General features: G+C 34.9%; 2 protein-coding genes across 15 annotated transcripts; one reads left to right on the top strand and one right to left on the bottom strand.

Moving 5' to 3' along the window:
* Nucleotides 1-10,132: 10,132 nt before the first annotated feature.
* On the top strand, nucleotides 10,133-52,782 carry LOC125655997 (calcium-transporting ATPase sarcoplasmic/endoplasmic reticulum type-like). 14 transcript variants are annotated; one of them, XM_048886597.2, is made up of 28 exons: nucleotides 10,140-10,687; nucleotides 10,892-10,909; nucleotides 11,533-11,615; nucleotides 13,258-13,362; nucleotides 19,577-19,715; nucleotides 20,447-20,527; nucleotides 20,808-20,893; nucleotides 21,602-21,668; nucleotides 33,392-33,480; nucleotides 34,578-34,661; nucleotides 35,027-35,120; nucleotides 35,592-35,722; nucleotides 36,195-36,283; nucleotides 36,427-36,529; nucleotides 39,731-39,985; nucleotides 40,891-41,008; nucleotides 41,693-41,793; nucleotides 42,002-42,124; nucleotides 42,391-42,603; nucleotides 42,792-43,012; nucleotides 43,201-43,403; nucleotides 43,706-43,791; nucleotides 44,018-44,151; nucleotides 45,578-45,695; nucleotides 46,297-46,314; nucleotides 47,025-47,142; nucleotides 48,882-48,905; nucleotides 50,973-52,782. In XM_048886597.2, the coding sequence occupies exons 1-27, from the start codon at nucleotides 10,570-10,572 to the stop codon at nucleotides 48,890-48,892; spliced, it is 3,006 nt and encodes a 1,001-aa protein (XP_048742554.1). In that variant the 5' UTR covers nucleotides 10,140-10,569; the 3' UTR covers nucleotides 48,893-48,905; nucleotides 50,973-52,782. The 14 variants fall into 14 exon arrangements, 12 of the variants coding, with proteins under 12 accessions (XP_048742554.1, XP_048742562.1, XP_048742570.1 ...); XM_048886605.2 differs by having other exon boundaries at nucleotides 51,673-51,897; XR_008798522.1 differs by having other exon boundaries at nucleotides 10,133-10,687; nucleotides 47,025-48,905.
* A 6,535-nt stretch (nucleotides 52,783-59,317) lies between these two features.
* Nucleotides 59,318-62,618, bottom strand: LOC125656041 (phosphoenolpyruvate phosphomutase). Its single transcript, XM_048886615.2, has 9 exons — nucleotides 62,301-62,618; nucleotides 62,140-62,198; nucleotides 61,939-62,035; nucleotides 61,608-61,820; nucleotides 61,398-61,498; nucleotides 61,186-61,303; nucleotides 60,999-61,078; nucleotides 60,658-60,834; nucleotides 59,318-60,459 (listed from the first exon to the last, which is right to left on the bottom strand). Exons 1-9 carry the CDS (start codon nucleotides 62,347-62,349, stop codon nucleotides 60,376-60,378), a joined length of 978 nt encoding a protein of 325 aa, XP_048742572.1. The 5' UTR covers nucleotides 62,350-62,618; the 3' UTR covers nucleotides 59,318-60,375.
* Between the last annotated feature and the right edge of the window lie 6,527 nt (nucleotides 62,619-69,145).

Raw genomic sequence — 69,145 nt, 5'->3', positions numbered from 1 at the left:
GTATTCGTTTCGTGACCGGGAGATTGATCGATGGGGATCGAGTCGCGCATATACATCGGCTATGTCAAATTAAACACTCGACAAGAAGTATTGACTGCGTTTGGCACCTAGAAGAGAGAATCACAGGGCTTTCAGATGAAACCCAATCTTATTAAAATCAGATCTTTGATCCGCTCCGTTTGTCTTTCTCACTTCCCATTAACCACCCCCACATGTTTTTCTTTCTTTTCCATTTCTCTGTTTTGTTAGTTTATTATGCATATGAAGTATTCATACCCTATGTATATTATTATGTTCCCCAAACAAAGTTTGGGAACATATTGTTTTTACTCTGTTTCTTATTATTATTATTATTATTATTATTATTATTCTTTTTCTCCGGTACTTTTTTGTCCGGTAGTGTTCTCAGAAACTACAAAAGGGATCGATATGAAACTTTCCAGGATGATAGTATAGCGTTTGTAGATGTGCATAGTGATAGTCATTTTGTTTGCACGTGCATGCACGCGCGCGCACGTGCATTGCAATTTTGGTACAAAAAATGGAAAATCAGAATATTGAAGGAAGCGATATAAAACCTAAATAGGATGATAGTATATCATTTGTACATATGAAAAATAATAGTTATTTTGCCAGCACGCGCACTCATGCGCGTGCACGCGCATTACAAAATTTGTACGCTAACTTTGGAATCAGTCTAACTTTTTTGTTGTTCATTGAAATGGCTTGAAATTCATATCATAGGTAGATATTGAGACCCTTAACTGATTTACATGGTCAAAATTACTAATTTGCACGCGCATGCACGTGCGCTTCATTTTGATTGGATAATGCTAAAACGTTTGTAACTATCTTACTTATGAAGCGAATGAGATGATATTCACAGCATATGTAGACAATATGTGTATCTATATGTTGGTGTAACAAAAAATGCCAACGCACACGCGCATGCGCGTGCAACGTTTTTTAAATGTTCAATTTTTAAAGGCCGATAACGTTTTTGTTTTTCATCAAATTCTATTCATATTAGGGGTTTAGATGTATCTTGGTACTCCTTACAAATTGCTGTGGTTAGAATTACTGCTCAGCACGTGCATGCACGTGTGCTGATTTCTGATTGGACGATTTTAAAATCGCTATAACTTCCTTATATTTGGTGGAAACGTTATGAAATTCATACTGTGGGTATATGATACAAATGCCTGTTGAACGACATCAACAAAAATTCGGAATCATACACGCATGCGCGTGTATGCACGTGCAACGCTTTCTTTCATTTCTTGGTACTGAAATGACCATATTGAACGTACTACATGTAATTAAAGGCTAAAATAAAATGATTTTTTCCTATAGATTCACAAGGACATCACTTTTTAATTAGGGGAGGTTTGGGGAACATCTGTAACGGTCCCCGTTACAATTAGAACTAGTTATCATTGCACTTTGTATGATATATTATCTTTTTACTTCATATATATTGAGATAATATCATGAATTATCATATACGTTTTAATCTCTCAGCTTATCACTGTGTGGACATTACATATACGTTTTAATCTCTCAGCTTATCATTGTGTGGACATTACATGTACTTTGTACCTTCAAGGAGAAGGCTTATATAGGCTCTGCCTGCTGCCTAATTCCATTATGTTATACATAATAAAATACTGTTCAAATTAAAATTTAGTCGCCTCTTACGACAAGCAAGGGTATTGAGTACGTGTTCTAACCCGGATCCCCACGGGATCTGATTCAGGGGTAATAAATTATAGTGATAGGAAATGGAAACGTTTTACAATACGAAGGAATTTTATAAATTGCAAATGGAAAATCATAAACAAAAAATAAAGAAATCATACAATGCAAATGAAAAAAAAAATATAAAAAAAATACACAACACAAATAAGTAATTATACAATAAAACAGGAAGTAACGTTTCACATACAAATATTTACATGCATGGTTGCATCCCATTCAGGAATATTTCGCTGACCAACGTTAACTGTAGGTGAAATACCACAAATCTAACGGGTATTCTATTGAACATAGATGAATCTAATACTTGGATATTCTATTGAACATAGATGAATCTAATACTTGGATATTCTATTGAACATAGATGAATCTAATACTTGGATATTCTATTGAACATAGATGAATCTAATACTTGGATATTCTATTGAACATAGATGAATGTAAAACTTATACGGTACCAATTTTGATGCACCAGATGCGCATTTCGACAAATAAGGTCTCTTCAGTGATGCTCAACCGAAATGTTTGAAATCCGAAATAACTATGAAGTTTTGAATCTAATACTTTGATATTCTATTGAACATAGATGAATCTAATACTTGGATATTCTATTGAATATAGATGAATCTAATACTTGGATATTCTATTGAACATAGATGAATCTAGTATTTGGATATTCTATTGAACATGCTAACGGCAAACCAACAACTCAACTTTATTACAAACGGGCTGCCTTCAGTATGGCATGTCAAACGTTGCAGAATTTGATTTTTTCATATTTATAATTTCCATTTGTATTGTATAATTTTCCATTTGTATTATATTTTTCCATTTGTATTGTATATTTTCCATCTGTATTGTACGGAAGCCGATAGGTGCAAGGGTATAGAATTAATATTTATTTAACTGGCGGCCGCCACTTAATCTATGTGGCGGCCGCCACTTAATTTAACTGGCGGCCGCCACTTATTATCTGGCGGCTGCCATATAAATTAACTGGCGGCCGCCACTTAATTTATATGGAGGCCGCCACTCAGTTTAAATCATTTATATATCTGTCACCAGTTATTCAATTCCTCTCTCTTTCTCTATCTCTCTCTCAAAATGAAAGGGGTGCAATCCCTCCCAATGCTTAGTAATATGTATGTGATATACATATATATACAATTAAGAGCGTTAAATTATTGTTTTTCGATTGTACTGTTAAATACATAGAACCACGGAGCTGACCCTCCATTTTTTTGACAACGTTCAATTTCTATTATTATTATCACATGTGAAATAAGATTAATTGGCGGATTGGCCCCCACCACACTCTTTTGGTGGTACTAATGAATGGTAAAAATGTAATAATGAATGAACTAATCAATTGAAGAATGAACGGAGCCCTCTCCCTCCAATCTAGGAGTACGAAGTTTGGACAAAAGAGACATTTTAGGTTCCTTTTCTGCTTGTCAACAATTGTAGAAGACAATTTCTCCTCCGACTGTCCCTATACACTTTGAAAAACGATGCTGCGTGTTTGCGTACTATTCTAAATCTTTCCAAAAGTAATCACTCAGCGATACGAATTATATTGTTTTTGCAATTGGCAGCCGCCATATATGAATTAAGTGGCGGCCGCCAGATAAAAAAAACTGGCGGCCGCCAGTTAATTTATATGGCGGCCGCCAGATAATAAGTGGCGGCCGCCAGTTAATTTATATGGTGGCCACCAGTTAAATTAAGTGGCGGCCTCCACATAAATTAAGTGGCGGCCTCCAGTTAAATAAATATTAATTCTATACCCTGGCACCTATCGGCTTCCGTAGTATTGTATATTTTCCATTTCTATTGTATAATTTTCCATTTTCATTCTATATTTTCCATATTTATTTTGCAGAAATTTTCATTTGTATTGTATAATTTACATTTGTATTGTATAATTTATCCCAGGGATTGTTTATTTTAATTTGTTACGAAGGATTTCATTAGTTAACGTTGCTTTGAGAATTAGACGTGCTTAGCGCACAGGGTCGAAGCAATGAGGGTTCTTTAACGTACCAACACCTGCCGCAACACAGGATATCTGTTTTTAAATATCGGAAAGACCCGTGATTCTCACCTTTAAATGCCGAATGTTTGGCAAAGGAGCAATCACTATCCATGTTTATGTCTTAGGTTTGATACGGCAATGGCAGGAGCGGGGCTCGAACTCACGACCTCCCGCCCACAAACCAAGCGATATATCACTGAGCTACCGCAACCAGTGTAGGACTAGTTATTTTTAAAAATACGTAGCTAGCAATGACGAATTCAGCCCCCCCCCCCCCCCCCCGATCTATTTTTTATAGAACTGTCCAGAAAAGCATGCACATTTTATTTAGTCAGAATTCAGTAGATTCAGGGAACTTAGGCCCTTGGGTCCCCACCAATTGTTAACATCGAGTTTGGTTTGTTACATTGGATTAATCTTGAGTTATCGTTTATCGAATTTGGTAATGCGCGAGATGTTGAAGAGGTCAAGTTCAGAAGCCACGTTTTGCATGAATTTACCGTATTTGTTAAATGCAATGGTGTGCCCCCCCCCCCCCCCCCCCCAATTAATTGCTTTTATGCGCCTATTATGACCAGCACATTGAAACTAGTCACTGGCTGATCTAGATAATTCTGAACGGAAGGATGCAATAAACTGCTGGATGTCTGGGGACTGTCTTAAGACCCCTAGTGAGTCCAGGGCAAAGCCTTGGTAGGGGGGGGGGGGTGCAGGGGGAGGGCGAAGTCCCCTGAAACAAGTGCGTTCTGACAAAATAAAACGAATATTCATGCTTTTTTCGACATTTCTATACAAGATAAACAAAATATCGTATTTGTGATGCGAGGGGGTTCAACTAGTCCAGTGATATACCCTTTGGTTCGTAACCGCGTTTACCGTGAGGTCGCATGTTCGAGTTCTGCTCGTGTCATGGCTGCATCAAACCTTAGACGTAAATATAGCTAATACTTCGCCAAACGCATGGCTATTTAAAAGTGAAAATCACTGATAATGTGAACTTAAAAGCAGACACCCTGTGTTGCGACAGGCGTTGGCACGTTAAAGAACCCCCATTGCTACGCCACTGTGCGCTGAGGCCTACAGCTGGTGACGGCTAAATATAAGTGGGACCTAAACTAATGAAATCCTTCGTAACAAATCAAAATAAACAATCCCTCGGATACAATACAAATCAAAGATTTTGCAATGCAAATGGAAATCATACAATGCAAACGAAAAAAAATTATATAATACAGATGGAAAATATAGAATACAAATGGAAAATTATACAATATGAATAGAAAATATAGAATACAAATGGAAAATTATACAATATGAATAGAAAATATAGAATACAAATAAAAAAAAATTGACAATGCAAATGAAAATTATACAATGCAAATGGAAAATATAGAATACAAATGAAAAATTATACAATACAAATGGAAAAGATCAAATATTGCAACGTTTGATATGCCATACTTCAGCTTCTCCGTCGTCATTGGACATCCTATATTTATGAAGCAATATTCCATTATCACCTGTATATGGTGTTTATAAATGTCTTTCAACTGGTTCGATATGCAAGAGCATGTTCTGCGTATGATCATTTTTAGACCGAGGCAGGTTACTGGCAGATACGTTGATGTTACAGAGGTTTCAAGAGTCTCGTTTAAAGTCAACATTTTTCAAATCAGAACTATTTTACCAATAGAACATGGCATTCAGTCAAATTCTGTCTGGTGTGTTTCATTCCAATTGTTAGGCTGTACTTTACACACTAATTTTGACTACAGATTAATCCGTTTACCTGGTCAAGATAGAGGGCTCGTGGCGGGTGTTAACAGGGGATGCTTAAGCACCGTATGTCCAGGATCCCAGTTTGCCCTATTCTTATTATTTTTTAATTGTTTATAGGACATATGAGATAGAATTGCCAACTCCCACGCGACAACCATACTTGACACGACAACTGGACTCGATATGATTTTTAAGACGCTTCAGTTCAGTAACATAGCAGGGCAAATATCAGTAATATAGCAGGACAAACGTCGGTAATATAGTAGGGCAAACATCGGTAATACAGCAAGGCAAACATCGGTAATATAGCAGGTCAAACATCGGTACTATAGCAGGGAAAACATAGAGGATATAGCTGGGATATGTAGTAAATTAAACAAACAAAAAAAAACAACAAAAAAAACAAAACAAAAAAAACCCTGAGAACTTCCACTATGATAAACCAAGTTAAATTACTAAAGTTTCAAGTGAATAAATCATAAATAGAAATCACTTCCAGTTTCATTACAAACGTGTTTTATGAACTTGATAAGATCTAGTTAGGGGGCCTACATTCCAAGATGCTTATCTTGTACATAATGGTTATTTAGATGAAGACTCTGATGTAAAAAAAAAAAAAAAGAAAGAATAGGAAACAGTTAGAGATGAGAACGGCTCAGATTTCCCTGATAATGCTGACTTATCACTGTCTAATATTTCTGAAATCATCAAAAACAATTATCAGAACTTTTAATAGTAAACGTTAAGAAGAAAAACGTTACAATTTCTCTTCAGTCACCAGAAGAACAAACAAATTAAGTACAGGGTCAGTAAGATTGCATGGTTACTAGTCCTGTAGAACAGCAAGCTGTGAACACTGTAGGTTAGTGAACAGCAAGCTGTGAACACTAGGTTAGTGAACAGCAAGCTGTGAACGCTGTAGGTTAGTGATAGACTTATAGTCACTGTCTGCCGTGGGACTGCAGGGCTGTCTACTGTTAACTGTCACTGTCTACTGTTAACTGTCATTGTCTACTGTTAACTGTCATTTTCTACTGTTAACTGTCACTGTCTACTGTTGTCTGTCATTGCCTACTGTTAACTATCACTGTCTACTGTTGTCTGTCATTGTCTACTGTTAACTGTCACTGTCTACTGTTAACTGTCACTGTCTACTGTCATTGTCTACTGTTGTCTGTCACTGTCTACTGTTGTGTGTCATTGTCTACTGTTAACTGTCACTGTCTACTGTTATGTGTCATTGTCTACTGTTGTATGTCATTGTCTACTGTTGTCTGTCATTGTCTAATGTTGTCTGTTATTGTCTATTATTGTCTGTCATTGTCTAGTGTTGTGTGTCATTGTCCACTGTTGTCTGTCATTGTTTACTGTTGTCTGTCATTGTCTACTGTTGTCTGTCAAAGTCTACTGTTGTGTGTCATTGTCTACTGTTGTCTGTCATTGTCTACTGTTGTTTGTCACTGTCTACTGTTGTGTGTCATTGTCTACTGTTGTTTGTTATTGTCTACTGTTGTCTGTCATTGTCTACTGTTGTCTGTCATTGTCTACTGTTGATGATTACTGCCTACTGCTGACTTAAAAGCTGCCTACTGCCTTATAAGCAATGACAACGAGCCTACGAAGGAACGCGGATCACACAGGTTTACAACGGGTGGGTGGGTGGTGGTGGTGGTGGTGGTGGGGGGGGGGGGTGTAAAGTAATTCAGGTCTGCTTATGTTGCTCGATGGAACGGAACCACAGAGCGACGCAATCAAAGATTCGTGGCATCGTCGTCCCAGAGGGGAGAAGGGAGCTACCGCTTCCTTGAGACTGAATTTTGACTACAGATTAATACGTTTACCTTACCAAGATAGAGGGCTCACAGCGGCTGTGACCAGTTAACAGGAGATGCTTACTCCTCTTAAATATAGTAAGCACCTTAGCCTAGGGCTTATGTGTCTGAGTTGATACTGGTTACATATATTCAACTTGAAATATAGTTTGTATACTAGTATTCATTCATATATAAGAGTGAAATTAATTTCATTGTCAGGATATAGAGTGATACATGTTTTGCGCCAAACGTACAAACGCTGGACAGATAACACGTTTTTTATGAAAACTAAAGGATTTGCTGGAATTTCTCAGAATTATATATTCCTTATGATTTGATTTTTTTAATTTTGATTGCAATTATAAAAATGTTCTTTATATCTAGTTGGAAAATATACTCCGGTACACTCGTGCGTCCATTAAAGCATTTTAAATGTTTTGTTTTCATGATCAGTGGGATAGTACGAGAGAAATTATTATGTATTTGACATGTTTTACTAGAATGTGAAAATATGCCTATCAAAATTGAAAATGATAAAATTATGAATATTGTTGTTAAAAGCATTGTCGTTTATAAATATTAAGTTTGACTAAAAATTAACCCACGTGTAAGACATTTATAGCCTTGTATATTTTGCTACAGGTATTCATCTATCCACCCCTCTCCTCCAAAAATATGTACCTACAATTCTATCCAATGATATATGTTTTGTTTTGAACATATTTTATTAATCAAATCAAAAGGACTGGGAACAGTTCTAACAACTTACAAGCCCCTCTCCTAAAATATTACAATATGTCATGCAAGGTAATAATTAGATGTACAATGATTAAACGAATCTACAAGTTTCTTCTTTGAATTTATGAACAGCTGAAAAAATATTCATATTAGTGCGCAGAGACAAATTAACATCACCGCATAATAACAATTCTGTACATGTTAATATTGACCAAGTCAAGCATGAAAAGGCGATTAACGTAGTTCCAACCTCCTATGACGTCATAAGATTTTTACAAAGTAAATGATTTAATAAGATTTATGCATGACTGGAACATAAATTTTATTGGAGTCTTTTTCAATAGTTATTGTAAAAAAATCTTATTTAGCCATAAAATATTTCAGAAGTTTTAGTTATATTTGAATAATCAATATGCTTCGAAATATTGAATCCAAGGACAATAACTCTGTTTTCATTAAATTATTTATCAAGTCAAATTTCCTTTATTTTTCACAAACATTTTACCAAGTTGATAAGGAATCATTATATGTCTTTTCATGAAATTACATGAAATTTTAATCCATGAGTGATTTTGAATAGCTCAACTGTATGGTGCCAGGCTTCGGTCCCCCCCCCCCCCCCCCCCTCCAATGGGGGACTATACGTACTCTGGAAGCTATAGATCATTATATGTGTCTTTTCATGAAATTACATGAAATTTTAATCAATGAGTGATTTTGAATAGCTCAACTGTATGGTGCCAGGCTTCGGTCCCCCCCCCCCCTCCAATGGGGGACTATACGTACTCTGGAAGCTATAGATCATTATCTGTGTCTTTTCATGAAATTACATGAAATTTTAATCAATGAGTGATTTTGAATAGCTCAACTGTATGGTGCCAGGCTTGGGGGACTATACGTACTCTGGAAGCTATAGAAATTATTAAGGAGAGGTATGGATTTTTTTCTTCATAAATAACTATAACAGGTGTACATCTACTAATATAAACAAAAACAAAAATGATATGTAAACCATACTATAAGGAAAATGTGTCCACATTTTTTTTTGTTTTTTGTATACACATTTTGGAGAATAATGCTAATTCAATAATTTTGCACATATTATTCTAAAACTTGATGAACATTGAAAATGACATGTGTTTCAGTTATTGATCTATGTTTCCTGATAAATAAATGCAATTCAAAAACCATTTTGCTGTTTTTATTTGAAAATAACAACAAAAAACTGTTTCCAATTAATTTCATAAAAATCTAAATAGGGGTACATGACTTCAGTAGTGTCTGTATTGAAAATTGATATGGAAACCCTCAGCTGTTTTGCCTTTTATTTAATATTGATTCCAAACAAAAAAAAGGTGTTACCAAAACCCCGAAAATCCAGGACTAAGGACCCACTTTAAAAAGATTATTTCTAGGTCTAGAGTAATTTTTACAAGCGAAAAAGATGTGATATACATCTTCATTATGTACAAAACGGAGAATTTGTAATATTTCGTTTATAAAGATCATAATACTATATGTTTTGCTATATCTAACAAAATAAGACTGTTTTCTCCGTTTTTGTTTGTTGTTTTATGGCCCAATGATCCGAAGAAAAAAATTCACTCAACCAATTTTAACCTGTGCGTCTTAGAAGAACCCTCAACTTTCAATTCGAATACTTGAATATCTGGTTAATCTTATAAGGGCCTTCCTCTGATCTTATTTTTGCATTTAAATGGCGTAACGTTACGTCCGTTTGTAAAAGAAATGTGATGGTGTGCTTTCTCTCTTTCCTAGAGATGAAAGTATTTAAAAAAAAAATATGTTGAGTTATTTTTGGCAAGTTTCAGGCATACGTGTAAATGTGTTTTAAAAAACAAACAAAACCCCAGAAACCACGGTATCTTGAATGTATTGCAATGCAACAACATTAATATATTGCAACGCTGTGAATATTCCGGATAAAAATAGAACTATCGTGTAATACCTTTATTTCTTTTTATTTCAGCCAATCAAATTGCTACACATATTAATCTGCATACTGTACTACGCTGGAATGTTCCATTCCATAAAAGCTACAAAAGCAGGTTTTCAAAAGGCGCACAAATAATTTTGACTTTGAGTAAATATTGAAATCATGGAGTATATTTTCAGACTTTAGAGCATATGTTTACAGCAATCAGCAGATACATTAATTAACGTGGCATACCCCTTTGGCCCTGACCGGAAGTAGAATCGTCCTTTACCTAACACGGTACGACTTGTGTTGCAGTACAGAGGTTCCCTCAACATCTAGGAAACTCAAGCTAGAAATATACTATTTCTGGCTTGAATTTCGAAAAATCGAAGGGTCCATTAATAATTTCAAACGTATTACATGAACTGGAGGTTTTAATCAGTACGAATAGCGCATGATTTTGTCTTGATTTAGTGTTTCGTGGATAATATTTTTCTCGGGGTGACAACATGGAAGATGCACACACTAGAACGGTTGAAGAAGTGTTTGAACATTTTAAGGTTGATGAGGACTCTGGATTAAGTGATGATCAAACAAAGAGAGGACTTGAGAAATATGGACCAAATGGTGAGATAATTTTCAGAGAAACTCGTTTTTTATTTAGAACCAATTACGTGTAGCACGTTGATAGGCCTGTCATATGTGTAAAGCATGTCTGACTAAAGGTCATCGATGTTTTGAGATTTAAGAGAAAAGAATTCATATGTGTTTACCTGTAATTAGATGATGGTAGAATTGAATTTTCAATATTTTATTTTTGTATGTTTACAGCTTTACCAGCGGAAGAGGGTAAGTAAATTAAAATCAATATAGTCATGTAATCTTTCAATTGACAAATGATTGAGGTGAAAATTAAGGTTTTTAAACACTTTCAACTAGTGAATTGACCATAGTTTCAATAGAACATTGTTGAAAGTTTTGCCTGTAGGCAAATTTAGTACAATGAGATATCTAGCTTGATTGCATAATAAAAACTTCCTTGTCCCATTATGAAGAAAAGTAAATCAAGAACCAGGGGCCATATGGAAAAACAAACATATTTTACATGTTCTTTAGGTACATATCTACGATCATTACCTGCACAGCATGTATATGTAAACAAGAACTCTTGTACTTGGTTATGAACTTTGGGTGGGCAACTGGCACTGATCCCATGTCCTTTCTGGAGATATATTTCATGGGAACATTTGCTTAATAACTTCACAAGAATACTTTGCCTTCAAAAATTTTGATATTTGTGTGTATGTGTAGAAAGTGATCAGAATTTAAATTGAAACATCTCCTAAGCTTGCAAAAGACATTTCAAAGAGATACGTAAAAATGTATGTAAAGATATTAATCTATACCATGAAATTGTGTATTTTATTGCTTCATTTCTATACGTTTAAATATTGTGACCTTTGATATCACAGGTAAACCTCTGTGGGAGCTGATATTGGAACAGTTTGATGATCTCCTAGTCAAAATTCTTCTTTTGGCTGCCATTATCTCCTTTGTAAGTTTGTATATAAGTAGATTTTGTATTTATATCTTGAAATTATGTTCATACATCATAGTCATGATAAGCCTGGTTCAGAAAGACTGCCTCATGGCTATCAATATGTTCAGCACTGCAGTTACTATGGACTTCTCTCTAACATCATCAGAATAAGCAGTTTTTTTTCTGTATTTTTGCAACTAGACTTTGTGTCCTGCAATCCTGGTACGAGTCGATCATTTTTGGCATCATTGTTTAACAAGAATTTAGGATGTTTGTAGGATCTTGTTTGCTCATTATGTTCCAAAGTTCGGTTCATATAATTGAGTTGCTACAGGAAATGAAAACAGGTATGAAATTATGGAAGACTTTGCCAATCGATTGGGGTTCCTTGAAGTTTCTTTTCAGCTCTCAAAGTGCTGGGCATGCCCATTATTGCTCCTATGGTGTAACAGTATACCCAAGTTTCTGCTGTCTTGCACAACTTTGCAAAACAGATTTGCTCAGTGGGGATCTCTGGGGAAAGTTGTGTTTAGTTTTTACCTTGAGGCCTAGAATGTGCATCAGCAGTCGAGTGAATGTCCTTAGCTATGTAGTCAAGGTGAAGCACGGAAAGGAAAAGCAAAGCAAGTAGCAGGATAAATACCTCCCAGTTTTGATAATTTATAGATACTATCTCTTTACACACACAAACAAAATTTTATCTCTGACATCTTGATACTTTGAATTTCTACAAATGATTTATTGTTATCATGCTGTAGACACAGAATGATGTGTTTGTTCATATTCTGGTATAGGGGCCTGTAAAATCTGTTGAACAATATTGCATTTTGGACAGCCTGTAGTAGCATCCTGGTTTTTTAATTAGAGTACAATATCAGTACAGACTGGCTCAGTTATACCACACAAACATAAGTGTTTAGTGGTGTTGTTTTTGATAGCCTAATGTTGGTTGGAGTAATGGTGAATCTTACAGGCGAGTTAATTACAGTTGAGTATAATGGACTACATAGTACTTGTTAGGTAGTTGTTCTAAGTAACATGTGCAGATTCTGTCCTTATATAGAGAACTTTTTATGTTCTTCCTCGTGGTTAGCAGCAATGACCATTACATGAAACACCTTACTGAATAACAAAAATCTGCTTCATTATCATACAGAAGAGTACAATGACTACAGTTTTCCCCAGGAGTACATGCAGATTGTAGATATCTATTAAAAGATAATTGTGATTGGCATTGAATATCACTTCCTTTCCTCAAATGTGCTCACAGAAGTGTTTGAATTCTTGGCATCAGCTGCTCTCACTTGTCAGCCATTGGAATCCACATTGTTGATTTTATTTCCATCCATTGCAATAAACATGCACCACATGCTGAAGCTTGGAAATTTACACAGATTTATAAGAAGAGATGCATCATATTATGCGATATTATAATTCCATATCATGATAAATTTATCTGAATATTGAAACACATTTCAGATATTTTTAATGGTCTGGAGTATAGATTTCCACAAATAAGAGGCAATAAATTTAAAATCTGAGATGAATCTGTTCAAACACCCAACTGTGTTCAATTTTATACTCTTGATTTCATATTTTGATGATGTCTGTAGTCTCTATAAACTGCACTAAGCATTTTGTTTTTTGAAATTTATAGGTTTTAGCCTGGTTTGAAGAAAGTGAAGATCAAGTCACAGCATTTGTAGAACCATTTGTAATCCTGACAATTCTTATATGTAATGCCGTCGTAGGAGTTTGGCAGGTAGGAAACCTTCAGATCTCATCCGTAATTAAGTAACATGGACATTTAGATCCCACCCATCTGTAATCAGGTAAACAGGGAACATTGAGATCCCATCCATAATCTGGTAATGGAACATTTAGATCCCAACCGTAATCATATAACAGGGAACATATAGATCCCATCCGGAATTAGGGAACATTTAGATCCCATCCGGAATCAGGTAACCGGGAACATTTAGATCTCATCCGAAATTAGGGAACATTTAGATCCTATCTGTAATCAGGTAACCTTCAGATTTTATCCATATACAGTTACAATAATCCTGGTAGCATTTGTACATGGCAAAAAACAAATTCATGCATGGCCATGTTAACACTTGTGTTGAGGTAAAACAGAAAACTTGACAAAATACAGGAAGTTATGGAAGATGAAGGTACATGTGGAAGAGGCAGTGTTATATCCGTCTACATGATTTAAAAACGTATGAATGTGATATGTGTTAAAGTACTTATTTAATTGAAAAGGATGATATGAACTAGTTCTAATTGTAACGGGGACCGTTACAGATGTTCCCCAAACCTCCCCCAATTAAAAAGTGATGTCCTTGTGAATCTATAGGAAAAAATCATTTTATTTTAGCCTTTAATTACATGTAGTACGTTCAATATGGTCATTTCAGTACCAAGAAATGAAAGAAAGCGTTGCACGTGCATACACGCGCACGCGTGTATGATTCCGAATTTTTGTTGATGTCGTTCAACAGGCATTTGTATCATATACCCACAGTATGAATTTCATAACGTTTCCACCAAATATAAGGAAGTTATAGCGATTTTAAAATCGTCCAATCAGAAATCAGCACACGTGCATGCACGTGCTGAGCAGTAATTCTAACCACAGCAATTTGTAAGGAGTACCAAGATACATCTAAACCCCTAATATGAATAGAATTTGATGAAAAACAAAAACGTTATCGTCCTTTAAAAATTGAACATTTAAAAAACGTTGCATGCGCATGCGCGTGTGCGTTGGCGTTTTTTGTTACTCCAACATATAGATACACATATTGTCTACATATGCTGTGAATATCATCTCATTCGCTTCATAAATAAGATAGTTACAAACGTTTTAGCATTATCCAATCAAAATGAAGCGCACGTGCATGCGCGTGCAAATTGGTAATTTTGACCATGTAAATCAGTTAAGGGTCTCAATATCTACCTATGATATGAATTTCAAGCCATTTCAATGAACAACAAAAAAGTTAGACTGATTCCAAAGTTAGTGTACAAATTTTGTAATGCGCGTGCACGCGCATGCGTGCGCGTGCTGACAAAATAACTATTATTTTTCATATGTACAAATGATATACTATCATCCTATTTAGGTTTTATATCGCTTCCTTCAATATTCTGATTTTCCATTTTTTGTACCAAAATTGCAATGCACGTGCGCGCGCGTGCATGCACGTGCAAACAAAATGACTATCACTATGCACATCTACAAACGCTATACTATCATCCTGGAAAGTTTCATATCGATCCCTTTTGTAGTTTCTGAGAACACTACCGGACAAAAAAGTACCGGAGAAAAAGAATAATAATAATAATAATAATAATAAGAAACAGAGTAAAAACAATATGTTCCCAAACTTTGTTTGGGGAACATAATTATGATGAGACTCATGAGAGATTATAAGAATTACAAAGCTATTATTCAAAGCTTGTTTTGGAAGTCTGCCGTAGACCATTAGTAGCGTGATGTTTTCAGGTTTGAAAGAACACGAGTATCGGTACTTGGAAGAGCAGTGGACTAAGTGTCATTGTATTAGAAACAGTGGGTAATACTAATGACCAACAGCTGCCATACCGAAAGCTCTGTTGTGATAGATGAGCACGGTGAAACTATCGGAAGTGAAGGTCACATTCTAAATCTGGTCCTGATTGGTCCATTGAGAAAACTCTGCTGAAGCAGGATGATAGTTCGTTTCAGAGTGAGACATGCTAAAATTGTTTCCAACGGAAACTCCAAATGTTCTCAAGACTCTCACAGTGGTAGAGTAGAAATAACTCGATTAAGATGAGTTAGTAAAAAACTGTACTTCTAAGCATGGCCAGGTTCAATTATTAGAAATATTGGTCAAATAGCTTTGACCCTCTTTTTAATAAACACCCAATGAATATGCTTAAGCATGTGTATTCTGCTTTTGTCATTGGAAAAGATGAAAAAATGCATATTATTGACGAGTACTTCGTGTTACCTTCATAACACTATTACATGTATGTGACAAACAAACATGAATATCATATAACTTTGACCTTTCTGTTTACCAAGTATAAAGTTAGCATAGATTTTCCATCTCCCTCCTAAATGTGATACTTAAATTGTAAAAGAAAGCGTATACTTACCAAAATTCAGAATTAGAGAAACATAAATCAAGTGATTAAGATATAGTTTTATATTTTTATTATAATCCACCCTGCAAAGAAAGTTTATGGGAGTCATCATGTCCATCTCTTTGTCTCTTGTGATAACTCCCTTAAGGCCAAAATGAAATATATGTATGTTTCCTATTTCACACACCCCCCCCCCCCCCCCCCCAAGAAAAATTAGGTAGGATAGATAGGTTAAACAGTTTATTTTATTCAAACATTTTATTTGAAATCTTAGTTTTTTGATACACTTTGAATACATATCTATATACACCACAATTACTTTTCAAACATTTTGAAGATCAATAATAGTGAAAATGTGAATCAGAGAAACAATGAAGGATAAAAAAAATCCTGTTTGAAAAATGCAGATTTTTATTCAATTCATTTATTATCAATAAAATCTTGGGTTGGCAGCAAAAAAGTAGGCATATATTTTATTTTGGCCCAAGGAAGAAATTCATACTTGGCACAAAAGCTGCCTTTGGTCAGATGGTGTGTCATAGCCGAATTGAAAGGTCAAGATCACAAGTGAAAAGATCTGGTCACCACTTGCCTAGATGGTTGAGTGCATGGTCTAGCACGCTGGTTACATGCTGCTAGGAGATTTGGTTCTGCAGGTCGTGAGTTCAACCCCGGGTAGGGGCGGAGGTGGGTATCCAAATAAAGTGAAATTTTCTGTGCTTTATATTAAATATTTCTTCACTTAGGGCAGTTATGTTCATTTGAGAGTTCATTGCTACATATATATCTGTTACACTGTAAGATAGATTGCTAAAATTTCTCATCTTTAAACTAATGATATGTTGGTTCAGCATTGAGTATAGATTCAATGTGTGTTTATTTTTCTATGGGGAAGACTAATTTAATGTTTTAGGACCTCTGTAATTAGTGCTTTTCTCTACAGTACACAGGGCAGTTTCAGATTGACAATATATCTCTCTATTCTGAGCATTAGCTTTAACATCTGTGTCACTTGTTAAACATTGTCACTAGATTGAACTCTGAAAGGAAACTATGTGGGATATGTAACAAATGGATTGATCTTTGTCTTGTATGTGTTGAATTTTAAACAAACTGATAATATATATATATATATATATATATATATATATATATATATTTATTTCTTTGTAAGGTTAAAAAAATTAATTGTGTGGTTTTATTACAAAATTTTCAGAAATAGGGTATGTCAGTGGACTTTTTTTTTTCATAATCAGTGATTTTTTTTGTTTTTCAAACTACCACCCCTCCTTTTGAATTGGGAAAAATTAGTGACATTTTCCTCAAATTGGGAAAAATCATTCATAGTAAATTAAAATGGTAAATATGCATAAAATAACCAAATAACAATTTTTTGTTTGATGTTTATTTCAGATCTGATTTAAAATCATAAAATAAATCATTATTTAACATTAAATATGTATTGGAAGTCACACCTTGTATAGATATTATTTACTTTTTCTAAGAAATACTTATTGTCTAATTTCATAAACAAAATAATAAATTATTAATTCACCAGCATATTTGTACTCATAATCTTGTAAATATTATATTAATAATCAATTTTCCAGAATGTCTCTCCTGTTTGTATTTTTCGAATTTTAGTAAAACCCTATACTGTTGGCCACTTCCTGTTATTAGCCTGACCCTATATATAATGGCGGTCAAACTAAATTGTCAACAATATTTATCTGGAAACTATCTCCTTTGCTGCATATCTGCTTATATGGATGCCTCTATTGTTTTACATATTCTTTACAAAACCTTTTGCATGTGCAGTTGTTTGGAGAATAAAACTGAAGAAAAAAACGTATTTACTCTTTGTCAGCAATATACGGTAACTTTTTTTTTAAATGACCTAATTTCCCTAGATTTGAAATTGGGAAAAACATATATATATAATTGGGAAAAAATAACTAATTTTAGTGAGGGGAAACAGCCGAATATCGGTGGCATTTTGGCCCAAAAAAATCACTGATAATTGTGGACAAAGTATTGAAAAGGTCTGTAACTCAGTGAATATTTTTAAATTATTATAAACAAAAACCATGCATGATACTATGATGCTAAAATATTGTGTAAATATTACTTGTAGCTATGATACCGTCCATACTTTCTGACGTTTTAAATTTCCTAGCATCATCAACATTTTTGTGGTAACCAGGAGCAGATAATTCAATTACAATAATTGTATCCCAATCCCAAACTTATAAAAAAAAAAATCTGGGATTAAAAAGAAGGATAGGTTGAGAAACCTGGCCTGGAGGTTATAAAACTTTTTTGAGCATGTTTTCATATTCAAACTCATAATCCGTGCTCTAAATCGTATTCCTACTCAAAAGTGAAAGTAATAAAACGTGTATAAAATCATTCTTACACTCAAATGGAGTACATGCTCAAGAATTTTTGAGTATGTTTCGAAGATGGCTCAGGTTTGTAGTCAAAACAAATATGACTGAGTTTGAGTATGAGTACAGTAAAAGTTTTATAACCTCCAGGCCAGAACCACACTTTTTTTTTTTCTATGCCTAATAAATAATGCTGTGATGAATTTGTACTGTTTGATTATTCTATTGGACTAGTTTAGCCTAAGGTACATCTTGACAATTTATACTTTTCTAATTAAGGGAATCTGTTTCATGCTAAAAATAAATGCACTTCTTCCACGTTTATGCAAGTGCAGGAAAAGAATGCAAATCAGTCAAATAAAAATCTGACTGCACTCATCATTTATAGCAACATAATCTGATAAGTCAGCGCTGTAGACTATATATATATATATCAGTGGTAATTTGTTTCAATTATGTGGGTGGAATCCATGAAATGTCCAGGCTTTATGGCAGCTCTTGATGATATGGTCTATTTGTTTGAAGACTTTGAGGAAAAGATAAAACTTATGAAGTCAGTGTTCCCTCTATGTTACTGTGCACTCTAAGAGTGTGTGTGTTTGATACTCACGTCAGGAAACATGACCATGTGTTCACCTGTGCAAGGACAAGTGATTTAATGGCTTCATACTAACACGCCCTGCTTGAATACACAGTAATAAACATTTTCATTCTGTATTTAAATATTCCCCTATGATTTTCTGCTCTTCTGATTAACTTGTTGATTTTGTAAATTATTTTCAGATATTAATCTCTTTGTAGGATTAGTTGAAATGATTAAGTGACACATTAGAATGTGACATATATTATATTACACAGTGTGCGAGTTTTTAAGGGGTCTATAAATTCACCTGGGAAATGTTTATTGCTTACTCTGATGGAGTGAAACGTATGCTTTGATAAATAACATTTAAGTTAACAAACATGCAGGCTTAAAAAAATAGTCCACCAAGATATTTTAAATACAATAGCTTTAAAAGGGTATGGGGTAATTTCAGTCCACACTTTCATTTACATTCTTTGTTGCATTTGTGCCTTTTCTATATATTTATTTATTCACCAATCGAGGGCCCTCGGGGTGCATGTACAATTTTAATGATTAATCATTATAGATACGTGATACCATATATATACTGTTACACATACATGTATACACATACAACATTTATACACATATATGCATATATACACATATATATATGTTAAGGATTTCTATGTGGAAATTGGCTCATAACAACACTGAATAAAAATATATGATTATGTGCACAAAATGCATCATTGGCATATTGAATTGCTAGTATTGATAAAAACGAGTTTTGTATAAAAATATATTTCCAAAAGGAACACCTAATATTTTGATCAATTTCCATTTGCTTCAGAGGTTTGATTATTTGGCATTTGATGTTGTAGGAAAGAAATGCTGAAAGTGCTATTGAAGCCCTAAAGGAATATGAACCAGAGATTGCAAAGGTGATCAGGAAAAGTGGTAGAGGAGTTCAAAGAATCAAGGCAATTAACCTAATACCGGGAGATATCTGTGAAATCTCAGGTGAGATGAATGAGACATTATCACATGACAGGTAGATATCTCATAGGGTACCAGCAGAAATTGTATGCATATCGAGCAGGATGAATCATACTAGCATTGTTGAAATAGATATCTTGATTTCTTAAAATCCTGCTAGTGTTTTATTTCACATCTCCAAACAAACAGTATTCAGTTGCATACCTTTTAAAGAAAATAGAGTGATTTTTGCCAGAAACAAGTTTTTGATGAGCAACTGTACATGAAAAGTTTTTCTTTGGATGTTAAATTTCTATGTGTTGATATATTGTACAATACAGATGTGTTTGCTTACTGGTTTCAAGTTGTAAAACAAATTGAGATTCCTCCAGCAGATTGCATTTGGCATCAAGATATTTACTGTTTCATAAAGCCAGCGAGACATGCCAAATAGACAAAATATTTAACTTGCTGTGTATGCTCGATTAAAAGATGTGCAGGCCTTAGAAGTTTTGGAAGTTATTAGCATCTTTTTTTGAGGAAAAGGGTAACCTAAAAGTGTAATTTTAGACATCTCAATATGCTCAAATAAATACCACCAGCTGACAAAGCCATGACATTGTGTCTCCATGACAAACTTCAATGAAGAAAGTGATCAGGAATAACAAGCTAACAGCTTCAGATGTAGAGAAGAGCATTGAAATTCCTCCTTTATCTTTGAAGTGTGCTAAGAAGCTTTTAACTGACGGTAATAATTGTTTGTGTATTTTTTTCAGTTGGAGATAAAGTACCAGCCGACATAAGGATTTCCACCATCCATTCCACTACACTGCGTGTAGATCAATCTATTCTAACGGGTAATTAACAATTTATTCCATGTTTTCTGCTCTGATGAGTCTTAGCTTTGCTAATGAGTTGCAGTATTACATACAGATAGACATATTTATTGAAGAAGCAAAGAAAGGGATGTTATTTGATGAGGGGATATTGGCAAACAATAAATGAATTCCTCATTTGTAAGTTATTGACTTCTTGGGAAATGAGATTTTTCTGTTGAAAATGTGTACGGATGGTGTGCTGTGATTTATATTACCTGGGATTTCTGTGGCTAATGAGTTTTTTCTCTCTTTATTTAAGGTGAAAGTGTGAGCGTTATTAAACACACTGACCCAATTCCCGATGTTCGAGCTGTGAACCAGGACAAGAAAAACATACTCTTTTCTGTAAGTAGTGACGTCAAATGTTGTCCAAGTACAGAAAAGTCAGACGAACAGATAGTTCATTCTGTAGACAAGACAAGACACCCACATACCAGCATCTCTATATTTTTCTTCCTTTCTATGGGTTCTAGATTTAGTGTACATGTGTAATTGTATTCGCTGATGCATTATTTGGGATAATCATGAATTAGCATTACTTTGATATAAAAGATAGGGGAGACCAAACCATAAACAAGTGCTCTTGCTTCGATGTCAAAAGAAATATATGAATTAGCATTGCTCCAATATAATGGATAACGGTAATCACATCTTAGCACCAAAAGAAATATAAATCCCACTAGTATAAGAATTCTATGAAGCTCAGTAAGATATGAATCCCACTGAAATATGAATCCCACGAAACCCACTAAGATATGAATCCCACAAAGATATGAATCTCAGTAAAATATGAATCATATTAGAATGTGAATCCCAGTAAAAACTAAGTGCCTGTAAAAGAATTACAGAATCGATAGAAAATATATGATCAGAAACCAGGAAAGTAAATTATTTTGTTGATTGGACACCTACTTAAATACAACTTATTAAAAAACTATTAGCATTTGGACATTTTGGCCAGAGACATGTAATTGGATAAAGGACTATCAAAACCTCAAAGTGAATGAATTGTCATTTAGTGTGTGAATCAATATTTAATTTTCTGTTGCACAGGGAACAAATATATCAGCAGGAAAATGCAGGGGTATTGTCATAGGAACGGGATTGAACACAGAAATTGGTGAGTCTTTTTCTATTTTTGGATAGGGGTGTGCCCATCACCAACTCTAAAGTGCAGGTATAGGTGCGCAAAAAAGTTGAGTGCAATTTTTGAGTGAATAACCTCTTGCTACAAGAGTCGACAGGGTCATTTGATTTAGATGCATAAATGCAGATGAGCAGAAACAACGGGATCGCAGCGTGGTAGAATGCAGAAAGCTGATTGGTTTGTGAAGATGCCTTGAAATATGTCTGTCAGCAAACATCTTAAAGCTGTCAGCATCGTCAAAAATAATATTGAACCCCACTGATCATCGCCCACAAATTCTGAAATTATTTCAAATATTCCCACAAAGATTCTTATCCACAGAACTTAAAGTATAAGTTAGTGCCAGAGGAAGATAGTTCATTATTTGTTTTTGACAAGGCAAAAACCGTGTGAAAATCACCATTTCTTTTGAAGAGATAACTGAGGTCAGCCATTTTTGGAATGAAACTGATGGGGGGAATTATATTTGTAATATATATTTTCTGGTGTTATCATTATGAAACGTTGATGAATTTCTTTATGTCAAAATACATCACGGAGAAAATGATTGCTGTATGTTTGCTTAAGTGCATAAAAATTTAACCGATTTACAACATTATTACACAGATATATCAGAACATCTGGGAACTATTTGACAATTTGTATTCTACAGTCATGTCTGAGTCTGATCAAGCTGTAGCTAGAGAGATTAAACAATAGGCTGCAGCTATAAATTTTATTTTCATTAATGGAATACACACTGATATATTGTCAGTTTTGCTTGAATGTATTCTCAATTAAAAATATCCAGTGGTGCTATGATTGGTAGTTCAGGTCATATTTGACTTGTATCCATCATCTTTCGGAAGAATCGCAGCAATTTAATTTCAAGGTACTGTTTCGGAATGGTAATATTTCTTCTTCACTAAAACAATATGAAAAAGGATGGGCAGGGCGCTATTACAAATATGATTAATGAAATTGCTCTCATATGGGCTACTTAAACATGGTTCTTTAGTCCAAAATTCCATACAAAGAATTCTTACTTAGTTTAATTACTTCTTAGGAAATAGATTGGTTGTATTTATCATGATTTTACAAGTTTCATCATATTTCTATCAGTATGTTCCTATTACTGAATATGGGACAACTGGATTATAGAAATTCAGTGTGTCACATGTGCCTTTCAAAACTTTAGGTGACAGTTCGACTTTGTGCATAGTCATTCTGATTTTGTGAGAGAATCTCATTTCATGGATAGCCAAAATACCTGAAAGCTATTTGAAATTATTAAAAAAATGTTCCCATTAAGTATAGAAGCTCAGACAACCAGCAAGGTTGGTAGCTTATATTTTTTTCCAAAATGAGCAGAAAAGCATTGTGAATGTTGTTTTATCGGGAAATTGTATTACAATAAGTAGGAGTTGTGTGAATAATGATATGATTGCATATTGGATGATCGAGATGAAGATGTTTTACAAAAACAACCAGAAAATGTAACATGAGTATACTGTGAAACAGGGATTACACATCAGACTTCTTGTCATTATTTGATGCTGACTGTAAATCTATTTTACATCTCCCTGATTTTATTGACGTAGATATTAGATACATAAATACCGTCTCAAATTTCAAAACCAAGATGTCTGGATTTGAAACTTCCACATTCATAAACAAATACATGTACTGAGTGTAGAACTGGAATGTAAATACTGATTTAAACGAAGACAAATGTTGAATGTTTGCAAATTTTACATTGTTTAGCTCAAGAAAACATTCGATATACACATGGTACAATGCACTTATTGTACATGTAACATGCAGTATCTTGTCATTTTCACTGACAAAAATCTCAGTGTTCTCAAGAAAAGGCAAAGTTGGGACACATATGTCCTGGAGTATCCATAATAACTCTAAATCGAATCAAACTACACAATAATTAGTGTCAAGGAAACTCCAACAATTACACTAATTTATGTCATCAAGAGCAGATGGTCATGGAGACTGTCTGTCAGCTATTCTTCCATGCCCATAATGGAAACCCTACATGATTTGGAGATATTTTTTATGGAGACTCATTTATACTAAGATTTCATCCAGAAAAAAAATAATTTTGATTATATTTGCATATTTGCATTGAAAACACTGGATAACTTGGCAGAATTGTAATAATGATAATTATTGATGTTTTATTCTACATTCCTCCAGTTGGAACTTATGGTAACATTCTTAACTCAGAGAGAGCCTTGCTGTGGTCTTTAATTTGACTTGTGACAGCTCCCTATTTTCCCTATAATTAAACTCTCCAGAGACCATGTGTGGGAGAACAAGTTCTTAGCCTTGTGAATTGTGTAATAAGTTCACAGAATGCACAAACAGGCCTGTAACTTCGAAACATTTCGTTTAAATTTGTAACAAGTATGTAAGCTCAGCAGTAGATATTTACACATTTTCACTGGGAAGATTCACCACATGTGAATTTCTTAATAAGACCTAGTCGGAGTTGCCATGCTGAACATGAAAAACTTCGCTACCTTGATTGAGAGGATGGGGTGATCTTGATTGCGATTTGTTTGTCAAATGTTTGAAATATTTTTCGTGATATTTTAGCTATAATGTATTCTCATTGCTGTACACCCAGTCTAATTTAATAGGAATGATTGCTTCGGGTTTTGATTTATAGTTATTGTTCCCAGTGCCAGTCATATTGAAGGAACTATTAGTTTTGTTGCTATGCAACAAAGGTATTTTGTCAATATGTATTGAGGACCTTTTTTTATTTTAATTTGTGCAGAATTAAAAGGATTTATTTTTAGAGATGAATTACTTGAGAGATTGACAATTAGTGATTGGTGAATTATTTATGTGAGAAAGTTTGATTTGTGGTTAGGATTACAGGGAGTTTAGTGAGGGTTTAAGATACAAATTTCCTGCATTAGCTGAGCAAAATGGAGATGTGTGTAACGTATATTGATCTGATATGAGCCAAAGCTTAACAGATTCAATGCAGTGCAAAAAAATGAAAACAGTTGTCAAAACTGATACAAAATAAATCAATTACATCCTGTTTTTCTTGATAATGTTTTCTTTTTTTTATTTGTCACCTTTCCAGCAGTAGAGTAATTTTTCTCTGGCTCATGGAAATGACTATTGTTAGACATTAGAAATTGGCTTGTTGATGGAGTGCTACATTCTATAAACTAAAAAGAGAATTTGTGTCTGTATAGGAAGAAGCTGTAGTGCGTCAGAATACTTAGAAATATCATGAACGGGTTCTAAACCTGCGTCACCAGCATCTCGTGTCTATATTTGGCAGCCAGGTATATTCGCTGATTATTTGTTTTAATTAGAGTGTATTGAACTGCCAGTGCTGTTCTGCTTGATTTGCATATTTTCAATAGAGGTGCAAATCTATGTTACAAGGGAACATATGTTTTTGTGCAGTGCTGGGGAGGTCATTGGAAGGGCGCTGAGATTCTACAGCTTTCTTTATCTTGCAGGGAGCACTGGTCTAGCAAACGATGGAAAATCTTTATCACAACCGATTATTTTTTCTGCTGCAAAGTGTATATTTATACATTAGGCATAGCTCCTGACTGTCATAGCCATTTGAAATATCAAGGAACATATGGAAACAATAGGCAGTATACGTCACACGACTGCAATACATACCACATACTTAATGCCTCCTATAATTCATTTTCATTTGCCTTCCATATTCAATGCTTGATATTAACTTGTAAGATAATGGAAGCTGAATCATTACGTCAAGGCTGTAATCTTTTGGCAGAGAAAGTCAGCAATATTAGGACCCTGCTCTGGGAAATAGTTTCACAAGTCAGAATTAGAAAAAAGCCTTGTTGCATGCGTGAACTCTTCTTTTTTTTTTTTTTAGACAAGGGGAATCTAATGCATCAAAAGTTAACCATGATTCAGCAAGGCTGAAATAAAGAGAATTCTCTTACACAAGGAGCTTTTAATCACTTTCATTTGGATTATCTTTTTGCTGTTATTTATAATTATTTTTATATCTCTGAAACTTGATGCTGTTTTGCAATGATAGGGAACTTTAAAGGTCACTGAACATATGGCTGTGGGGAATCTTTTGATTGAAGAAGTTAAATCGTGTTTGTTTTTCTGATTGCTGGTAGCAGGTGCCTTAATTATGAACATTAAACAGGTAAAGATTTGGGAGAAGGTGATAAATGTTTTGATAGGTTAGGTGTCGGAGAGATTTGTAAGACACTATTTAATGAGGGGGATGCTGATGAGGCTGCTCTATAGTGAGAGACTTGGCATTTTGGTAGGCTTCCTAGAGCGGAGCCAGGGTTGGCATGTTGACAAATACCATTCTTTTTATAGCATACATCAAACTCGCTAAAACATGCACCCTTATTGCCGAGTCCAGATTTTTTTTTTACTTTTTACATATATATTGATTATCTGAAAGTATAGTCGAATAGACTGAGATTAGTATGTAAGAAGATCACTGAATTTGGCTTAATTGTCTTATTAGTCAGTGATGCATCGGAGGTCAGCATAGGTCACGCACATGATGAAGTTGTGTGCAGACATCAGCATCAAGCAGCCAGGTTGGAGGAGAGAAAAAAAAGAAGCAGAATTCAAGGATATTCATGGCATCACCCAAAAATAAAACCCCCCAAAACACATGTCCTATTTTTATGAATTTTTTTGATCTTTTAGTTGGAGATATGATCTGGCATCCTTTTGTGTTGGAGATGAAGATGAGATATAGGTTTATAAGACAGATTGATGGCAATGGTGAGAGATTGGAGTTCTGGCAGGGGTCTTGATGTGTATGTGTGGGGAATCATTATTTCCTGTTTATATACAGGGCTACCTGTGATGGCTCTCACATGGAACCTGTGATAGGGATGCAGTATAAACAGTGGTCTGCAGTCTATGCAAAAGACGTCGGACCTGACCGATGTGCAGTGCCTCAGGTCCAATGCATCATTTTTTTTTTTTATTTTTTTTTTTACACCGGACCGGAATGTCCAATGTCTCAGTGTCCGGTTTTGAGCTTTACTATTTTGATGCGGAGTCATTTAAATGTTTGTTATAAGTAAAAAATAGCACACAAATCCAAATACGTAAATGAATGTGATTAAAACCGCATGGACTGTCTAAAGTATTATACGGGAGGGATCCCTGGTATAGTATTACTAGTAGAATAAATAAGATTCCTTTGGTTTTGCGTTTTCACATGTTTCACTTTTTTACATTAGGTTTTTTGGTCTGACAAAATTTGGTTCGGTCCGGTGTGTTAATTGATTACACAGGACCAAAAGTCCTGTGTGGTCCAGAAAATTTCGCATAGACTGTGGTCTGGTCTAGATGACAACAGTGGGGTTTAAAGACACTTAGTCAACATCATCTAGAGAAATGCCTCAAGAATGGGTCAAATGCTCAGTGCTGTGAATCAGTCAGAGAACAAATTTCTAAAACTTTCAGAATAGGTGTTAACACTGATAAGTTTCAATCTAGATGGTTGCATGAATGAACACAGTCTGAAAGTGAAGGTCAAGGTCACCCAGATTTGACTATGAAAAAATCTTGGGTAGACTATAACTTTTCGTGAAGATGTGTTATTATCCTCAACCCTATGTTAATGATTATTTGTAAATGTCTAAGGCTAAGCATTATAAAGTTCTTGTCTTGTCCTGATAGTTTTATGATATGACAGGAGGGCAACTTAATGATTTCTGTCCAGAGCACAACTTGCATGTAATGCATGGAGTGGTAGTCTTGTAGGCAGAGAATGCTAATGCAGATAGTAATGTCGATTAAATTTGGAGTGCAGATACACAATATCTTAAATATCATAATATGATATGATTTATTGACCAATTATGGACTCACAAGGGGCAAATATACAAAGAACAGTTACGATTTAAGACATACAAGAGAGACACACATGCATAGCATACATGTATTTAACAAAGTTTTGTTTACATTACAATTGATTGTAATATTGGAGTTAAGGTAACAATGAAAGGGGACTGAAAAATATGACTATTTGAGGGTGCTAATCTTTTTAGCTGTCACTTTAAGGCAGCCCCAGATTATTATTATAGTCTGAAAAGTACTTGATCATGATAATCACCCAAGTCGGAAGAAAAACTGCTCAACTATTGGTTATGATTAAAATGTTAGTGTTAACATATGCTTTAAGATACACAGGTTTTATTTTCAATATGTCATCACTAATTCAGTATAGATGCTGAAATTTATAGCCTAATTTTTGCTAACACAAGCAGCCATGATCTATCATCTGGGAGGTTTAATACTTTCCAAACGATATAATTGGGGATGAGGTTTGGCAAATTAATCTTGCAATTTTATTGCTGTTACAAGTGAAGTGAATTTGAAGCAAGCCTAAAAAATGGGATAGTAATAGTAAAAAGTGTACTTTGTTTACTTTTTGGGTTGATGATAAATATAGGGAAAAGAAGGGGTTTGTTAACTGTGACAGTTGTTCTGTATTCTGCCAGGAAGCTGGGTGGAAGTGGCTGTGCCGACATTGACACGATTTACATCCTGAAACACAAATTGTTTTTCAACAGGACTCTTGTACCAATTTTGACTAAACACTTTTTAGTATGAGAGTGTGCTTTTGATGTGTAATATTTGCTGACAATCTCATAACAGGGAAGGAGACTCCACCACTCTTACAGTACATTTCCTTTAAAAAGGTGGCAATTCTGTCATATGTGTTTAATATGCATAGTTTAGAAATAATCAGTTGTCTAGGACATGTGAGGGGACACGAGGGACTGATGTAGTGGGTTGTTCTAGACAAATGTCCCAGCTCTTCTAGGTTAGACAGAACTTGTCAGTTAGGGTGTTATACTAGAATAATTTGTTCCTACATCTACACACCTCATGGGAGACGGTGACATTTTCTCTTGAAAGAAAACAAATTCAATTTTGAATCTTTTTTGCGCAAAAAGAAAATCAGTTTTCCAATACCAGGCAGCCCCAGTTGTTTAGTATTTACATGTATTATATAAGTAATGTTTATTTCAAACATGATATGATCAAATATGGTCTCGATGCTTAAAAAAAAAAAAGAGTGATTTGTGATATTTCATTTTAGAACTGTTATATAATAAGAGCACCTTTTTTTGTCAAATAAAACTCAAAAATTTTAAACCTTTAAAAATAGGCAAAACTTTTGTTACTTCATTTAAAAAGATCATGTCCAATGTACTTTCACATAATTTGTCTCTAACATGTATGATCATTTCAAGAAAAAGATGTCACTGGAGAAAAAAATTACTAAATTTTACTCAAATTTATAGATAAAACCACTCATTTTCCCTGTTAGGCTGTTAGAAAATATTAATCTATGGTAAAGATATAATGTTTGTGCAAGCCTTATTTTTTCGTAAGGGAAACTGTGCTATAGATTAACCACTTTGATGTGCTGAAAACAGCAGAAAAATGTCACCCTTGTCATAATTGTTATGGTTTAAGTAGAATTTTTAGCGAGGATTTGATTTCGGCATTATTAGCGACAGTACTGAGATCGCTAAAATTAAATATCGATAACAATTTATTCCATATCGGAGGTAATAGCTATCTTTCTTTGAATTAAAAAGTCGCATATCTCTCACTAAATATATATATGCCGATAATTTATGGACAAATCGCTAAATTTGCATATCGCTAAGAATACACTTGTATGGTATTGGCTGTCATTTTCATAAATTTGGAATAACAAACTAAGGTGCATTGAAATATTTGCTCAATACACACTAAAGGATGGATCCTAGGGGCCACGTAGACCTCTTATCTTATGGGTCTTTTTAAAAAATCATTACATTCCTTTAGTATGAGTTTTGGGCCAGTTCTCAGATACCCATCTCGCTGTAGAATTATGTTTTAGCTGAGGTATGCAATTTTTTGAAGTTCGCGTTTCTTCCAGAATAGTGTTGGTAATAAAACAACTGTGATGAAACTGCACAGTCTTGGTATGATATAATCTCAATAAAACTTCACTCTATCCATCATTTTGTACAGCATAGGTTGTGAAGGTTCCACAAAACTTACCCCAGTAAATCCACCATAAGCTACAGATGTTCCATAAAGACCCGTCTCATACTGTGATGCTCACTATAGTTGTTCAGATAATAAATTTAAATGATCAGATCAGTTTTTAATTACGCAAGCATGTCAGGATGAGACCAAGAATTGATATATTGCTACAGCATTATTTATGAAAGCAAAAAAACTTATCAGTTATCAGATTGTGAGGGAAACAAAAAAGAATGTTGCACAATTTACTGCTCAGCAACATGAGGTCCCCGAGAAGAACATGCTGGTTTATGTAACAGGGAATTTTGGAGCTGTCTTACTAATTAAGCATTTTTTCCCTCTGTCCTAATTGGTTATGCAAAGTGTTGTTGTCAAGTTTTCCTTACTGTGTTCAAAGCAAATAGTGACAGATTCCTCAATCCCACATGTATGCCCTTGCTGAGTCCTTGAGGCCTCTCTCAGACTCTGAAAGACTTTTACTAATGTTTGATTCCTGGAGGTAATTGATGACAGTTTAATGGAAATGTTCTCCCTTTCTTCCATGAGGTGGTTTTTACCATCCTGAAAGCAAGTTTCTGAAAAGCCCCAGACAAATAAGCATTTGGTTTTAATTTATATTATCTATAGCTGCAACAATTACATCACAGTAACACATCCTCCATCTCAAGTGCATTTACTGCACAAAGGCTTCGGTAATTTGTACTCTGGCATATGCCTAAACAAACTCTTGAGATTTCGATTGTGTAGGTATCAGAGCTATGTATGTGGAGGGTTTTCTTTGGATCTTGGAATTCAAATAAAATGTATATTGAAGGCATCAAAACAGATTTCATAGCACATATTGACTCTCTTTTGTTGCATAATCAACCTTCAAGCATTGTTATAATATGCTAGTACAGTGAAAAAAGTATGAGTGTTACTGTGGAAGGTATGTCAGAAATAGGCTAAAAAATGAACATTGTCTTTCCAGTTAATTAACAACAAAACATTTTTTTGCATCATCACTACATGTTAAACAAGTTTATGAACCATAAGAAGTTGATGGTAGCAAAAAGGAGAAATAATTGTAGCAAGTATTTTTACTTAGTAACACACGCAGAGGTTAGAGACAGAGATAATGATCATGAAGTGGCATGGAGGCAGAAAATAGCTTCTTCTTGCAGCAAGATGAAGGAAGTGGATTTGTGGATCATATGATTGTGCTTTGTGTTGTCATTATAGTGTTGTTAGTATGCTAATTAACAAGACAGCTGTCATTGTTTGTAGCCATGTCATGTATTAACAGGTCTGTAGGTTAATTTTTTTTCAAACTTTCTGACTTTCTACAGAGTCACCAGACTTAACCTAGTGTTGTATAGAGGGTTAACCTAGTGTTGTCTCAAAGGACTAACCTTGTGTTGTCTAGAGGGCTAACCTTGTGTTGTCTAGAGGGCTAACCTAATGTTGTCTAGAAGGCTAAGATAGTGTTGTCACGAGGGTTAACCTACTGTTGTCTAGAGGGTTAACCTAATGATTATTGTCTAGAAGGCTAAGATAGTGTTGTCACGAGGACTAGCTAACCTAGTGTTGTCTCAAAGGACTAATCTAGTGTTGTCTAGAGGGTTAACCTAATGTTGTCACGAGGGTTAACCTACTGTTGTCTAGAGGGTTAACCTAATGATTATTGTCTAGAAGGCTAAGATAGTGTTGTCACGAGGACTAGCTAACCTAGTGTTGTCTCAAAGGACTAATCTAGTGTTGTCTAGAGGGTTAACCTAATGTTGTCACGAGGGTTAACCTACTGTTGTCTAGAGGGTTAACCTGGTGTTGTCTAGAGGGTTAACCTAATGTTGTCTAGAGGGTTAACCTAATGTTGTCTAGAAGTGTAAACCTAGTGTTGTCTAGAAATCTAACCTAGTGTTGTCTCAGAGGGTCTGTGCACACTTGTAATATTTACAAGGATTTCTTGTAAGACCAGGGCCAATCCATAGGTTTAGGTGCATTACCACTTGTCTCAACAATTTTCCATACAAGTTTTGAGAAGATGGAAAGTTTTCACCTATGTATACCTGGGACTTTTGTTTACCTACAGTATGGATGTGTGGGTTGGTTACGCCCAATAATCCCTGTTTGTTATCTACCTTTGTATAAAACATGAAAACTTCATATAGATAAAATCTTCCCTGTTTAAAGCACCTCATAAACTTGTGATCTGAAATATATTTGGTATCAAGAGCTGTGTACATATTATTTCTTGTGTGCAAAAGACACCGACTCACAGCAAATCATTTAGCAAGAAAACTTGAACCTGTTTCATGTAGATTAAGAGCAGGATCGGGTTTCTGCCTTTTTACAGAGGATGACGTCGGTTATGGATTACTCTCATTGTAATCAAAAGATTTCTGACTAATGATAAAAAAAGCAATATTGTACAATGGGCATTGTATGGATTATTATTTAAATCATACCTGAAGGTCATTAAAATTTAAACTTCGTGACATTGTAGGATGTTCATAACGTAGGAATCGGGCATTGACATTATAGATCAAAGAAATCAGTTTGCAACATAAAAAAGCAACACAAATTTTAAATTAATAAAGATTCAGAGCTTTGAAATAATTCTGTATGAAACTCTTTAGAAGTTTGCCACCGTCAGGCAGGTGATTCAGAGGAGGAAGTTTGAAACAGAATGTATATCTGTGTTTTTATGCCTCCATAATCAGAGATTCAGGAGCATATAGCTTCTGTTTGTTTGAAAAAACATAACCTTGCCAACAAGTCTTTTGACTGTATACCATCATAGTGATAGACCTTCCATATTTTACATGTAAACTCTGTGTTACAAGACCTTTTTGTACTGAAATTGATCTTGTAAATTTTGTGTAACAAGACCTTTATTTACTGATATTGATCTCTTGACCTTGGTGTTGGGGGGGGGGGGGGGGGGGGGGCATCAGTGTTCAACAAACACATCTTGTTTGAATTAAAATTATGAAATACGTTTCCCCAACAGCAGGGAACAGTATTGAAATTATTGTTAAGGTTGGTTAATGAAAATATTCATTAGGTAGTATTGGCAAGTTATTAGCGGAAAAGTTAATGTTTGCTTGTAAAAGGATGTACTTTTGACATTGTATAATAAATTCCGGCCACACACACTTAGTACATGTCAATTATGTAACATTTCTGAATTCAATTACCTGTTAAAGTGGGTCATCTTCAAAGTAGGTGAAAAAAAGAAAGAAAAGAAGCTTAGGTAGAAATACCACATACTGCAAGAAGCCTGAACTTCTTATATAGATATGCATACATGGGTACAAAATGCAATTACTTTTGTAAACATATTTAGTCATCTCAGAGATATACCAACAATGTCTCTGTTAACATTCCTTAGAAAGATATTATTGATTTTATGCATTCATTTGAATAATGTAATTATTTTCGATGATGTATATCTATAAATATATCCCCACCACAGCTGATTATAGCAGAAGTGACAAACGAATATAACCTGTCTCTTGGATAATGAGCTGTTGTATGAATAATGATTCAATAAAGACTGGGATGACTTGTTTAGCATTGATCCTAATTGCCAGACCCTTGTTCCTCACAGCATAGTCAATAATGACTGAGATGACATGCTTAGCATTGATTACATTTTTTTTTAACCTTTACAGGAAAGATCCGGGATGAAATGATGGAAACTGAGACAGAGAAGACCCCACTCCAACAGAAACTGGACGAGTTCAGTCAGCAGCTCTCTAAGGCAAGTCATCAGTCGCAGCACTGCTAATAAAGCTCCCAACTTGCATAATACAATATTCATGTGTCACCAGTAATCAGGCCCTCAACTAGCATATTGCATGAGTCAGGCTTCACCAGTCAGGCCCTAAATTAGCATATTGCACTAGTCAAGTTTCACTAATCAGGTCCTCAACTAGCATATTGCACTAGTCAGGCTTCACTAATCAGGTCCTCAACTAACATATTGCACTAGTCAGGCTTAGCTAATCAGGCCCTCAACTAGCATATTACATTAGTTAGGCTTCACTAATCAGGCCCTCAACTAGCATATTTCATTAGTCAGGCTTCACTAATCAGGCCCTCAACTAGCATATTTCATTAGTCAGGCTTCACTAATCAGGCCCTCAACTAGCATAATACACTAGTTAGGCTTCAGTAATAAGGGCCGCAACTAGCATATTGCACTAGTCAGGCTTCACTCAGTCAGGCCCTAAACTAGCATAATACACTAGTTAGGCTTCAATAATCAGGCCCTAAACTAGCATATTACACAAGTCAGGCATCACTAGTCGGGGCTCTAAACTAGCATATTACATTATTCAGGCTTTACTAGGCCCTCAACTAGCATATACTAGTAAGGTTTCATTAATCAGGCCCTCAACTAGCATATTACTTGAGTCAGACTTCATTAATCAGGCTCTCAACTAGCATATTACATTAGTCAGACCTCACTAATCAGGCCCTCAACTAGCATATTACTTGAGTCAGTCTTCACTAATTGGACCATTAACTAGCATATTACATTTGCTTATATTTCATAGGTGTTTAACATGGTGGTCCCAGGTTGGGATGCCCAAGGCTTCCTTTGTGAAGTGTTTAAATATAAAAGGCTGAGCTGAAATTTGTTGCAATGCAATCAAGAACAGATATTTATGTTTTCATAAAAGTGAAAACTGAGGAGAATGGAGAAGTCTTGTTATGTAATCAAATTATATCACACCCGAACTGTGATGCCAATTTGATTATTAGAAACACTTCTTGTGCCTTGAATGAATTTTGATGTTGATAGATTTTTATCTGAATGGATTTTATAGCATGTATATATGTGCATTTTCACAGGTGATTACAGTTATATGTGTTGCTGTGTGGGCCATTAACATTGGGCATTTCAACGACCCTGCCCACGGAGGATCATGGATCAAGGTGAGGCTGTCTGGTATTCATTATCTTAATGAATCTTTCTCTTTGAAAGTTGTTTTATATAGCATATTGGATGCGAACATGGATGTGTGAATAGTGCTGTTTTCACACCATATGTTCAATAGGTTCTATAATAATGTTTGATACAATACATGGCCAAAAAAAAAATAATAAAAATAACGATATCAAAATATGATTTACCGAGCTATCAAGTGTTCAAGATTAGGTTATTTTGGAGAAATTAATTGATAAATGCATGTGAGATTCTTGATGGGATATGTTTACTTTGAATCTGATATCTACCAATGATAATGTTGATCATCACTAGTAGATGTTTTTTTAACCTTTGATGTATGGTTTTTTTTCAGGGCGCTATCTATTACTTCAAGATTGCTGTGGCTTTGGCGGTGGCAGCCATTCCTGAGGGTCTGCCTGCTGTCATTACCACCTGCCTGGCTCTGGGTAAGAACATCCTGATCCACACAAGGTGATGAAGGCCCAGGGGTCTAGTCCACAAAGTCAAGGAGACATTGTCAATATTTTTACCTTTCAATGAGAAGTCAAAGAAAATTATAGAATGTGACATACTATGGACAAGAAAATATAGTGTTTGTGCTGCTGTGAACAGAGTGCTGTCCCCTGCTTTTGTGATAAGATGGGAATGTCCATCTGTCAGATTGTCTTGTATAAAAAATTTAACCTGGCCCTTTTCAGATACTTTTGACTGTGGTCTTTATAATGGCTATATTCTTGTAAAGTAACCTTGACACTAATGTTAGTTTATGCCCAGCATGAAAACACACCCAGCAGGGGACCACATATTCATGTGCAGCTTGCGAATTCTGAACAATCTTGCAATTTCTTTGAAAGACTTGTACTTTAGATTAAGTTTTTGAGTAGTTTGACCGTCCTCATTTGTACTATTTATAATAGGAACCCGCAGAATGGCCAAGAAGAACGCAATCGTCAGAAGTCTGCCCTCCGTGGAGACCCTGGGTTGTACCTCCATTATCTGCTCCGACAAGACTGGAACCCTGACCACTAATCAAATGTCTGTCTGCAGGGTAAGATGATACCTAGGATGACATTGGACTGTTTATGATGACACTGGAATGTTTATAATAACGTCAAAGTGGAATTTTTAGCGAGACATAAATTAAGCAATTTTTCCATATATATTTAGCAAGATTTGAGCAACTTTGTAATTCCTAGGAGACAACTATTACCCCCAATATGGAATAAATTGTTAACAATTTTGAACTTTAGCGACCTCATCATTTTCGCTAACAGTGCCAAAATTAAATTTTTGCCAAAATTTCTACTTATGTGGTATCAAAATTTTTCAAGCTCAGTATTAGACCTGATGGAATCTAAGGTAAAGAAATTGATACCCATTTTGAATTTCTTTTTTTTTTTATTTGCAAATTTTAGTATTTGATAATAACATTCATACATACATTCACACACATAGGTTGACATTTTGAATTTGTTCTTTCACAAGGTTTGTTAAATTATTACAAATTTTTGTCCTTGTAGATGTTTCTGTTTAATAAGATTGAGGGCAATGACATCAAAACCGATCAGTTTGAGATTACCGGCTCTACCTATTCACCAGATGGCGACCTGTAAGTTTCCTTAGTACAGTGCGAAGGAAGACAAGATTTATTTGTTACAAATTGATGTTATCAGTATGAGGTGATTGCTGTTTTACCAGGTTCATTAATTAAGTTAGACTAATTGGAGGACTCTGTACTCTTTTAATTGATAGGTACATCGGCAGTAAGAAAGTGAAGGCTTCAGAGTTTGCAGGTTTAGAGGAACTTGCCACAATCTGTGTTATGTGTAACGATTCTAGTGTGGATTTTAACGAGGTGAGAAGGACTGTCACACAGTCATGATGTTTACTTGATGTGATAATCTGACAATTTTTAGGTCACCTGAGTAAACTCTGGTGACCTACTGCATTTGGTTGTCGTCCGTCGTCGTGCGTTAACAATTGAACATTTTCAACTTCTTGATAACTGCTATTCAAATTCTTTTCAAATTTGGTATGAAGCATCTTCGGGACAAGGGGGACATAAATTATAAATCTCAGGACTCTTGCACCCCTAAGGCCCTAGGGGTGGGGCAAAAAATTGACCAATTTTCAAAAATCTTCTCTACAACCACACCTGTGTAAGAAATACTGTGTAATTTTCAAGATCCCCAGGGTAGGGGTTCTGACCCCAGGGTGAGGCCAAACTTGGTATGTAGTGTTTATGTGTAAAATACTTAAATAACATCTTCTCTAGTGCTATTGATACTAAATTGAAACTAAATGGATATTTAGAAGGAGTAGATAGTCCTTTACCAAAATTGTAAATTCTATGATCCTAGGGGGTAAAGGATCGGTTTCAGGATGGTGTCAAAATTATTATAATGATTTGAAGGACTTTTTGCTGATACAGTATAAATTCTAAATGCATATTTAGGAGTAGCAGAAATATGTACCAAAAAATGGTGAATTTCACAATCCAGGGTTTTGACTCTGGATGGGTCCAAATTAGTCGTATCATTTTATGTTAATACATGTATTATGTAAAGCCTCTCATCAGTTTATGCACTTTTGAGGCATTGAAGTTTTAAGAACACATCTTGGTTTATACTGTTGCTGAATATTAGAAGTTAGCTTAGATATTCAGAACAGGAATTTTTTTTCTAGATTTCATAGCCCTTGGGAGCAGTGATACTTTTAACTAGTACTCAGGTGACCAATGAGGCCTGTGGGCCTCTTGTTATAATTGGTAATTTTACATCAGTATGATTAGTTCACAAGTTTTCTTTGTGGGGAAATGTACTATACACAAATTTTATTGTCTGTACTGTATTTTGCCGAATATAAGATGCACTTTTTTAAGAGAATTTTTTTGGTGCCAGAAAGGGGTGCGTATTATATACCACAATAGGTTTTTTGCCTTTTTTCCGAGATGAAACTCGGCGATTAAGTAGACCTAGGCTTCAGATACTGTACGCTTTTTCATGTTCTCCTATTTTAAAGCCAAAAAAATCGACCTCAAGAAAATTTCTATAGAAACGTAAAATTGCAGAAAATGTGATACTTACAATATCTAAATAATTCAATTATCATTAAACAGCCAATTAAATTGCACTGGATCTGACTATTCATCACATCGTATGCCACTTAAAGCATTTAAAGCATGTGTACACAAATGCCTTGTCACATGCTAAAACAGTTGGAAAATAATTTTGTCACTTGGCTAAAAGTTAGTTTACTGTAAGTTTTATGAATAATTTTTAATGAAATGTTAATTTGAATCTTTGAAATAACTATTCTTGCATAGTGCTTTTGTTAGATACCCCCTCAGGGTTGATAATTTGCACCTTTGTACTTACCATGGTGTGTTGATTACAATAAAATAAGCGATAGTTTAATAGTTTAATTTTATTTTTATAACATCGGCTATTTGATTGATTTTAAGTTTCAACAAAGGAAATATCGAGTCAGTTAAGACTTTATTGCTACAAAATCTCGTGCTCTGCTGAAATGAACAGGATTGTCCGGGTTGATATTTCCCTGTAGATTCTCAGTGAAGATTACCACTATGTAGACATTATCTCAAAAAGTTTGCCAATTATTGTGCTTTGTTTAGAATTCATTATTTCTGCAAAAATATTAAGTGAAAATAATACCACAAAGTATAAAGTCAAGATTACCGTTTGGTCAAAATTTTTGCTGCGTATTATACACAAGAAGTACGTTTTTTCAACAACTTTTAGGCCCAAAGTGGGGATGTGTATTAAACACAACTGCATATTATATTCGGCAAAATACAGTATTCAGTTCTGTAATATATACTGTACTGTGTTGATGATTTGGTTATTGTTATTTGAAGATAAATATGTTTTAAAAACAAATATTATAAGCTAAATATATCTAATGAATATTTTAACACTTATTGTAGGCTAAGGATATCTAATGAATATAGTAACACATGTCGTAGGCGAAAGATATCTAATGAATATAGTAACCCATGTTGTAGGCTAATGATTTCTAATAATTATATTAACACATTATTATCCTTCGAAATAATACAGTGAATTTCATTGGTCGAAGGCTGGTCACATGAAGGGAGACAATTCGTGATGTCACCCTCACGTGCAGGGTGACAACTGTGTTGTCTTCCTTTAGAAGATAAATTATAATGGCACAAGCGAGATAGCACTATTAGAAATTAATTGAAAATATATGGGATCGTTAATCAATAAATTTTGATTGTGACTTTGACAGTGTCAACATTAACGGTCACAAATAACAAGTAAGAAGAAAAATATTCCCATTCTAATGCCATTTTGCATTTCCATTGATGTTTCGTTCTTGTTTTGAAATACGTCATGAAATGGTTACTCTTGACGTTATGTTTTTGCGTCATTCTACGGTCACGTTACAATCGAAACTTTCTCTCGTTGATCATTCTCAAACCTCAGTTGTTTGCTTTCTTTAACATATACATTTATTAAATGTATGGCATTGAGATTGCATGCAGTTGAGGGTAACGTCAATTTCACTAGAAAGCTATTGAAAATTGATTAGAATTTTCTGCAGAAAAAGTTGTTACAAATTTGTTGATGTTTTAAATTTTAAAAAATGATATGGCTTTAAATTAAAGAAATAGTGTGGTACAAGTCAATAAATGGTTGATATTTTTTTAACGTTCAGATTCTTCAGGATAATAAAACTATTATGGACTGTTTAGCAGGGAGACATCACAAATTATAGGTGCCCTCGGGTGATAACCCTACTCAGACCTGATGATTTGTGATGTCTCCCTGCTAAACAGTCCAATTTTATATTGTAGGCTAAGGATATCTAATGAATATAGTAATGTATGTTTTTAGGCTAAGGATATTTAGACTAATGAATATTTTAACACATGTTCTAATGAATATACATGTATTAACACGTGTTGTAGGCTAAAGATATCGAATGAATATATTAGCACATGATCTAATGAATATTTTAACATATGTTGTAGGCTAAGGATATCTAATGAATATTTTAACGTATGTTGTAGGCTAAGGATATCTATGAGAAGGTTGGAGAAGCTACAGAGACTGCTCTGATTGTCCTGGCAGAGAAGATGAACTACTACAACACTGACAAAAGCAACCTAAACAAACGCGAGAAGGGAACGGCGGCCGCCCATGTCATCCAGCAGATGTGGAAGAAGGAGTTCACCCTAGAGTTTTCCCGTGACAGGAAGTCCATGAGTGTGTACTGCTCCCCTAACAAACCCTCCAAAACTGGAGGGGCCAAAATGTTCTGTAAGGTAAACATCTGTCAAGCATTGAATTAAAAATATATTTACATTTTTCAAGTCCGTTTTCGTTTTGGTGTTGATCACAAACATGATTTTCTTCTGTTTCAAAGCAGAATTCCACTTTTAGTACATGTGCAATCCATTTTAAATATACTCTTTTTGTTTTGAAAAAAAAATTATTTCGAATTGTAGATGACTGGTTTTATTTGATAAGACTGATTTTGTCTGGTGAACCTGTATTGGTGTATTATTTCTGTATTTGATGGATCAACATAACACAATTTTTCATTGGTTCTTGGAACTAGTAGCATCTATTTTACCAATAGTTGGTCATTTAACCGAGAACATCAGACTCAGTAATTGATGCAAAGATCATTCAACATGATGTAGGAAACAAAAGTGTAAAAGGTGTTGAGAAAGGGATTAAAACCTCTGGATATTGGAGTGGTTAGAAAAGAAGGGGGCAGTAAGCCATGCGTCTCTACTTTAAAAAAATTTACATCAGGAAGAAGGCGTTTTGTGAAATTTGCCACAAAGAAATTAATTAATTAGAATTCCCGTTTACATTAATATTTATATTAATTACTATTGATGTTATAACCTGGGACTAAAAATCAAAATTTTTCAAAGTAGAACTGCATTGCATAAATTTTTAGTTCAAGAAAAAAGGATTTCAAAGTGAGAATGGAGTACTAGGAAATGCTCAGAATGCAGTATTTTGCACCATTTAGCACTGACCTGTGACCTATTCAGTATTGGGGGGATAATCTTTAAGTCAGTTTTTTTTCCTTTGACTGCAAAATTGTGTCTGTGACCAGTTGTCAGAAATTGATCATGAACAGCAGTAGCTAATTGTAAGAAGAATAGTGTCTTTAATGCTCCAGTCTGTAACACAGAAATTGATGTTATCGTAGGGTGCTCCAGAAGGACTGTTGGACAGATGTACCCACGCTCGGGTTCAAGGAAGCAAAATCCCAATGTCACCAGCCATCAAGAATGAAATCATGAAGCATGTCAAGTCCTATGGAACTGGTAAGCAATAAGTAAATCATGCATGTGTGCTGATGGTAGAAAACAGTGTTACTTTAGACTCGGTCTATTTCTTTGTTGTTTATCATAACAGTAACGTAAATGCTTTTACTACTTCCATATTTAATCTACATGTTTCATTTCATTCTGTAGTGCTATGTTTATTGATGAAATATGACAAATTTAGTTTATCTGAATCATTTGGATAAGTACACACATTCTCCAACAGAGTTGTTGAAATGCACACATCTCTTCATCAGTGGCCTTTCAATTGTCTCTTTTAACACGACGTAATTCAATACACACATCTCTTCATCAGTGGCCTTTCAATTGTCTCTTTTAACATGACGTAATTCGGACTTTTCCACTCTGTTAACTTAGGACACTGAAATTTGATATAAGATCATCTAATGGGTAGATACAGATTAACTTTCATTTTTGCCATGGTTGACTTATTCTAAATAGAATTGTAAGATTTAGTTTCATGATTGACTGGGTCTCTTTAATTCTTTTACTCCGTCTTTCTCCATATATTTATGAATTAAATTATATTTTCCTGTTCATTTTTATGCTTATACACAAACATAAGATTATTCATGCAGAATATTATTCAGAGGACTAAACTTCAGGCTGGTAGGGGACATTTATTGCTATGTGATACTTACAGAAGGCTTGTTATACATGTAGGTCGTGACACTTTGAGGTGTCTTGCCGTAGCCACCATTGACAACCCACCGAGGAGAGAGGATATGGACCTGGAAGACTCCAGAAAATTCATCCAGTATGAGGTAAGGGGGTGGGGAGGAGTTTTACACCGAAAAAAACCCAACAATACTCTGCTTGAATCATGAATTTGTACAAGTTTTTTTTTTTTTTTGTACAGTGTCAATTTAAACAATATCAAATTCAACCCTTGTAATGACTCCGGTGTATTTTATAGACTAACATGACCTTGGTTATGATTCTAGCATAATTTTTTTGGTGTTTGTTCCGTAGACTAACATGACCTTCGTTGGAGTAGTTGGAATGTTGGATCCGCCACGTAAAGAAGTAATGTCTTCGATCAAAGAGTGTAGAGATGCCGGCATTAGAGTTATCGTCATCACTGGAGATAACAAGGTCAGGAGAAAATGTGGGCACAAAACACAGGACAAGAAGATATATATATACTTTATAAATTACAAAATATGTTACTTATTTTATTAAAAATTGATTGATACTGATATAAAATGGCATATATAAGAATGAGAATTATATATATACAACAGAATTATAGGAAATGCCAACATTCTGAAAAAATATTAATAAATTTTTAAGTAAATATTTCATATATCTTGGAAAGAAGGATATTCACAGTAACAAAGGATGATAATTAAATACTTTAGGCTACTGCTGAAGCTATCTGCAGAAGAATTGGTGTATTTGGAGAAAATGAATCGACTGAAGGACTGTCCTACACTGGGCGTGAATTTGACGACTTGTCCTCCGAGGAACAGAGAGCAGCGTGCATGAGGGCTAGACTGTTTGCCAGAGTGGAACCCACACATAAGAGCAAGATTGTGGAACATCTGCAAGCTGAAGGAGAAGTTTCTGCTATGGTTAGTTTATACTGAACTGCTTATTGATATAGAGCGAGAGGTTAAGAGATTTATTGGCAATTTGAGGATGAATTTCTTTTTCATAAGTATTGAGTGATTGATATTTGATATATTAGGGGTTTTTGTTCGTAATTACCAAGTCAGGACTAAAAAGAATTGAAGCATATTTCTTTCTTATTTGTAAACAGACTGGTGATGGTGTAAATGATGCTCCCGCCCTGAAGAAAGCTGAGATTGGTATTGCTATGGGATCTGGAACTGCTGTGGCCAAATCTGCCTCAGAAATGGTGTTGGCAGACGACAACTTTTCTACCATTGTGGCCGCAGTAGAGGAGGGACGTGCTATCTACAACAACATGAAACAGTTCATTCGATACCTCATCTCATCCAACATTGGAGAAGTTGTCTGGTACATGTCATAAAAACTCAAACGAAAAAAAAAAAGAATTTGAACTAAATGAATTGTTGGATTATCGAAAAACAATGTATATGTATTTCAACATACCATAAAACTTTCTGAAATCTGGGAAATGCATTGATATGCTCTCAGTGGCAAATTGAACCATTATGGATGATAGACCATTGTTTATTCCTCAGTATTTTCTTGACTGCTGCTCTGGGAATCCCCGAGGCTCTGATCCCTGTACAGCTGTTGTGGGTTAACCTGGTCACAGATGGTTTCCCAGCAACTGCTCTTGGATTTAACCCACCTGACCTTGACATCATGAAAAAACCACCCCGAAACTCCAAGGAAGGTCTGATCACTGGTTGGCTTTTCTTCAGATACATGGCTATTGGAAGTAAGTTTTTTTCGTTGCAATTTAAAAACAGTCCTAAAAGATTTTATATCGGATAAAGAACTATCAGAAAGAAAAACACCCAATGGAAGTATCAAAAACTATTTTTGTTATCATATACGGATCTATTAGAAGGAGGGGGAAAAAACACCAAATAAAAAAAACCTGAAGTATCTAACACAGTATTTGGGTGTTTTTAAATAAAATAAAAGTATTTCATATTATGTAAAATGGAATTAGTAAGAGTCTATATTTTAGTTTATGTTGGCTGTGCTACGGTTAGTAAGAGTCTATCTATATTTCAGTTTATGTTGGCTGTGCTACGGTTGGTGCTGCCGCCTGGTGGTTCATGGTGTATGACCAAGGTCCACAACTCAACTACTACCAGCTTGTAAGATATTCAACCTTGTTGTGTTTTTGCTCTTGTATAAATGTAAAAAAAAAAAAAAAAAAAAAAAAAAAAATGTACAAACTATATCACAATTTTTTCACAATTGTATTGCAAATGTCTATATGACAACTTTCTTCATTCCAGGGTCATTCATTATCCATCACATTATTTAATGACTTTGTATTGAATTAGTATTGATATTTTGTATGACCTCTGACCCTTCCAGACTCACCATATGCAATGTCCAGCAGAGCCAGGAATGTTTAAGGGTGTAGACTGTCATATATTCAATGATCCTCATCCTATGACAATGGCTTTATCAGTCTTAGTCACAATAGAAATGCTGAATGCTCTCAACAGGTAATCAATCAATATACAAGAAAACCCACCATGCACACATGGTTCTAGGAAATACCCCACAACCCAAAATCATCTTGCTCCAATGGATATGGCAAGTTTGCAAGAAGCTTGGCATATTCATTTTATTCATCATCATTTTATGGCAGCACAGAACATCTCGCTTAAGCAAGATGTTGAGTTTGCCTCCCTTATCTTTTCTGTCTGTCCTTACACTTACATTTACCACCATCTGTCTCCCCCACACAGACCCACCACTCTCAGTGTCTGGCTCAGGATGAAATGTTTAAAGGGGTGGATTGCGAAATCTTTGACAGCCCTCATCCCATGACCATGGCTCTCTCTGTCCTTGTCGTCATAGAGATGCTAAATGCCCTAAACAGGTAAGGAGCACGGCAACGCAGGAAGTGCTTGTTTCTAACGACAACTGACACCATATCAGCAGTTGTCTAGCAGCCATTAGTTACCATGAGGGGATGCTTGTTGTCTATATAAGGAATGAACATCTGAATGTTGAAAAATTAAAAAATTAAAATTCTTTTAAAGCAAAACATTGCATGAAACCTGTACTACAGAGGAGCAGATAAAGGGGGTGTGTCATGTCAATTTTGGGAGGTGCAGACGTGTCATGTCAATTGTTGGGAAGGGGGCGTGCCATTTCAATTATTGGGAGGAATGGACAAAGGGGGCGTGCCATGTCAATTGTTGGGAGGGATTTGCCTTGTTTGATGGGATTCTAATATTTTGGGGAAACATTGCATCCTCTTGTGGTACAGGCTGTCGGAGCATTTTCCTGCATGTTGTTCGTGTGTGCTCCTCACTTGTTTTCTGCGATATCATGTCCTTGTCGTGGCTCCTTATAAAATGACCGCATGACACATTACACTCACAAACACACACTATGTGTTCATTTTAGTTTGTAGTTAGAATTTTATTAACTGTGAATGGATGGTGCTTTTAAAGTGAGAACAAGGCAGACTTGTTTAAATGTTACTTTTACAAGTTGTTGAATATTAGATGTTCGAAATTCACATTGTAGTGTGTGAAAGTTTTGAAACAGTGCGTATGTAAAGTAGTAAATGAAGTGGTATGCATGGATAAAGTATCTTTATATCTTAACATCACAAATTTTAGAAGGCTTGGAGTGACTTGTAATGAACTTGCACTTAATTAAATATCCTTGATGAAACACAGTGATAGATTACTTACAAGGACAGAAGAAATATTGTAATTTTGAAAGTGTTTGATTAGAGAGTATTCATAATGACCGAGTTCACTCTTAACAAGTTGTATTGTAATGTCAAAATTTGATGCAAGAAGAAATAAGTATTTCTGTGTAAAGTGACTTGAAGGAAAACTTGTGGTGAATTTATGAAAATACAAATGCTTGATTTCACAGAAATTAAACTGGTGCTCTTGTTTTGTTTAGCTTGAGTGAGAACCAGTCACTCCTTGTGATGCCTCCCTGGTCAAACAAATGGCTGATTGCTGCCATCGCGCTCTCCATGGGACTGCACTTCTTCATCCTCTATGTAGACTTTATGGCTGTAAGTATCATTCAAAAAAAAAAGAGAAAAAAAGGGATTTCAAGTAATGGACTTTCATCATACAAGATGGAAATTGGACTGGGGATCAACAACTTTTAATTTACTTGGTATTAATTTTTCTGTTGATCTTAAAGAAATTGAAGACATAAATTTTGGACTTCAAATCCCGAAAATTGTCGCTCTTATTGAACAGTGGAAAAGAAGAATTCTTACTCCTATTGGTCGGGTCACTGTCATTAAAACCTTACTTATCCCAAAATTGAATCATTTGTTCATATCACTTCCTACTCCTAAAAAGGAAACAATTACATATTTGTACAAAATTATCTTTGAATTCTTGTGGAAATCTAGTATAAATAAAGTCAAGAGGTCTATGATAACACAAGACTATCTAGCAGGTGGTTTAAAGATGGTTGATATAAACAACTTTATTACATCTCTGAAATGTTCATGGATTAAGAGACTTATTAAGTCTAACTGTCATAAACCTTTTGAGTTTTCTTTATAAAATCCCTGTTAGTAACGTAAACCGCCTGTAGATTAAGAACCTTGGAGAAGTGTGAATTCAGGGTTAATGGGATGACTGTGTACTGTTTACTAGATGCGTTACATAATGTCAGTGAGTAAATTTTAAGTGAATGCTTCATCTCTCTATTTCATGCCAACATCTCTTACCGCATGTAATGTTTGCTGCAGGCACTAGTATAACATGAGCACTTTCCAGTGGTGAGATTGGTGAAAAACCATATCTATGAACATGACGAATGAAAATCAAGCTCGTTATATCAAGCTCATAGAATGTCCATTACAATTCACGGATGTCTGCAAAAGTGAACAAAATCATCCCAATTGCAAATTTTCCTCATTTAAACATATTTTTTACAAACTAATTTTATTTGTAAATGAATTTTATATTCTAAGTGTTGGGAAGATAAAGAATTTTTCTTTCTAATTCATATATGTACTTCATTGTTGCACCTTTATAAAGCTTTCATTACCTATTTAATGACTGCAAAGACTATAAAATTTCTGTTATGCTCTGACATTATGTAATCTTCACTTAGTTTTATTATTGAAAATCATGCTTTGAATAAATAAAATGTCGCAGAATCATTTCATAGTCAAAGTGCTTGACTAATCAAAAATTAAATTAGTGCTTATCAAATATTACACATTTCTTTAATATAAATAGTGTATTGCATCAAGATAAAGGCATTTATTGGGTAGATATCTTTCTATATGCCTACAAAATGACAGAATGTGTATGATATATATATATATATATATAAAGGTTAACATTTTTCTCAGCATCATAATTTCTCTTTTCAGACCATTTTCCAGATCACCCCTCTGAACGTGGCTGAGTGGATTGCTGTTTTGAAGATCTCTATCCCCGTTATAATATTGGATGAAACTCTCAAGTTTATCGCCCGCAAATTTACTGACGGTAATTCCTCCGTTGTTCTAGAATTGTCAATCCTGGTGGGAGTATGGGCAGCCTATTTGGGAATGATGTTCATTTTCTTTCATTGATGACAGAGAGACCTAAGTGTTGTATCTTACCTCCCCTTTTTACTCCCATTAACAGATCTTTTAACATGTGATAACATTCATCATTACGTAGGAAACTTCCACCGAAATGTCACATGTAGGGAAGAAGGGCTTGTTACAGGCCGCTGTTCTCTGTGTAGGCCATTACACTAGTGATGATTGTATTGTGGGAGTGTAACATGCTCCATGGACTTGGATAGTCTTGAAAAACTTTTCATTTTATGCAGTAATTATTTAATCATTATATATTCTAAATTATAGATTTTATGCTCTTCTCTAAGAATGACGTGATTTTATCCGACTTCCCTCATGGGTTTAGATTCTAAGATGACCTATTCTTATTTTGGGAGTGAAATGGGACACTATTTTAGGTATTTGGATGTGTGATGTCTTTTGTAATGCAGAGTTCAACATAAATCCAAGCTTAGATATATATCAGATAAAAACAGGATCATTTATAACCATAGCAAGAAAAGTGAAGTCCATTTATGAATGATCTGTTACTTTTTACTATGTCTTTGTGAAGTACTTTGTTGATATTTGAGAATGGAGTGAAGTGTGTAGTATTGTGCATGCATTCATTTTGTGTGATCCATCTTTTTCTATCATCCCTGGAACTCCCAGAAACTGAACTAACTCGCTGTTGAACAAAAAAAAATTGTCTTGGCTGAAAATATTTTTTGAATTATCTTTTGAGATATATCAATATTGAGTTCTGCCTATCGTCTTGACATTGGCATATAACAATATTTCATCATTTTCATTCCCCACTGTGAATTTCCCCGAAAGTATAATTTAGACGTGTAATGGGTAGATTTTGAGACTGCATGCCTCTATTGCACCTCCGGCTATCCGCCTGTAATGGTCACTGTTAAGTCGTAGTGTCCACTTCATTGTTAGCTGTAGTGTCCAGTAGACTAAGCTTGGGTTTCTGTGTACCTGCACCCTACATGGAGATTTATCCTTTAGGATTAATGTTCATCCGTCTCCACACTGTATGTTTACTAGACCCATTTCACTCATTTCATTTTTTGTAATGGGTATGTTATGCATTGCACTGCATTGGTCTGTGTATACTTTGAATGACAAATTGAACATTGATTAATACAAATTTTCGCTTGATGAAATATCATGTTTATTATGAATTTTCAGTTTCTTGTCACTTGTAAAGAAAAAACCACAAAGATAACAAGCTTTTAACTCTTAATCAACAATATTTGTAACACCACACTGAATAATATTGTACTTCAAAGGCAATGCATATGTATTGAAGTAATGGAGTTTGTTTTTAGCGTAACAACCCAAGTTTTGTTCCTTTCCTCCATTTGTGAATTACATTTCATACTTTAACACACAACTGTCACTGGAATGGGGGCAAGACTGAGGATGGGCATGTATCTTTTTTCTCTTTCTCTTTTTTCAAACTGGTGATGTGCTTATATTGAAACATTTTCTTTAAAGAAACGTGAATTTCAAACTTCTGTATCCCAATTTAACCTCATTTTGTGGTGAAGGTTTTCTTCAATCCTTTTTCCTTTTGCATGTGATAGTTGTGTGTTAAAGTCAGCTCTCATTAATAGTCAAGCAGGACAAATGTGTATTATTTTGTGACTGACAAAACAGTACATTTTTCAGTGGATGGTTAACAACCAATTGAAAGTAGGTAAAAATAGAAGATCAGTAATTATCTGTATATCTACCTACTGTAATCAAAGCATGCAGCAAACTCTCTGATTGAGAGATCTAGCTAGAGGAGAACAAAATTAAAATAATTCTAGAACTGTTGATTTCCTCTATGCATAGCAGTGAGAGGTCTTTCCTTGTCTAACCAGTGCTGAAGAATCAACCATCTCTTGGCAGTGCACAAAACTAAGCTATTTGTAACTCGACTCTGCTATCTAAAATTCTCACTGAAATCCATTGTAGCTATTCATAGTAGAAAGCCTTTGAGCATTTTAAAGCTGTCATGCCGTGCAAAGGGCCGAGGGATGGTGCAAGTCTGTCAGCAGAGCCTGTGCTCTCAATGGTCAATATCACCACTTATCATCTTGTTTGAAATGGACAATATTATGATATATTTATTGACAAATTCTCAGAGGAAGGTGTGTCATTCCATATGTATTGATGCTGTAAGATTTTTTTATGTCTGCTAAGAGACTTGATTTGATTAAGTAATCTTGTAAAAAGAAACATGAGTTTTATTAAACATTACAAAAACCTTGGCATGGTGTGTGTGTGTTTGGCATTATTTCCAGAAGAAGGATCTTTTCCTGATTTTCTGTGGCACTTTCTTCTAGCTTGTATTAAGGCATGTTTCCGCTTACGGTATATAAGCTTGGCTTATACTGTAGAGGTCATGACAAAAAACTATTCATTGATCCAATAAATATTCATATTAAACCTATACATAATAAATCTATATTCCTATTCACATTTATGATGTATACTAGTAGTATTAATCACTGTAACACAGTAACAAGGTATCTGGCGAGTTTCAGGAACATTTTACAATCTTCATTATGAAATAATGGCATGGTTTCATTCTGAATGGTTGCCTCGAAGAATCTTGCGCTGAATGGTGTCTGATATAATGTTGAATGGAATGATATTTTGTATGGTATTGATTGGAATGATAACCAATATTTACAACATTATGTTAAAAGAGGTCCATTAATTCAAAACAATTGGTGTTGATAAGTATTGTGTAACTGACATGACAAGTAGAATCCATATATATATAGAGAGAGAGAGAGAGAGAAAGAGAGGTTTTGAAGGAAGGAGGGGGTGTCATCAGATAAACTTTTGGGGATCTTTCTGGATAATTTTGCGGAAGTTTAATTTGTTGTACTTTCCTTTCGGCATCCATAATTAAATGAGGAATAAAGGTAAATTATATTGGTATAAGAGCCCAACATACACATTGGATAATGCTGTGTTTTATTTAAGCACTCTCACTTTATCATACATGTTTTTACATTGATAGCATGTTCGTGGCATGGAACATGTTACTAACTCTTGCAATAAGAATTTTATAACTTCACAAAGTTTGATTAATTTCACTGTTTCATTGAGATTTTATCTTCTTAATGCTGCAGCTGGTTGCAATGATCTCTAGATGGTAAACTTTGATTAATTATAAATGTTCCAAATATTGTTGTTGTCAACTTTTTACACATTTTTAAAAATAATGTTCTCGGTATGTCTCGTATCTGTGGTTCAAATTTTTCCTGACGTGGAATATTTTATTTCGAATTTGCCAAATAACGTTTGTTGAAAGAAAAACCGAAATTTATTTCGTTTAAAAAAGGAAGACACGTGCATTGTATTACTAAAGGTGTTAAATGGTATCGGATATGATAATGAAATAGGTAAATTATTGCATGAAATTAACGAAATGTTATGTTTATTTAACAGTTATAAACACTACTTGCATGTTTTTAAATTTGTATAACAACTCAGAGCGACGAATTTGATTGATCGTTATTCAACCACGGCATCCACTGACCTTATTGGTTAGTTTCCTCACCAATCACAACCAGGCCTGCACTGATCACCAAATTTGATTGGCTAGAATTGCTTTCAAGGCCGATTTTTATTGGTTATCTCTAGCATGAATGTTTTGTGTGTCTTGTTTGCTTGAAAATGTGATTTTTGTGTAAATTAATGCAATTACTTTGAGATAACCAAGATAAAATTGAATTTTGAATATTATGGTCCTATTTTCAGACTACCCAAATTTCTTCTGAACTCGTTTCCCCATCTGCGGCTTACAGTATGACGGAGCCTTTTAATGCGGGAAATGTGTACCTATCTGGACGCTTTTAGACATCTTTAGAGTGTTCCGTCCAATATTACTCAATTTTAGTCTGGTATCATGCTACGGCGCACAAGCTCTCCAGACATGTAGGGCATAAACGTTTCATTTGCACGTTAGCAGACTACAGTTGATAATCAGTGGATGACGTCAAAAATTAAACATGGCGGATATATACAGTTTTGTGTTATATAGCGACTGTTCATAGTAGAATGACTGTAAATTTCAGTTGTAAATGTATAATTATTGTTATTTATTTATAATTATATGGCATTATTTTATCTGCTTGATATAGTTTTAGTCAACAATTTGTAGTCGTGTACGTTTTATACATTTTAAACTAGTGTGCTCAAATGGTACAATAGCATTTCGAGTAGGTGCTTGCCAATATCTTCTTATGGAGAAAGCCTTGCAGGTGTATGTATATATACACAGATGTAGGTATTGCATGAGGGATAAAGTGCTGTTTGCGCATATCATGTGACGTGTTCTGGAAACTCGGTGCACCGTTGACTGCAGAATGTGCAATGTGAAGCTCGATTGTAGTACAGTACTTTTGTGTTCGCTTGTATTTGTCGGAAATTTATAACATTTTACGACGCAATTTTACAGTCCAAAACTTGGAACTCGACCCGTACAAGAAATATAGGTAAAGGAAACATCACGTGGAGGGTGACAACATCCGGGTTTCCACAGAAAATCCGCCATGTTTCATAGTTATTACGTAAAGAGCTATCTTCCTCCCCTCCTTGGAATGAAACTCCTGGTGGCGTTGATGTGAAACATTTGGGAAGAACTAATTTCTGTAGATGTGACAATCATTTAATACCAGGAAAAGATTTTAAAAACTTAACCCAAGAACCTTTTTCTTCCATTTCAACGAAGGCGTGTGACTCGTGTGATTTTGTAGTTTAGACTTCAAATTGACATATTTTATGCAAAATTGTTTTTTATCATTGGATGAATGACACGACAGGTCAATTGTCAATGTGAGAAAACTTGTAACATTTAGAAGTTGTTTTCTTTGTCAACATGTATGGACTGTTGACAAACGAAGTGACTCCTCATTGTGTGAATGGTGTTAGTTGTTATGACATTTTATATTTTTCTTTGAATACCTGTTTTTTCTCTCCTCTCTCAAAACAACTGGTAACTAATGAACTCGATGTAATTTTCAAGGCCCAAATGACAACCGAGTTGGTTGTTTTGAGAGACACCCTGTTGCGGATTTATGTGGTCAAAGTCTACAAATCTCAACAACATGTTGGTGTTTTGGCTATCTTGTATACTAACAGAAATTTTCTCGTATATTAGTAGTAACATTCCAGAAAGTTTAGACAGAGCTTTGTGAAAGGTTTAGAAATGAAAGATTTTTATTGAGAGACTTCAGGCAGTTTGACACAATGAAATTCAAACAGTAAAAGGGAGTCGAGCTTTGGTCCCAGAGTTAATTTCAAAAGTGCTGTAAACACCACTAAATCCCTGTTTGATCCAACCCCCATTACCTCAAGCGATGCCATGTTTAGCCCCTGTCGTCATTGATCACGTGTTATATCATGTGATCGCTGTGTCACCCTGATGGAGAGTGAGCTATTCTAAAGAGTCGGACGTATATTGTAGTTTATTATTGTTGTTTGACTGATGTAATTGACTCCTTGAAATGGCAGCATTTCCCAAGAACTGCCAGTTTCCCGTAGAAATAAATTTACTATTTTGTTTGTATGTTATTGTTTTCGTTGTCTGTTAAGGTATAGAGGTTCAATGCAATGATTGGGCGACTCATCGCGTAGCAAGCCATGACTGAAATATACGCTGCTCTCCCTTTTCACATGAGTACATTTCAGCCGTGGCTAGCGACGATATGGGCGACTTTTTCACTTAAGAATTCTTCACTGTATCGAATATATCTTATCGTGCAGAAAATCCGAATCAAATGGTGTGCTAGTTTTGCGACCAAACCGATATTTTTAGGTCACCTGAGTGCAATTGATAATCGCCCGTCGTTGTCCGTCAACATTGACCATTTATAACTTCTTGATAACTACCACTGGATCATCTTTGGGACAAGGGTAACGAATTGTATATTTCAAGACTCCTGAGGCGTTAGAGGCGGAGCAAAAACTGTCAGAAGACCAATTTTACAACCGCACTTGTGAACGAAAAACTAAATGCATAGTGATGTAGAGCAGGAAAGCTCCCATCAAAGTTGTAAATTTCATTGTCCCCAGGGTAGAGTTCCAAGACTTTAGGATGGGGAGTGCAAAACATTTCAAAGTTGATTATTTCAATGCTATTGATACTAAATATATATTTAGAAGGAATAGGTAGTCCTACCAAAACTCATGATCCTAAGGGTAATGGTTTTGGTTCCGGGGTGGAATTAAAATTATTATAGCGATTATTGTCTCTATCATTTGAAAGACTTCTTTAAGTTTGCTGATACAGTATAAACACTAATTGTATACAATGTATTTAGGAAAAAGATCTACCAACATTGTGAATTTCGCTACCCCAGGGTTTTGACACTAGGACGAGTCCAAATTAGTCATATCGTGTGAATATTACATACATTTTAAATTATGAACTGCCGCGGTGGTCTAGAGGTAGAGCGTTCGCCCCACATGTGGCCAGATATATAAATGAACCCTCACTGCTTAATGGCCGTAAGAGCCGAACATAGGCCCATTTGAAGTCCTTCACCGGTATTGGTGACGTCTCCATATGAGTGGAAAATTCTCAAGGGTCGCTTAAACAAGATATAATCAATCAATCATTTTAAATTATGTAAAGCCTTTCATCAGTATAAGCACTTTTGAGGGCATATAAGTTTTAAGAACACATCTTGTTTTATACTGCTGCTGAATCTTAGAATTTAGTTTTGATATTCAGAACAGGAACCCCCCCAACCCCCAACCCCTAAATTTCATAGCCCTTAGGACTAGTTATAATACTTTTAACTAAACCTGCAGGTGACCGATAAGACCTGTGGGTTTCTTGTTGGGTAAAAGGGGCCTGTGGGTCACCTGTGAATTTAAGGTCATAGGATACCCAAGATTTTAGACGCATCAAATGAAATAGGATTTTGGTGTGTTTACGTGGGATCTTCTATTGTTTGATCAAACAAAAATGTAAATCGGTCATTGATACATGAAATGCACCACTAAAAAGACGTTTTTGTAAGATTTCAATTGTTGGATAATGTTTTCCATTGAATTTTCATGTAAAGATTTGTGAATAATGCAAAAGTAAAGAGTTGGTTTATAGAAAACTGTGGTATAGAGATGGGGTTTTAGTAATATTAATAATTTACAAACAGTTTTACAAATTTCTGTAACAAATTTTGTTTGGGTATCCTAGGCCCTTAAAACTCGCTGCCTTTGCAGTGTTACAGGTTGGCGTTATCATGTTTTCATGATCTAAATCGATATATTTTCTTTTTATTACGAGTTTGAATCTTCCAATCCTTCTAAATAGCATGACCTATCGTTTAATGGTTGGATGTCATTCGGACCCGGTATTGTGATAAGACGACATAGTCACAGCGAGATTATTCTAACTACCTCCGCCTCAATATAGTGACCACACTCAAATTCCACCCATCATTACTATTATTATTAACATTTTTTGCAACAAAATGCAATCAATGGCGCTCTTCGTATATTGATTAAGCTAGCTATATTACACACATTGTCCGCTACATTTGATAAGATTTAGCCTCGCTCGATAAATTGAACACTAGATCCAGGAGTCACAAATTTCACAACTTTAGCAGAGAATTAAAATTTTTAAAATATCATCAGCCAGACCAACCTTACGCTAGAACCCCTGACTCAGGGACCACGAATTTCACAATTTTAAATTAGAAGCTACCAAAACTAGTATTGAACCATTCACTCCCAGTTTGTCTGATGTGAAGTGGTGAAGAATAGCTTGTTAATGAGTTGATGCAATTTTCCACTGTATAATCAATTCATCCTCGCTCTTGAGCCTAACCTTCTGACCCGGAGGCATGGATTTCATGATTTATGTATACTGTAGACCCCCTTGTTCTTTATAACTATGCACCCTGTGTGTCAGACCCTGGGGCTTGAATACCTGAAACAGGTATCACGAATTTGTCAGTTTAGGTGTTTAGAAGTGTGATCCTATTCCTCTTTCATTATCGATTCATCAATATTTTAGACTTGGGGATATCTACAATGTCAATACGATAGTTTGTTCGCACCCTAAAGACTATCAGGGTCTTGTGTCGACAACGTTTACATCGCCAACAGTGCGATGTCTACAATTTACACTCGATACTGTGTAGAAATCGTCGACTGACATCGCTGTATTGGCAGTATCGATACGATGTTATGTTGTGTAGAAATCGTCGACTGACATCGCTATATTGGTAGTATCGATACGATGTTTATATCCTACACATTGTGTACAAGGACCTTGTTTCAACACCGTCAACATAACCATGATAACAATGTCGACGTGATATCGTATTTTATATTCGTGTCAGAATCATTTTCATCGTCAACATCGCGATGTCAACACGATACACGTTTACATCGATCGTATTGCATAGACTACCTTTACCCTTGTAACTCAAATAGGAAAAAGCAGTCCTTGTAATTAAAATATTAAACCCAACCCTCGTAACCCGCCAAAAATAATAAATTTAACCTTGTAACTTCAGTGATTAACCTAGCCCTTGTAACCCGCCTAAAATACCTATTAACTGAACTGATAAAACTAGCCTTCTAATCTATCTGGCAAAATGATAAGCTCAGCCCTTGCATCTACAATAATAGATCCAGTCCTTGTAACCCTCCTGAAATAGAAAACTTAATCCTCGTAGCCCACCGTACATAATAAACCCAATTCCTGTAACCCGCCTAAAATATAGTAAACGCTTCCCTAGTATCTTGCCTAGAATAAAGGGTTCAACCATTGTAACCCGCCTAAAATAATATACCCCACCAATGGAAAGTGCCCAAAATAATAAACCCTGCCTTTATGACCCACTTAAGATTATAAACCCTACCTTTGAAACCCGCCGAAAATGACAAATCCTACCGTTGTAACCCGCCTACAATAATAAATCCTACCCTTGTAACCCGCCTACAATAATAAATCCTACCCTTGAAACTCCCCTACAATAATAAATCCTACCCTTGAAACTCCCCTACAATAATAAATCCTACCCTTGAAACGCCCCTACAATAATAAATCCTACCCTTGTAACCCGCATACAATAATAAATCCTAACCTTTGTAACCCGCCTACAATAATAAATCCTACCCTTGAAACTCCCCTACAATAATAAATCCTACCCTTGAAACTCCCCTACAATAATAAATCCTACCCTTGAAACGCCCCTACAATAATAAATCCTACCCTTGTAACCCGCATACAATAATAAATCCTAACCTTTGTAACCCGCCTACAATAATAAATCCTACCTTTGAAACGCCCCTTGGCCTATAATAATAAATCCTACCCTTGTAAACCGCATACAATAATAAATCCTACCTTTGAAACTCCCCTACAATGATAAATCCTACCTTTGAAACTCCCCTACAATGATAAATCCTACCCTTGAAACTCTCCTACAATAATAAATCCTACCCTTGTAACTCCCCTACAATAATAAATCCTACCCTTGTAACCCGCCTATAATAATAAATCCCAACCTTGTAACCCGCCTACAAATGACCGCCGCGGTGGTCTAGATGTAGAGCGTTCGCCCAATCTAATTAAAATTAGATGTTAGATCCGCTCGCACACTCGCATACATAACATTATGCGAGTATGCGAGCGGATCTAACATCTAATTTTAATTAGATTGAGCGTTCGCCCCGCATGCGGAAGGTCGGGGTTCAAATGCCGGCCGCGACAGACCTAAGTCGTTAAAACAGGTAGTGACAGTTCCATCGCATCAGGTGTGAATGTCACGGGTCCTCGGAGATGACCTTAAAAACGGATATCCCGTGTCACAGTAGGTGTGGCACGCTAAAGAACCACACTGCTCAATGGCGATAAGCGCCGAGCATAGGCCTAAATTTGAAGCCCTTCACCGGCAATGGTGACGTCTCCATATGAGTGAAAAATTCTCGAGAGGGACGTTAAACAAGATACAATCGATCAATCATTATCTACAAATGAGAATTTGAATCAATTTTGAAAATGCTAAGTGAATTTATACCCAAACACTGTATATAGATCATCAATGACACTTTAAATGATACTGTATGTTATATATACTGTAATACATTCATTTAAAACTTGTGCTTGTGTTGCTTGTCTGCATTAGACAAAGAGGAAAGCTATATTGAAATAATTGAGCGTTATTACACGAAGACAAGCGTTTCCTAGAACACTGTCCCTTGATGTTTCCTGCTGACTGGCAATTAACATACACATCATTAATTATATTCTTTATCGTTATGATATCGTTGATCTACAATAACTATGAGGAGGAATGCTGTCTAGACAGTTTGCAACTGCTGAAACATACATCTTAGAGTAGAGTACCGTCCCTTGATATTTTCTGTGAATCTCTAATGCACTTTTCAAGAAATAAAGTGCGCAATTTCGTGGATGTTGCAGAATAATCTCTCAGGTCGAGAAATGTTGTTTCAAAAATAAAAGCTGAGGGTTTCATATTTTAAACAATATTTTCAAACCGAGGTTATTCTGTATGATTCACGAAAAGAAGAATATAGGCCAACAGCCAATCGTTTTCCTATACAGCTACGAATTAGGTCACTTCGTGACGTCATGACAGCTTCCGAAATGGAATACATGTTTTTTGCTGACGAAAAAGGTGAGATTGCAGGGTCTACTATTTCGAAAGATAATTCATTTAGTTTGATGTTGACGAATTATATTATGCGATGTAATTATGTGATCTTCTCTGAACACACAGCTGTCTAACACAACTACACACACCTGGAAGAGGTTCAACTTGTCTGTACATCTTCATGAAGTCTAAACGCAGACGATTACTTTTTTGTTGAATGTCAAATATCCTTCAATCATCTATAAATTTGTTTGAAGCATACATTAATTTAGAAAAAAAAAAAAGATCAGTTATCGATTTTATTGTATATTAGCAAAACACGAAGTGTAAAAACAGTAGGTAGGATCGGAAAAGCCATAGAATAGGTCTACATTTAATTATTTTGGTCTCGATATTAAAGTAACTGCATTTGAATTTATATATATTCATTTTTGTACAAGTTTAACATGTATCGCTGTTCTGATAATGTAATGATTAATCAGCATCTATTGGAGAATAATGGACGCGGCATTTCTTTGACATCTGCGATAGAATGCTCCATATAGTTTATATAGACGCGTTTATATGTCTGTGTAAAGGAGATGATTCAGATTATTAATTACCTGCCTCGCCTAGGTAATAACACTACTCCTGAGCTTGTTACTTGTCTTTTAAATATATGTTTAACAAATGATGCTTGTTATATTTATGTTATGCCCATGGCTGGAAAATGAAATATTAGTTTGTATTTCTGTATGCATTTGCCTTGACAAAAAGAAAAATAAGTTTGGCATAAGTTAATTTGAAGACAATTTTTATTTACAGCTAATCCCATAGGTTTCCACCTAATGTATATTTATATATGTAGCTAACCCAATAGGTACATACATGTAACAATCTTTTAAAAGGCGAATCATCTGTGACGTACTTTTCAAAAACGTAAGGTGACAGTGAAAAGTGAAACGGAAATAATGTCGGCGAAGACGACGGCATTCGGAACAAGGTACACATGATATACAATGACAACATCGACATGTCACCGTCAGCAATGTGAACGATGGAAACACAGTGTCGACATGATATCGACAATACAGTGATCTGGACAGGGTAGAGGAACTGGATTTAAATACGACAGTATGTGGGGTGTAGGTAGGTACATGTAGATGATGTGAGTGACGACGACAGAGACGAGGAAATGGATGTTGACATCGATAATGTCAAAATTGTGACGTTGTTGTCAAAGATGTGAATGAATTCCATCCCATGAAAATACATTTTGGAATTTAAAACAAAGCGATTGATTTTGGATTTTTGCCTCTTGTTATGGGGTTCATTTCGCATGCATATTTCATCAAGGTATGCTTACGAGAGACAACCCAATCTGCAAACACCGTTCTGCATACAGGAATACGTTGTCTCGTGTTCGCGTTTTGATTTATCCACTAGAAAAAAAATTATAACTTGCCAGTGAATACAAAGATTGAATTTTATTTTACAATTTATTCCTGTGCATTGGCCAGCATGCAGTGAACAAAGCATATACCGGTATGACAGCATTTTTGGTTTGTTTGAATTGTAAAACAAATTCTCATTACCAAAAATAAATACATAAAATACTAGTGTAGAATAGACATCAAACAGAAGACGTAAAGTGTAAAGCTCCACAGGATATACGTGTACACAAATCCTCGTGTCAGAGGTCAAAAATTCAGATGCCGTAAAACACAACATACAATATACCTTATTCATACCCATAAATATAAGTCAGTTATAAATAATCTTACATATCAATGATTATTTTTCAATATTAATTGAGACTTTCAAAAGGATAATCTCATAAATAAATACCTGTTATAAATTACACAGGAGATTCATATAATTTCAATTTTTTCGTGTCATTAACACATGTATTGTGAAAATGAGATTCAACATGTCCTAGCACAAAAAAACAACAACAGTGTTTACTAAGCTTAAATAAGTATAAATAGTAGACATTGATATGATATAAATATTAATTTAGATAACATAAATAGGCACTCCATATGAAATTTTAAAAATGTTGAGGACGCTGATTGAAGAACACGCACAAATGCACGATTTCATATACAAAAAATGTTAAATGTATATTTTTAGTATATAAGGATTTCAATAAAATAATATAAAATATACTGCCTCACAACACATTAACAGACGCACCCATTACAGTTCACGCTATGCGTGTACCTGAAAGGTATAAAATGACAAACTTTACCTTTCTTGTCTGTAGATAGATTTTTTAAAAGACATTTTGCAACAAAAACAAATTTACGGCAAATCCATGCTCTTAATAACGTCATTGTGGTCAAATCTGTAAAATAAAAACAATCTCCAAAACTTACGAGTTTCTACCGATTTATCCCAAATACCTTATTACCAGCGTTCTACTATTTAAAGCCTCCCCATCAAATTGATGTTAAATACTAAACCCTGTGTGATTTATAAAGTAATAACACCCCCTTTCTTTCCACGTGTAGCAGTGCTGCCTGTGAGTTTGAGATGGGTCCCTATTTTTGAGGTAGGTAGACATCTTCTGCCTTCACCAGCTCGCTATCCCTCTGCAGACGAAACACTTCTTTAACAGAAGCTACCTGTAAATGTGATTTATTTCTTATCAGCATTTCAGTCTTTTGTACAAGATTTAGAAACGCAACATACTTCTCTTTTACATATAGCCTAGTTGTGAGTAACAGTAAATTTTTATGTGTAATCTTTCAGAAGGTTTTCAAAGAAGAAAAAATCCAAAATACTTCAAAACAAATTTTGATCGACGCGATCAATACACTTACATTGTTTTCTATGGCTACCAGAGACTGGTCTTTGTAAATCGTGGCGGTGGTCTCCTGAATGGCGGTGATGGAGGCTCGCAAATTATGATTGGCCCATATGACCATAGAAACGCCCATATCCCGGAAGTGTTGTGTAGGGGTCTGATAGTACTTGGTCGGTACAATAACAACTGGGCCCTGGGAACATATCAGTAATATATATATATTACTTGTGCTCATAAAGCATCTTCCTTCTACATAATAACTGGGTCCTGAAGAAATAGCAGTAGGATACCCTGTAGTAACTTCTTTCAACATTTACCCTCGATCATGTGACCCCCTCCTGTATAATTCCAACATACCTGATTGTTCCATGCTTTCATGAAAGCTTCGATGTCAGAGGGGTCACTTTTCTTGCTGTGCATCAGGATTGCATCAGCACCTTAAATAGATCAGTATTTGTTATTACCCAAACTGTTATTGATGTCGTCTGCATTTATACACTAATTTTTCCTATCATCCATATGGGCTATTCATATTCATTAGTACCTGCATTTCTGTATGCTTCCGCTCGTTTTAAAGCTTCGTCTAATCCCCATCCTGCAATGAACGCCTCCACTCGTGCGACAATGCAGAAATCTGGGTCCGTCTGACTGTCCTTACAAGCCTGTAAAATTTGGTGAAGGTATTGAAATTACAGTATTTTACTAGTAATTAAATTCTAATACGACAAGAAAAGCTTCGTCTCCTTGTGTACATACCTTAATCTTCAATGCAAATTCTTCTATATCTGCGAGAGGTTGGGCTCGGCCATCAAGAAGTGAATTTGTTTTTGGAAATAATTTGTCTTCTAAACATGCACCTGGTAAACGACAAAAATACAATCCAACTTCCAATCAAATGCGATAGGCTCAAATATAATATAACCTAATCTTACTCTATGGAGATTCATTGAATACTATATGGTATACCTGCAACTCCCCTATCTTCCAATTTTCTGACAAGCCTGCGCGCGTTGTTAAAATTTCCATATCCGGTATCCGCGTCTAGCAGGATGGGAATTGTGGTTGCGTCACTCATGAACTCCATGACGTCAACAACTTGGGTCCACGACGCTTCGTTACTGTCTCGCACCCCAAGTTGTGCTGAGATGGACAACCCACTTCCCCAGATGCCTTTGAAACCTTTACAAGTAAGACGAATTTGCAGGATTCTAAGAAATGAGATTGTATTTATCTTGAAATATTGCACCAATCATTAATAGTTAAAAATGGTTGATCTTGTGAGAAATACTATACCCACCAGCCTCCTCCACGATGCGGGCGCTCAGGCCGTTATGAGCTTCCATGATGAATTCCAGCTCTTTTGAATTCAACATGTTCTTTAGCTGTGTGGTTTTCTGAATCAAGATTACATGTATGTAAATGTTTCCTAACAAAAGAAATGACAATTATCCATGTTTGTATTACAATGTAACAATTAAATTTTTGTCGTTTTCATTACCTTGGGTTTTGATTGATTCGAGGACATTTTCCGGAATCCCGGGAATAACAAGTTCTCCACTGAAAAGATTGATGTTTACCATTGAGTACGAAGCAGGATATAAAACAAACATAATGTGGATTTATAAGCACACGAGCATGCATACATACTGTTATACTTACCCCGAAAGCCATTCTTAAAAGCTGATCGCGAGACGCAACCCAGAGCCATTGTAATTCACCCTTAGACACCACACACAAAACCTGCCTTATCTCCCACGCCCGGCTAGCCACGCTGTTTTTAGTTCCGGACACGTGCGATTAGCATGGCATTATTGACTGACAAACGGTGTCAAGTCAAATCGATACCCACAATAAACGTTCCGCAAGATGTGGGTGATCAGCTTAGTACACCCGTCTCGGAATCAATGCACAAACAACTGTTGCTGTAAAATCATGAATTTTTCCACATCAAGACTTGTTTTGTGTTATTCTGTATTATCATTGATAAAGTTGATTTTGTGTGACATAATGTGCACTTAGAACAACTTAGAAAATTATATCAATTTCTCACACAGCCACTACAAACTATAAGATGTGAAAGGCAAGTCATACCTCAAAAGAGGTTAAATTGCCTTCATATTTTTGTAATACTACAGTATGTCTAAGAATCACCGAGTTCTCACTTAATGCGCTGTGCATTGGGGAAAAAGTTTGCGTGGAATGTTTGGGTCGTGTGTATAGGGGATTTACCTCTCCCTCCTACCACCTCTCTCTGTCTCTGTCCCCCTCACTCATAGATCTCCTGTCTTCTTTTTCCAATCCCTTCCCTTCTCCCCCTCCTTCCTCCCCATTCATTTATCTTGTCCACCCCTAGTGTATCACAAGTCTATCGACAAATTCCGTGTGTCATGATTGGCAATATCAATTCCATTCAGATTTCTCAATATTGGAGACAGATCGACTGGTTTGAGATGAATCGTTTTGTCCGTGACGAGTAAACATACATATTTGATTATCAGTGAGAGGAATCGCTCAGTCAGTGACGAACAGTGCCATCAGCTGCTACCGAATTCAATTATTTGAACTGTGCCTTGCCGATCACGATGGAGTACCTTGGTTACGGGGTCCCCTCTGTGGGACGTGCCAAATTATCCCTAGGTAGTGGTCATAGAAACCAAAGCCCTGTGTGATTGTTGGTATGGCATGCGAAGACCTTTCTGTTGAATTCGCATGGAGAGTTAAAAATATTGGTGTTGGAACATGGGTGATAAAACTCATTTTCTTGCACGTTTACCGACCCGAAAAAAAATTGTCTCTTAATTTTCATGGCTTTCGTTTCGTCCTGACACTGATGGGAATAAAAAGGAAAAACTGGATATCAAATTTTCTCAATATTTTTTTTATATCATGAATTCGAATTATTTATAAAATGATTTCTTGATATCATGAATAATACAGAATTAATGAAATCTTGATACCATTAATTCGAATTGTCTCTTAATTTTCATGGCTTTCGTTTCGTCCTGACACTGATGGGAATAAAAAGGAAAAACTGTGACAAATTTTTGATAAACCCTCAGCAATAAAACATTTTTTTTTAGGTCATTAGGTGACCCATCTAAACAGAAATTGTAATTTGTGGCCTCGATATCACTCGTATAACTCACGATACTGTCGACATGCGCTTTGTGCAAATTATTCATTGAATGAATTCGGAAACAAAAACGGATTAAATTTATTCTTTAAAAAAATCCAACGAATTATTGATATGATATGAGTTCGATTAATGGATATCAAATTTTCTCAATATTTTTTTTATATCATGAATTCGAATTATTTATAAAATGATTTCTTGATATCATGAATAATACAGAATTAATGAAATCTTGATACCATTAATTCGAATTTATTGATATTATAAATTAATATAAATAATTAACTTGAATTTATTATATGAATAAATCAAATCACAGTAAAAGGAATATTCAATTCGAATTATTGATATCGTCAGATATCTAAGATGTAAAACTTAAATACGGCACCAACTCCGATGAACCAGATGCGCATTTCGACAAATAATGTCTCTTCAGTGATGCTCAACCGAAATGTTTGAAATCCGAAATAACAATGAAGTTTTAGAGCTATTATAGGGGAAAACAGTGTGCCAAAAAAGTGGAGTCAAATTCGTCTAAGGATAAGAGCTATGCGTGAGGGAGATAATTCTTAATTTGGAAATGAAAGATATGAAGGTAAATATGCTGAATGACATCTATGTAATATTTAGAGTATCCTTGAACGAGTGTATCTTCCGATACCAGTCGAGGGGGGGGGGGGGGCGTGAATAAAGTTTCATAGGAATAGAAGGTTAATAAAAAGGAGTGGACCAACATTGTCCATCAACACTAATGTTTTGAAAATGTTACAGAATTTCGAAATGAAAGTGGTTACAACGAATTGCTGCAACACAACCATTTTCAAATAGTTCGATGCGTGATTCTTGCCTGGGTCACAAAAGAACATTTACCAGAAGAATATACAAGGCAAGGGTAAGAGCAATAAGATACTTTAAAATTTCAAAATGATCCAAGGTAGATGTTGATGATGACGTTTGATAAATTCTACATCATCGTCAGCAAAATATTTTTCTATGATTTTAGAATTATTATAATAATATCCCTGAAAAAAAAGTGAAAAATTGTCAAGCATTTACTATACGTCACAGAGAAAAGTTCAAATTTATCAAGCATTTACAATGTCACAAGTCCCTGTCCAGGTAGACAACGTTAACAGTCCATCTACATGGATTACACTCAAGTCTCGCTCAATTCTGGCCGCCTAAACCATAGATATTTGTTATAAAAGTTTAGTTATATAATTATACATGGAATATTTAAATATTAGGCATACAAAGAATCCATCGGTGAAAAATATATACTAAGAGGTCCTAGCCTATCTACATTTAGGTCCAAATTTGTGTCACTTTACAGTTTGGTAACTTCTGAATATCGGGAAAAGATTGTAGAAGGGACACAAAACACCAAATTACTAATCAATCTTACGGTGACAGAGACTCATCAGCAGGAAACGTCACGTCAGTTTCGGATTGTTTGGAAATTTTCTGGAATGGAGGCTCCCGGAGTATATTTGTAATGGTTTATACAGACGATATATTTTACAAGTGTATAGTTTTTGTGTAATGTTGAATTTATAACTAATGAATATAAATATTTAGGATTAATATTTGCATCAAATGGAAGTTTAAAACAAGCAAGTGCTAGCCTTGAGGATAAAGCTAGTCTTATTATTCAATTAAATCTAAAATACCTTTTTCAAATTATCTTTCTGTCCAAGTTAGTATGGCTTAAAATGTATCAGACTCTCATATTACCTATTGTTACATATTCATCTGAAATCTGGATTACTGATTTTAAGATTGACATAAATAGTCAATCAAAATTGCCTTTTGAGAAAGTACAAAATACTATTTTGAAAGACATACTAGGTGTTCATAAGAAAGCTTTTACTGTTGCAGTACTTTCGGAATTAGGTCTATATCCTTTACACATTAAGATATATGAATCAATGTTTAAATATTACTGTAGGTTAAAAAAATATGGAATTTGCATCCCCCAAAAAATAACCTGTTGTTAATTGATGCTTTTAAAGAGGATAAAAAAATCATCTCATATAAAAACTAGTCCAAGCATGACTAAATCACTGAGTATTTTTGCAAAGATGATTGGACTTTCCTCTTTAGAGATTTCCCATGAAACATTTAGCAACAAATTAAAAAAAACTATTATGAAAAAAATATATATAATCTATTTGATAACATAAAACAAACAAATTGTGGAAAACTCGTATTTTATAGCTAAGTATACAATTATAATTTTAAATTGCAAGAATATTTGAAATTTACATTACCAAAAGCTTACAGATCTCTACTCACTAAACTAAGGCGAAGTGCACATCCTCTCAATATTGAGGTTGGGAGATACTGTACACCCCCAATTCCACGATCTAATAGATTTTGCAAATTCTGCTTGAATGAAGTTGAGGATGAGAAACACTTCGTATTATTTTGTACAAAATACGATCACTTAATGAATAAATATTCAGAACATTTGGGTGATTTGAATGCAAATTCCATAAAAAGCTTCATGAATCCTGAAAATTATACATTCACGAAACATTTTTTGTCAATATTTGAATGAGTGTTTTAATCTTAGGTGCACTGAAATGAGAAATCAGGGCAATTGTGGTTAATCTGAAAATGTATATTATGTTTTATATATATACATGTACTAGTATATGATGTTAATTTATGATGAACTCCTCATGTTTGGTAATCTTCAATAAAGCATTTGAATTTGAATTATTGCATGCATAAATTCCGATGGTAATAGGTTATATTTTTTGTGCAAACTGTGTATTTTTTTTTTTACGTGAATCATTCTATACATGCCATTGTAGGAAAAGGGTCCCCGGTGTTTTGTGCAATGTTCTATATAAACAATACTTTTTCTTGGATTGAATGCACGCATTGTAACATAAACATGCACTTGTCATATATTTTACTTTAAAAAATTGTACATATCAAATAAGATAATTATATCAAGCAATGCCCTTTCTAACGATTTTTTTTAAATCTGTAAAAGGTAAGACTGCACATGTCTTTGTGTTTACCTTAAGGCCTGAACTATTTTTATATAGGTATTCAGCTTGCGAGAAGATAGCATCTGATATAGTAAAGTACATTTATGTCATAATATGTGCTTAGTCGTGTCAACGTTTGACTGTTCTTTCGGCGTTTATCGTCAATGTTTCAAAGTGAAGAAACTGCGCATTTGATCCAGAATATTATCACGAATGAGATGAGGGATACAATTAAAATCATTATCATTTATATAGTTTATATTCTGGAATATGTATTTGCTGTAACTCTTGAGTTATTTTTACACTGTTACCGAAAAGTTTTTTTTTTTTTTTTTAAATATATAGAAATAATAATTTGAACATGTTATTTTATCTGCATCAACATTGGTAAGGGAAGTTTTTGCTCAATGCAAATGTATTTTTTCACTATTCAAAATTTTGTGAAATTAAATATATTCTTTAATCCATGCCATGCCTTCCGAATCTATTTGTTTACCTATGTGCACTTTCTTATAGATATCTATACAGAACAAGAACATATTATACAGCTTGAATCGAAAGAAACACAGGTTATTTATCATTGAACATTTTATAAATGATAGGTATATAAAATGATAATTGAAAAGAAATTTTAGACCACACATTTGACGAAACTAGAACATTATTGTAAGAAGTATAAGGTCGTCATTAAAAATCGCTGATGGCGATCTTCGTTTTGTATAAAGTACAAGTCTCAGTGTTCAATGAATATTAGCGCTATCTTTATTACGGAATTTGACGTGATTCGTGACATTCATTATGGAATATAACATAATTCGTACTTTTCTGCCTCATGATTGCAAATATTGCGGGAAAAATGATACAGCAGAGATCTTAACCAAAGAATCGACCTTGAACTTATGAAATAATACCTTTGACCTTGTAGAATGTTTATAGATAGCCTCTAGGATTGTCTACGATTCTGAAAGAAATCACGGTATTCCTACACAAAATTTGATGTTAAATGCAAACGTTTTTATTAAATCTGAAAGAGAAACGAGCATAATGTAATGAAATTGCAAAACAGAGTCATACAGAACACTATGTCATCTGCCAAAAAAAAACAACCCACAAATCCCTACAAGAACGAGGGCAAGTGGTTTGTCTACGCCTTACTGCAATGAAAGAGACCTTCAGCCGCGGGAAATATCACCAGCAGCATGAGCCGGCTGATTTCATTTGAATACTTAATAAAGATAGAAACTAATGCCAAGTTTACAGTAAAGCCACCACTGTTAAACACGTGTTTGACGGGAGCACGTTTGTAGCGGTCAGACGGGTTCGATCACCGATGGCCAATTAGCTCAGTTGGTGGAGCACCTGGTTAGAGATTCTAATCACTGTCTGGTCCGGTTTTTCTTCTTCATTTTCTCCCTTCCTGTGACCATCAGTGGCGTAGACTAGCACCTGGAACTGACAAGTGAAAATGTCTGCTAGGGGATCTTCAAGGTGTGAAAACATAATAAAGCTGTACACATATAGATTTTTAACAAAGCTTGCCGTCTTTAAGAACAACCTCATACAGTAAACTGATTTAGATGTATGATATGGTTTAAGTATTTATATTTTTATCAAATTACCACAAAATCAAACTTTTCTAAAATGGTAAATCTTCTGTAAAATTAAGTTAACAAAACAAACACCTACTAGAAACTACTGTACAATAATTTTTCTAATATGACCTTGAAGTAGACATGATATTTGTACTAAAAATAGAAAGCATTGTTTCTTCTCAACCTCAAGAAAACAGTGAAAAGCAGATGTTCAGCTTGTTTAATTTTTCACACAGCAAGAAACAAAAACTTCTAAATTGCTGAAATTGCCCAAATTCACCAATTAGAATTTTAAGGTTTGCGTGCAAAAAGACCATTTCTGTTATTTGTTGAATTATATAGAAACGTTTTTGATAGTTGTTATGAATAAGATTGAAATGTCAGTTTGATTATATTGCAATTTTTCCTCTTTAAGATTGAAAAATCCTGTAAAATTGTTAAGTCGTACGTAAATTAGATCATCACGAAATTATCTCCCTTGCGTTGAACAGAATTTCAACGAACGAAATAAATTAGAATTTTTGTCCGAAGACTGTAAAATACTTCAACTATGTTCATGTATTATTTTTTGAACATGATTACTTTAAAGCAGATTAATCAGTTTTCAAAGTTATTAATTTTCCCTTACATGCTTGAAAACATTTGCATGTAAAAGAAAACAGTGGGGATTATTTGAAAAATAAATAGTAGCGGGTACGCATAAATTAGACATTCTATAAATAGCCCCACGCTGGTCAGGGGAATCCCAACATGAGGAATGTAAATCAAACGCAACTG

This window comes from Ostrea edulis, chromosome 1 (genome assembly GCF_947568905.1).
Source record: "Ostrea edulis chromosome 1, xbOstEdul1.1, whole genome shotgun sequence".
NCBI classification, from domain to species: domain Eukaryota; kingdom Metazoa; phylum Mollusca; class Bivalvia; order Ostreida; family Ostreidae; genus Ostrea; species Ostrea edulis.
The sequence above is the reverse complement of the archived record's forward strand: the minus strand, read 5'-3'. Positions and strand labels throughout refer to the sequence as shown.

What these genes read in the sequence shown, in the direction of transcription:
- LOC125655997 (XM_056149087.1), top strand. Translation starts at nt 10,570, where the DNA reads ATGGAAGATGCACACACTAGAACGGTTGAAGAAGTGTTTGAACATTTT. An exon ending in AGATATCTGTGAAATCTCAG is followed by an intron (nt 19,716 to 20,446) that starts GTGAGATGAATG and finishes TATTTTTTTCAG; the next exon opens with TTGGAGATAAAGTACCAGCC. An exon ending in CTAGTGTGGATTTTAACGAG is followed by an intron (nt 36,530 to 39,730) that starts GTGAGAAGGACT and finishes CGTATGTTGTAG; the next exon opens with GCTAAGGATATCTATGAGAA.
- LOC125656041 (XM_048886615.2), bottom strand. Translation starts at nt 62,349, where the DNA reads ATGGCTCTGGGTTGCGTCTCGCGATCAGCTTTTAAGAATGGCTTTCGG. An exon ending in CGAATCAATCAAAACCCAAG is followed by an intron (nt 62,036 to 62,139) that starts GTAATGAAAACG and finishes ATCTTGATTCAG; the next exon opens with AAAACCACACAGCTAAAGAA. An exon ending in CCGCATCGTGGAGGAGGCTG is followed by an intron (nt 61,821 to 61,938) that starts GTGGGTATAGTA and finishes TTACTTGTAAAG; the next exon opens with GTTTCAAAGGCATCTGGGGA.